Raw genomic sequence first — 72,089 nt, 5'->3', positions numbered from 1 at the left:
CGGCGACGGCGTCACGGCGACGGCGTCACGGCGACGGCGTAGGCTCTGCGTTGGTTTTTTTTTTTTTTGAAAATTTTATTTATAAGATTTTTCCAGTATAAAACACATACAAAATAACAGACAGAATATAATGAAAAAAAAACCCAACAAAAAAACAGATCAGGACCAAACAAAACAAAAACAAAACAAAACAGACTGCCAGCAGGGATATAGTCACGTAATAGTGACACTTATGCATGTCAGCTCACATACAGAGTCAGGGTATACTGGTAGAATAAAAAGTCCAGGACAGAGTCCACGGTGTCCAAAAGGCGAGGTCAAGGGCAAGGGGGCTGAATAGAAGAATCCAGCATCACTGGTCCGGAGGACGATGTCTACCATTTTTAATATACTCAATAAAGGGTCCCCAGGCATCCAGGAACTTGTAGTGGGTGTCTGACAGAGTATACCGAATTTCTTCCAGGTAGATACAAGATACCATGTCGTTCAACCACTTCTTGAAACAGGGGGGAGAAACTGATTTCCAGTCTCTAAGGATAACTCTTTTTGCTACCACCATGCCAAACATAAGGGCTTGCTGCAATGATGAGGGAAGAGTGAGAGAGAAGTTGGAGCAACCAAATAATATCAAATGACTATCAGGTGTCAACTGTTTACCATATATAACACTATACAAATTAAAAACATCGACCCAGAAGTTCTGAAGCTTAGGGCAGGACCAGAAATGGTGACCCAGCGTACCATCATCTAGTTTACACTTATCGCAGGTAGCAGAAACCGAAGGAAAAATCCGGTTCAGTTTGGCCTTGGAATAATGCAGACGATGAATGACCTTACATTGAATAAGTTGAAGTCTGGCATTGATGGAGCAAGACTTGATCCTCTTAAGGACCTGAGCCCACAGCTCGTCCGAAATCTCCATCCCAATGTCTGATACCCAGGCTTCTTTAATATGGAGAGAAGGGGCAGCCAAATCGAAAAGATCAACAAACTGAGAAATCAAGTGTTTAGATGTGGGGGGTTTGGACATAAGCTCATAAAAACTGTGTTGCACCGGCAAAGTTTCAAAGTGAGGGATAGATTGTTTAGTGAAGTTTCTGACTTGCAAATATCAGAAAAAGTGGCTGGAGGGGAGGCTGAATTTCTCCTGCAAAACTTAAACTGCAAAACTTAAACTTAAAACTAGGATTTTGACAAATAGGAGCGTGGGTAGACAGACCAGGGATGTTCAGCACACTCTTAATCTGTTTCAAAATTTTACAAGTGTTATGCATAACAAAATCATCCTTAAAGCATTTAGGAGGTAGATTCAATTTTGAAAATAGGATGGCTGCTAAGGAGGCACCTGCATGGGCTGAAGCTATCTGAGTCTCAATTTCAGGCCAACAGGGACCTAGAAAAACGCTCCGGCGGGCCACAGCAGTAGAGTGACTCCTAAAAACCATAGGTCTGGCGTTACAGGCCCAATAGTAGTGGCGAAAGACAGGGAGGCCAAGACCTCCATCTGCTGCAGGCTTCTTAGGTGTGCCTTAGAGATACGAGGAGGTTTATCCGCCCAAATAAAAGGAGTAATGATAGAATCTATCAACTTGAAGAAAGAGGCTGTGAGATATGTGGGAATGTTTTGAAAGAGGTACATACATTTTGGAAGAACTACCATCTTAACGATATTAACACGGCCAATTAACGAGAGAGGAAGAAGCCTCCATTTATCCGTCATACTTTTGAGTTTGTCAGTGAGGGCAGAATAATTCAACTTAAAAAGAAGTTTTGGGTTCCTGGGGATGGTGATTCCGAGATACACGAAGGACTCTGTGGAAACTTTAAAAGGTAAGTTATTGAGAAAGGCAGGGTCGAGCCCGTCGGACAGGGGCATGAACAGACTCTTATCCCAGTTGATGGTAAAACCAGAGAGCTGTCCAAAGTTCTTTATAAGATTTAAAAGTGGTGTGAGGGACAACCTAACATCAGACAAAGTCAGGATCACGTCGTCTGCGTATAGAGCAATGGGGCTATCAGGGGCGCCGTGACCAATGCCTTTAATCTGAGGACAAGATCTAATGGCGATAGCAAGGGGCTCTAAAGCGAGAGCAAAGAGCAAGGGAGAGAGGCTGCATCCCTGTCTAGTTCAGCGTTGTAATAAGAAGGAAGGAGATCTGTCGTGATTGGTCAAGACAGAGGACTTGGGACAAGCGTAGAGCATTTTTAAAACAGACGTGAATTTATCGCCAAAGCCGAACTTCTGGAGTGTCATGAACATAAACCTTTGATCAAATTTGATCAAATGCTTGTCTAGCATCCAATAAGATAACAGCAGAGTGCGATGATTTTGTGAGGTATATAGTATTTAACAGACGGCGAGTATTGGAGAAAGCAAATCTGTCCGGAATAAAGCCTGACTGGTCAGGATGGATTAGTGTGCCAACATGTTCTTTTAATCGATTAGTCAGAACTTTCGCAATAATCTTTTGATCGCTGTTCAGGAGGCTTAAAGGACGATAAGACGCAACATTAGTGCTATCCCTGTCTTTTTTCAGGAGGAAGCAGATATGTGCATCATATATGCTGCTGGGAAATATACCATCTATCACAGAACAATTAATCATCCGATGAAGAAGAGGGGAAATTATGTCGATATGTTTTTTATAGAATTCTATTCCAAAGCCATCAGGCCCACAGGCCTTACCATTAGGAAAGGAACGGATCGCTGTTTTTATTTCCTCCAGCGTGATATTGGAATCCAGTTCTAGCTTAGCAGCTTCATTAAGAGTCGGAACGTTCAAGGAGTTAAGGAAACCATCCAGGTCAGCGTCACTGGGGTCAGCTTTGGAAGTATACAACTGATTGAAAAAATCTAAAAATCTAGCATTAATCAGTTCGGGATCAGTTATCAATTGTCCAGTGGCGGAGGAGATTTTGTGAATTGCCCTGTCAGCCTGTATGCCTTTTAGTTGCCTCGCAAGTAATTTATCAGGTTTATCGCCTAGCTCAAAGTGTTTCTGCTTGAGCTTGCGGATATAACTTCCAACCTGATCTCCCCACAACTGATTATACTCATACTTCACCTTTAACATGGCACTAAGGGTTTCTTCATCCTTTGTGTTGCGGAAATTATCCTCCAACACTGCTAATTCTTCTTCGATAGCTGCAAAACGTCTCAACCTGGACCTTTTGGTGGACGATTGATATGAGATGATATGACCCCGTAGTACTACCTTAAAAGACTCCCAAAGAACTGAGTCGGAGACTGCCCCGTTATCGTTGTCAAGCTGAAAATCTGAAATCTTAGCCAATATGTAGTCATGAAATGTTTTATCTGAGTTAAGAGAGGGATTACATTTCCAGCCATATGAAGGTTTACGGAGGTTAAAATCAAATTGGATTGAAAGGGGAGCATGATCAGACACTAAAATACTATGATATGTTGAGCTAACCGTGTGTGGGATTAGTTTTGAGTCTACTATGAAATGATCGATTCTGGTGAAACTACCATGTACAGGAGAAAAGAAAGAATATTGCCTATCGAGGGGATGCTGAAGCCTCCAAATATCAACTAGATCAAATGATTTCACCAGATCGTTGAGAACTGTTACAGATTTCAACGATGGGGCAGCTTTATTGGAAGATCTGTCCAACAGAGGGTCAAAATAGCAGTTGAAGTCACCCCCAATGATTATATTATGAGTATTATATTCTGCAACCAGATTAAAGACTTTACGAAAAAAGTCAGGGCAGTCAAAATTGGGGGCATAGATATTTAAGAGAGCCAAAGGTAATTAATTGATTGCACCGGTGACAAGTATGTATCTCCCACCTGGGTCTGTTGTCATGGAGTTGAATACGAACGGAATAGATTTGCGGATAAGGATGGCAACCCCTCTCGCCTTGGACGAAAAAGTAGATTGGTAAACTTGCGACACCCATAGTGATCTCAAACGTCTCTGCTCAGTGGGTTGGATGTGGGTCTCCTGCAAAAAAATTATATCGGACGACAAAGATTTCAGATGTGAGAATACTTTCCCCCTCTTTAGTGCCTTACCAAGGCCTCTACAATTCCACGAAGTAAAGGTAACAGGACTCATGCCATTAGAAACAAAATTAGCCTGCATTTAGTAAACAAAAGAACAGAGGATGAGGGCTGACATAACAAAGACGATGATAAACTGGCAGTTTAAAACACACAGAAAACAAGCAAAAACCCCAAAAAAACCCAAAAGTCGCAAAAAAAACTATGCAACAGAACCCTCTGGCCATTGTGGAGGCTGCCGGGTAACAGAGGAAACTAAGCTGTAAAACCCAAAAAACTGGCCTATCCTAATGGCACCGAGTGCTCCTCCAAATTTAGTAGTAACAATAAAGTGCACCTACAAGAACAAAAATTATAACAAGCTGACGCTTAAACACATACTGGAATGTCTGAGGTAGTGAAATACAAATGTATAAGTGGTAGAAAAAAATAAATAAAAAAAAAAATCACACCGAAGTGGACCAGACTGGGCTGGACAATATAAAAAATGAGTTTCAGGGTCCTGATGGGTACCATATAGTTAGAAAGGGAGAAAAAAAAAAGGAAAAAAAAAGGGGAGGGGGAGGAGGGAGGGAAAAAGGAAAAAAGCGAGGGGGAGGAGAGAGGGGGAAAAAAAGAGAAAAAAAAAGTGACGCGTCACGCTCCCAGGCTGAAAACTAGATGTTGATAATTCAACTCCCTGCATTAAATGCAGGAAGTAAACATCTACTGTACACCAAACAGTCATGATTTTTCAGTTAGTGTAGTAGCAAACCGTTCTGCATCCGCTGGTGACTGGAAGATGTTGACCGTGTTGTTGTGAACAACGTGGAGTTTGGCTGGGAAGCGCAGGCCAGGGCGCACTTAGCGCCGGCTTCCACGAGCGGTGAATGCCTGGCGCTGAGTTGAAACCTCGGACGTATAATCGGGGAATATCGACACCCTCTGGCCGTTGTACAGTAGCGGGGCTTTTTGGCGGCCAATCCGGAAAATGCTGGCCAGGTCGCAGTCGTTATGGATTCTTGCGATGATAATCCGCGGTCGCTCGTTAGGGAGAGGCTTGGGCTTCAGGCTGCGGTGCGCTCGGTCTATTTTGACTGGCTTGGGGAAGTTGTCGCGGCCGAGAAGCTCCGGTATCAGCTGCGAGACAAACTCAGTTGGGCGACCGTTTTCTTCTCCCTCTTTAATGCCCACGATCCTGATGTTAAGCCTGCGGGAGCGACCCTCCAAGTCATTAACCTTAGCTTTGAGGCGCCCGTTGGCCTCCATTAGCTCTTTGCATGTCGCCTCCAGTGCTGAAATGCGGCCGTCGGTGGTCGACAGAGCCGCGTCCATGTCGTCCAGACGGTGTACGGTTTCGCGGTGTTCTTTTTGGAGGGAGGATAAGCAGGTTTCAATGGAGTCAAGGTGCCCCTCCAACGACTTCTTTAGGTCGTCCACAAGCGTGCAAACCTTGGCGAGCTCGGTGCTCTGGTTAGCAATGGCGGCCAATATGGGGCCGGAGGAGTCAACAGTTGAGATAGCCTGTGGTGGCTTCTTGGCTTCTTCTGTCTTAGGTGGCATGGCAAAAGAACGATGTGCCGCGGGTTAGGGTGAAAAATAGCGTCACGGGAGCGAAAAAATTAACATTCAGGTGCAGTAATTTAAGAAAATGGAGGTAGCAATGCGGAGCTCCGCCAAAACAAGTCTACTCCATTACAACGCACAAGCGCCCCCCCGGCTCTGCGTTGGTTTAACGCAGAACCATAAATCAGGCTTCACTCTTTCTAAGAAGCCCCTCTTCTCTGCTCCATTATTCGGGGCATAAATATTGATAAAAAACAGTGTTCGTTCTTTAAAATGTGCCTTAAAACCACCCACCTCACCTGCCACTTCTCCTGTCTCTCCCACCACCTCACCCATGCCACCTCTTTTCTCAGCCTCACTCCCCTCCTTGTGTCGGCTCTTCTCCTCCTGCCTCTCTCTCTCTCCTCTGTCCCCCTCCCGCTGTGCTGCATCGGGAGTCCGGCGCCGGGCCACAGGTACGGGGCTACCCTTGCCTACCTTGCCCCGCTTCGGCCGAGCCGGCCCGGGCCTGGTGTCCCTCTCCCCCGCAGCCGAAGCACTTCAGCAGGGAGGAGGTGGAGTACAGTATGTAGTCAAACCCTTCCACCCGCACTTTAAAAAACCTAATTGAACTCTTCTGTTCTGTTGTTCAGTATCATCGACAGTGGCGGCTTGTCAATAGGGGGAGCTAGGGAGCCGCCCCCGTTAAAATTATAGTGACTGAAATACATAGCGGCGGCAATACTAATGGCGAGGGGTGCCGGCCAAATGAGTGTGACAAAATAACATATTTGAACCATTTTTCAGACAATATCTGTCAATATCTCTTTATAATAACTGAAAAAATCTGAAAAATGGTTCAAATATGTTATTTTGTTACTTGAAAATTTTTAAATATGTTTATGTAAAATATGCTACATGTATACGTATATAGTATATGTAGTGATGTAATAAAAAAAAAAAATGTATGTTCAAGTAGAGTTTATAGTTGTGTTGTAATCCCCACTCGCCAGAGCGCCCCCCCAAAATGTTTTATCACCAGCCACCACAGATCATTGATAGGCCTACTTGTCTTCCATGTGACACAACGTGCTTTAATAAAGGTGATTTACACCCAGACAGTATCTTCTTCATTGAAGAGACAACTTTCCCATGAAGAGGGATTGATGGGAAAAGCATCGCTAATGAACGGTGGAACGTTGGGTAGTGTGATCCGGTTTGTGGGCTGCGTAAGCGGCAGCACTTGTTCAAACAAGCCGTTAACAATTATCCCGGTCTCCACCAGCCGGTTTGCTTGTTCCACCTTTTCCAGAAAGAACACGACAGACTTGTTCATGCGAGAGGTGGATTTGATGGAGCCGTGCCCCCCCACCTCCCCCGCTGCCAGCGCCACCTCCTCCACCCCGCACAGTGATCCGGCGCCCACCATCACGCCGCGCTGCCGGGACAGCCGGGCCAGCCGGGCCAGCCCATCGGCCGCCATGACGGCTGCCACCAGCCTTAGGCCGGCGGGAAAACACACAAAGACACAAACTAAACTAACCCCAAAAAAACCGTGAAACCACAAACACCTACATAAACCACCACCAAAAAAATAAGAAGACAAAGGACAGAAATATGGAAACAGTCTTTCTCTCCCTCACTCCCAAGCAGAAGAACCCCAGTTTCCTCTTCAACACTGTTGCCCGGTTTTTGCCAGTATTCCTTCATCGCTCAGCAGCAATATTTATTTATTTTTTTACAAATACATTTGTATCATTAAAGGACAACATGCTCCTGTCGCAGAACTAATTCAACCCCAAATCATGAAGAAACCTCTGCTATAAACTCATGTTTATGGTCTTTCTGTGCTATGGATCTTACTGATCGAATTTCTGATGGAACATCAACATGGATTTTAGAGCCCAACCCTTCTCAAAGCTCTTCTACCTCTCATTAAATTATCTATACTTCACCAGATCAGTATATCATTATCAACTGTTTATATATCACAGTTTTTTGAATGAGCTATTACCAAACCCTCTCACTCTCACTCATCTTCTCCCGCTTTATCCGTTCCCGGGTCGCGGAGGCAGCAGCCTCAACAGGGATGCCCAGACTTCCTTCACCCCAGACACTTCCTCCAGCTCTTCCTCCAGCTCTTCCTCCAGCTCCTCCAAGAGGCGTTCCCAGGCCAGCCGAGAGACATAGTCTCTCCAGCGTGTCCTGGGTCTTCCCCGGGGTCTCCTCCCGGAGGGACATGCCTGGAACACCTCCCTAGGGAGGAGGGACATGCCTGGAACACCTCCCTAGGGAGGAGGGACATGCCTGGAACACCTCCCTAGGGAGGAGAGACATGCCTAGAACACCTCCCTAGGGAGGAGGGACATGCCTGGAACACCTCCCTAGGGAGGCGTCCAAACCATAGCTGAAAAAGCCTCACCCTGTTGTCTCGTCCACTTACAGACCTGTTTGTAACCTTCCTTTCATTTGTAAAGTTATGGAGAAAGTTGTCTTAAAACAACAAATTGCAGAGTTGTAGTGGCCACTCACAGGCAGGACACTATTTAGTTTCAGTAGGTCAGAATTCACAAGAATCCAGCCATCATTACTGATGACGATGAGTTTTCAGTTAGTGTTCTGTTACCGTTGGTGACGGGCAGTTGTAACGAGAGACTGAAATAAACAACTCAAGTTTTTTCCTCCTTCCACAAAAAGCGTTTTTCAGCTCTTTTGTTCCCAAACTCCTACATTGGTGACCCCGACGTGATGTTGTGTTTTGCTGACCAGCATTTCACCTGAATGGTACTTAAAATTTGAATATTCTGGGAATCTTAATCTTAACCAAAATGGGAGCCACAAATCCACGTTTCGGTGTCTGGAATCCAGTTGTTTCTGTGAATTGCAGCGATCCATTTGTCTCTCTTAAGCTTGTTTTTCGGCAGTCTGTAAAACGTTAACTCTGATTTCTTGCTAAATCTATGAGTACAGTCGATCGCACAACAGCTCTTTCCCATTTTAGATGTTTTCCAGTTGCTCAAACTGAAAGTTTACGCTGACACTCAGTCTTTCTGTCACTCAGTCTTTCTGCCACTCAGTCTTTCTGTCACTCAGTCTTTCTGCCACTCAGTCTTTCTGACACTCAGTCTTTCTGACACTCAGTCTTTCTGACACTCAGTCTTTCTGACACTCAGTCTTTCTGACACTCAGTCTTTCTGCCACTCAGTCTTTCTGACACTCAGTCTTTCTGACACTCAGTCTTTCTGCCACTCAGTCTTTCTGACACTCAGTCTTTCTGACACTCAGTGGGCGTTCCCGCTGTGAAGTCTCATCTATGACGTCATTCCCTCTCTAGGCCTCGATGGCACCACCTTTGCCTCCTGTACTTCTGTGAGGAACCGTGGTGCCATCTTTCAGGTATGGTTTTTACTTCCAGGACTTGTAGGAGACACTCACATCTGTAGCCTTTCTGCGCTGGCGACAAAGCCCTGAATTGTTTGTCTTCATGCTTTGTTAAAGATGTGTGTCATTATTCCAGTGGCGTAGCCAGGCGTGGGCCAGGGTGTGCCGGGGCCACCCACAGAGACAGCTGGCAAACATTTGATGCATTTTTTTTGTTATAGTTTTACTAACATGTTGTATTCTAAATCTAAGCTATTAGTATGTAATCATGATGTTGAAAATAATTCAAAATAAAAAATCTAATTTTCGCATTGTAAAACTTCCGTCAGGTGATGTGTCGCAGCATGAGTGTTATATGTCACTATGTTCGCTTCATTGGGCACGCAATGTGTGTGTGTGGTTATTTTTTGTGATGTTTTTTTAGGACACGCATAAACTGTGGTTATTTTATTACTTATTATTATATTATATAATATTATTATACTTATATATTATTGATTTTATATGAGAGCATGTCATATGTACTCTCAAACATGGTACAGGACTGTCTCAGAAAATTTGAATATTGGGATTTTCTGTAATGCAATTACAAAAACAAAAATGTCATACATTCTGGATTCATTACAAATCAACTGAAATATTGCAAGCCTTTTATTATTTTAATATTGCTGATCATGGTTTACAGCTTAAGAAAACTCAAATATCCTATCTCAAAAAATTTGAATATTCTGGGAATCTTAATCTTAAGCTGTAAGCCATAATCAGCAATATTAAAATAATAAAAGGCTTGTAATATTTCAGTTGATTTGTAATGAATCCAGAATGTATGACATTTTTGTTTTTTTAATTGCATTACAGAAAATAAAGAACTTTATCACAATATTCTAATTTTCTGAGACAGTCCTGTACAAACAGTTGCATTTACTTGTTTCATTCTGTAAAGCACTTTGAAGTGCAATTGTGTTGGAAAGGTGCTATTTGAATAAAGCTGAAGCTTAAGTAATTTAAAGCAAAATGTAAATATTAGAAACATAATTTGTCGCTAGCCATTAGCAGTATGGGTTCAAATGTTGTCAGCTCAGAGGAAAACACCCTCCATACTTTTAAGAGGTATTGCTCTAAATATTGCATAACTTTTATAAGAGCATCTCCTCCATCTACTTGGAGAATTTGTAAGGTTATCAGACAGCAGCAGAAGACGGACGGTTATTCTTTCATGGAAGCGTGGCAGCCTATTTACACTGCACCCTAACAAATCAGGCCACACATGTCACGTTCATTTAAAGAATTGCTTACACAATGATAATTAAACCATCAGTTGAAGTCCTTTACTGCCCTTAAATGGCAGATGCTCCTTAAAAGCATGGACCGCTTTAACAAAAGATTTTTGAGAAACAATTTCATTGATCATCACTGGCTATTAGAGTAATTATGCCATTTGCAATAATTACTTCTACAATCTCACATTGTATTTTGTTTCTTTTAACAATTCAACATTGGTTATTAAATATGTGAACATCTATTACCTGTGTGGACTGTTTTTAGTATGAGATTGTTCTGTATTTTTGCAAAAACACACTCCATCATTTTAAAGCAGCACTATGTAACTTTTCCAGCTTAATGTAATATTTCATCATCATCATTGTGATGGAACATCAACTTCCAACAGGTTTAATGAACCTCTGTCATGGTCTGAGGGGTCTGTATCGCCTTCACTGGCACTATGTAACTTTGAGGAGCATGGTAGGAACCCTGCCACACTAAAAAACTACACATTTTTACGGCTTTGACTGCTTTACGGCATACGTCACTTCCCCCTCCTTCCCCATTCGTAGTGGAGACCAAAGCTGGGCGGGGCGTGGAGCAGAGCTCAGCAGAAGCTGGTGTCATGGCCCAAGCACACAAAAACACAAGAAAATACAAGTTTTATCGGAGGAAAAAACGTGATAGGAAAAAGGTGCAGTAGAAACGCTGAAACAGGACGGGGGGCGGGGGAGACTTCACTAATAAAACCAAGTTGAACTTAGTGATTTTCAACATCGTCATATTATATTGTTTAGTAGGGGTGTAACAATATATCGTGCCACGAAATTTCGCGATACAAAAATGTCACAATACGTGTCGTGGAGGTGACAAAGTGTATCGCGATATTGGGTTATTAATATTAATCTATTGTGTTGACTAGTAACGCGCATCCGACCGCGACCGCGGCCGGACCGCGCGGACCAAAATCTTCCTCCGCTCAGAAAAAACTAGTCCCGTTTTGCGGTCCCGTTTTGAGGTCTGAACCTTTACTTATGTAAGTCTGGTGTAGAGTTAAGCCTTACCTTATTAAATTAAACCTTTTTCGGGTCGTGAGTAGGATAAACACGGGACAACTTCTGCTAAGTTCCAGTGTACTTTAATGTCCGCTCAACAGCGTAGGATTTTAGAACATCAACAGCACCTAGTGCCGTACTGTGGCGTATCACTCCGCCCAATCTAAAACAGACTAATCACTACAGATAAACTGACTAGTGTCATTATAGTCCCTGATTTACAGAATATAAAGAATATATTTATAAAATAATGAACCCTGAATTAACAAAATAACCTTCTTAACAAAAATACATCTCCTCTTACACTTATAAGGTGAGCATGAATCAATCTTTTTTATGATGTAAAATTGTATGTATTTATTTACTTGTATTTATTTATTTAATTTTAGTTGTTACATTTCTGGAAAAGAAAAAAGTCAAATCATACATGAGAGAAACTATTCAGTTTGTGGCAAAATATTTGTACTTGTATGAAACTGAAGATCATAATGCAAACCTGACATTTACTTTTAGTTCAGTTTGTGGAAAATGGTTGGCCTGGCTTTCTCTTTAAAACTTAAACAGTTATAAAGCATTACAAACTGTAACAATAGAGCAAACACACAGCATTGTTTTGTATTTTGTGTCTTTCAAATAAAAGACAATTTCCTCATGACTACCTCATTCAAGGTTGTTAAAAAAATACTGCTATAATATCGTATCGTATCGTTATCGTGACCTCAATATCGTGTATTGTACCGTATCGTGAGATTAGTGTATCGTTACACCCCTATTGTTTAGCCAAAAATAGATACATTACCTCTTCACTATCCTCCTGCAAACGACCGCTGAAAACAGAAAAGTAGTTTTGAAAGTCCGTCCCGTCTTATTTCATTCACTATCAAAACAAATGCAGCGACGGGGACAGGAGTTTTCCGGCAGTACGCGCTGGTGCTCATGGGAAATGTAGTTCTTTCTGGTAAAGCACTACCGCTTTTGTCCAAAGGAGCCGCCAAACTCAACAAAAGCTGAAAGTTACATTGTGCTGCTTTAAGAGGCATTGCTCTAAATACTTACACAGTACACTTAATGACTTAAGACTTACATGTATTTAGATATATAAGCATATGGTTTGTTTGGACAGGCATGTATACTGCAGCAAGCTGCCACCATGAGCATCGCTAACGCTAACTTCAGACAATATCGGAGGCTTATGAATTTAAATTGTAACAACCTCAAGTCATTGCTGCTAAAGGTGGATTTACGAGCTACTACATCATGGGTTTACTTAGTAGAAGATCTTGTATTTTAGTTTTTTTTCCTTATATGAATATATTCACCCTGAATTTCCATTTGACCTATTTTTTATTTTTTATCTTTTTTTAGAACCAAACAAATCCATTAACACACACACACACACACACACACACACACACACACACACACACACACACACACACACACACAGGTGGATATCAGACACATCAGGCCGGAGTGCAGAGTAAAGACCAATAGAGTTTCCAACTCATTCACACTTTCTCTACTAAACAATTCTTTCAATAGCTGCTACCTCCAACCTGCTCATGCACTTCTTATCTTGTTTAAACAGCACCGTCAAAATGCAGAATGCATTTATTTTCACTGCAATTAACACGGTGAGTAATAAGCTGGTCCGATAAGGGCTTTTTGTTTCAAACAGTGTTTATGAAACCAGGAGAATGTGGAGGCATTTCTTCATTGTGGGGTTGTTTGGCTGCAACACAGGTCTGGAGCTAGCAGGGGTCAGTGAGCAGAGAGACTGAAGGGGAGGAAGGAGGAAGGAGAGGAAGAGTCCAGCTTCACAGCTGTTTCAGATGATCACCAGGTCATAATCATCTTTTTTTTTTTTGATTAATTGTATTTTAACTAATGTATGTTGTATCTCTTGTAAGGTGACCTTGGGTGACCTGAAAGGCACCTCTAAATAAAATGAATTATTATTATTATTATTATTATTATTATTATTATTATTATTATTATTATTATTATTATTATTATTATTGTTGGCATGCCAAGTAGTGGCATGACCATATTGCAATCGTCCAGAATGGATGTTGCTAGCATTTTGCTAACAAGCTAAGGTCGCAAAAGTCCCACTGCGCACCAGCGGGTGTACAGCATGACCCCGCTCTGATGTGGGAAAAAAAAATCCCCAAAAAATAAACCACGGCTGGAAAAACCTGAAAAATGAAGGCGATATATTAGTATACAGGAAAGGTTTCCCTTTTCTTTCTTATTATTTTTATTCCGCACTCTTTTTTCGTCCGTTAATACGGCCCGAACCGCAACGTGCACCCAAGCATGGCATACATCATTAGATGCGTCTCCATCATGCCTCAATGGGCATTTCTTTTCTCAAAAGTGTTACCGTGGCAACGCTAGATGCCAAAAAGCAAAAAAAAAAAGGCAAAAATTTGGACGTTTAGTGCTCAGCCAAACTTTATCGTAGAGACATCGTTCAAACTTTCAAACACTCGGTCCGATTGTCACTAAAGGACCGTACAAGCTCATTATGCCAATTATTACAGTTTTTGCGATATTTACCTTTCTTTTTTTTTTTAATTTGGACGCTTGTTGCTAGGCAACAGGTTATCGTAGAAACATCGTACAAATGTTCCCTAACTCGGCACGCTTTGGACTTCAACATATTCAAATTTCATGAAGCTTTGATTTAAAGGGGACATATTATGGCATTTAATGTATATTTTAAACAGGCCTTGAATGTCTTAAAAACAATTTAAAGCTTGTTTTTTCTACATAAATCAGAAATTCAGTCTCTGGGCCATGTTTTTATTTTTTCCGCTTCTAAAGCCTTTTTCTGTGATTCATTTTCAGGGCGGGGGGGGCTATGATAATGAGGCTCTGCGCTGATTGGCTGCTTGAATGACGTGTAGCAGGGGAGGAGACAAAGCGTCGCTCCGGGCAGAAGAGCAGCGGCTGCGTAGCAAAGCGTGTCCACGGTCCTGCGTTAAATCGACACGTACCCTACGCCGTAGGCTCTGCGTTGGTGTAACGTGGAACCATAAATCAGCCTTTAGTCACCTCGTCTTCACACAGGAAGATTGAATTTAATTCTAAACAGGTACACCACAGTTATTTACTCCGATTCCTCATCATTTCACTTCTTATGTTACAAGACAAATCATGTTAACTGTAAAGAAATCACAACACTGAATTTTCACAAATGGCAACTTTATTGTTAAAAAAAAAAAGATAACATAAGTTGTATATAAATAACATTTATACACTATTGCTGGCTCAAGGAAGGACCGCGCGTCTTCTGAATGTGAACAGCTCCAGGTGCTTGAAAGATCTGAAACCACAGAAGAAAAATGTATTACGGTACTAATAGAGCCCCGAGCCCGGGGCTCCTCACCGGTCCGGTCCGTGAGCAGCTCCGGCAGCTCCGTATGCGGCGTGCGTGCGTGCGTGCGTGCGTGCGTGCGTGCGTGCGTGCGTGCGTGCGTGCGTGCGTGCGTGCGTGCGTGCGTGCGTGTGTGTGTGTGTTATTGAACTAGTATTAACTTAGTGGGGAATTTAATTGAAAGTATTTAACTAGATTTGAATAAGATTCTGTTATTGTAATCTTTACCTTTTTAATTATTACTCTTTTTAATCAAGATTCTTAAGAAATGGCTTATGTCTTGACAGTGGAGCATCCCATAATATATCTCTATCATATCTGCGCTCACAATTGTATTCATCAAACTCTACTTTAGGACTCAAAACTGGTGTAACTGAGGCCATATTTCTGTATGATGGCACAGACACACACACACAGACATACACACACACACACACACACACACACACACACACACACACACACACACACACACACACACACACACACACACAGGCATGCACACACACACACACACACACACACACACACACACACACACACACACACACACACACACACACACACACACACACAGGCATGCACACACACACAGAAGAAGAAGAAGAAGAAGAAGAAGAAGAAGAAGAAGAAGAAGAAGAAGAAGAAGAAGAAGAAGAAGAAGAAGAAGAAGAAGAAGAAGAAGAATAACTAGAAAATTTCAGGAAATTTTGATATGGGCATGCCCTACTGCCCATTCGCCCCCTCTCACTGCTTTGGTTTAGGGCTGTAGTGGTTGTGTTCGGGGTGGTTCTATGTCAGTTTGAGGTGTTTACGGTTGTATTACATTCATTCCTGTACTCCCAATAGTTAATAATGGGACGCGCTTTTTGGCCTTTAGCGTCCCCACGGTAACGCTTTTGACTGAGAAAAGTAATGCCCATCAAGGCACGATGGAGACGCATCTAACGATGTATGCCATGCATGGGTGCACGTTCTGGTTCAGGCTACGTTAACGGATAGGTTTTTTTTTCACCATGGTAAAAAACCCCATCCGAATCAATGGGGCCATTTGGCCTGGATTTTGACATCAAATTTCCTTAAAGGGGACATATTATGAAAAAGACGTTTTTTCTTGTTTTAACATATATAAAGTGGTCTCCCCTCACCCTGCCAGCACAAGACTTTGAAAGTTAGAGATGATTTTTCTGGATTTCTGAATTCATCAAGTCAACAAAATGATAAGCAAATTCATTTTTATCATAAGTTACAGCTTAAAATCTAATAATGAGTTTTACTTCAGTTATTAAACCCATGAGATAATGCAACAAAATATACTGATATACTGAATTTTTAATCATGTAAAATTGACAAGAATAAATTCCATACTTCTAAAGAAATGGAATATCAAAAGGTTTTTGATAACTGTGCAATTAGAGCCTTTTGGAACATTGAGCTTCTACATAATTAGATTATAAAGTTTCAGAAAGAGATCAGAATCAAAATAAATGTTCAACCAATATTTGCACAACTGTAAAATCTAGGTGAAATGAAACCAACAAACCAATAAAAAGAGTAAGGTTAATTACGTCTTAATAGATGGAAGTATTTTTGTACATTTAAAAACGTGGGTATTTGTTGTCCAACACCACAAACCATAACCGGGTTTTTCTGCACGTAACATAAGAGAAGAGCAAAACATTTAACTCATGCAGTTAGAGATAATTATCATGAAGACAGATGGAAGATGATGTCTTCATTTTTATTCATTTATTAATTTTGAATTTTCATTTCTGTTTTGCCTGAGAACCAATCCCCCTCTTTCCATTGATGTTCCATTTCAATTCACATTTGACCTATTACATTCAATAAAATGTCAGTGAAAATTTATTGTTATGTTATTTGGCAACCAATACCAGCCTAAATGTAAATAATATGCACTCTCTATGTATTTTATGTACACACTTTGAAACCCTACCTGTTGTCTTGTAACGCCTCCCTTGGTTCTGTGTATATTTGGGAGGTGCTTGTTATACGTGTATTTTTCATGTTAGTAATACATTTAGTAAAAAAATATTTAAAAAAAAGAGATAATTATGATCACTGACTGGTTATGTGTGTTTATGTGTGCAGCACCTGTGTAGAAGGAAACGATTACGATTCACTCCTCCGTGTTGTGGCGACGCTTCACTGGAACGTGTTTCTCTCTCTGCTCCACGTGTCAAACTCTTGATTTCAATCTTGACTTATTTCAATCCACTTTCCTCCTCTGCTGCGATGTAATGTGTATATGCAGTTATTTTTGTTGCATTGTTGTGACATTTTCACATAGGGATGCCCCGATACTAATACTGGTATCGGTATTAGGGCCGAAACTGCTCTCATATACTCGTACTCGCAAAAATTCTCCGATACCACGCACTGATACTTCATTGTTCTTGTAGTTACTGGTTACTCTAAAACAGGGGTCGGCAACCCAAAATGTTGAAAGATCCATATTGGACCAAAAAGACAAAAAACAAAAATGTCTGGTGCCGCAAAAAATGAAAAGTCTTGTATAAGCGAGAGAGATATATCGAGAAAAAAGTCGAAATATCGAGAAAAAAGTTGAAATGTCGAAATTAATGTCGAAATACAATTTCAAGAATAAAGTCGACATTTTGCCTTTTTTCTCAACATTTCAACTTTATTCACGAAATTTTGACTTTTTTCTCAACATTTCGACTTTTTCTCGAAATTGTATTTCAACATTAATCTCGAAATTTCAACTTTTTTCTTGACATTTCAACTTTTTTCTCATCATTGACTTTTTTCTCGAAATTTCACCTTTTTTCTCGACATTTCGACTTTTTTCTCAAAGTGCACAATAAAAAAAAATCTTCCCCTCTCAAATATTTTTTCTCCTGCATGGCCCTGATATTCTTCCGTACAAATCTTTGTTAACGGAAATGTTGAAATGTAATATTTATTCTACACATTTTTACAGCATTGGAAAATGTTCAGAATGTTTGTGTCATGTTTGTCCTCCTACAGAAACCATGTTAAAACAAAAAATACATTTCCCTCCCCCATCTATTTCCATTTTCAGACATTTTTGACAAAGCTCCAGGAGCCACTAGGGTGGCGCTAAAGAGCCGCATGCGGCTCTAGAGCCGCGGGTTGCCGACCCCTGGTGTAGGGGGAGATGTTCCCGGGTGAGTGTGCAGCCTGGCAGCGGAGCAGCTGCCGAGCCGCCGCTGCTCAGCCAGCTGTTCCGGTTAGCCGCTAGTCGGCTAAGCTTAGCGTGGTGATGAGAAGAGAGTGATACATGAGTGAGACTGGCAGCGCCGTTTCAGGCAAGATAGCAACAATTGTAATTGTAATAGCAACAAAATGCAGCGGGACGTCAGCAGTGTGGACATATTTCAAAATAAGGGACGATGACAGAAGCAAGGCAGACTGAAGCTACGTGCTGCTAAGCTACGTGCTGCTAAGCTACGTGCTGCTAAGGTGTCAAGAGGAGGAAAGGAGAATAAGCCGTTTAATACCAGTAACTTGATAAAACATCTCAAGACGCATCATAAAGCTGAATTTACGGAGTTTGCTAATGCTATTGCAAGACCACAACAGCAACATTAGCTCAGGTTCTGCAAAAGCCACAGACAAAAGACGACCGCCGGGCCGTGTTGGGACTCAGCGGGCTGTCGGTGCGGCGCGTGGCCGGGGGGCGATCGGGCCGCGGAGGAAAGCCCAGCCAGCTGAGTTTTGGTTAAAATAGTTATTCTACTCATTTTATTTATTTTTATTTAATTTATCTGTTGCAAAAAAAACCTGTATCATATCGTACTTGGTATCGGCAAGTACACAAATTAAAATACTCGTACTCGTACTCGGTGTGAAAAAATGGTAGTGGGGCATCCCTAGTTTCACAAACTGCTAAATCTTTTGATACTCATTTTGAAATATTGCAAGACAGTAGACGACTGAAAATTCCTAATTTAAAAGAAAAAAAAAGTTTGCACGGGCATAAGGATGGATGCACCTTTGTGACGCCTCTGCTGTTTCATCTTCTAGATAGGAAACATGGCTGACACATATGACATGTAAGAACAAACATGATATGTCCAGCCGAGGGGAAATTCCTGCAGTAAGTAGCGACACTAATGTTTTTTGTTTGAGTTTTCTTGCTGAAAGTTCTGTTTCTGATTAACCAGTGCTTTTCCTCTTTCGTTTGTAAAAGCCACGTGTATTGTGCAGCTCCTAAAAACACTACAACAAATGATATCTTTGTCAGCCATGCAAACTAATTGTGCCCAGTTTGTTAATACTCCTTAACACTTTCAGGACACGTGACGGAAGGAGTCAATCTAGTCCAATACAGTTGTCAACATTTGAGTTGAATCAAAACCTTTCATCGAGGTTTTCCCTCGACAAGAACGGATATCGCTAACTATTCTTACATACCCTGTCAGTGTGTTTTTAATCCACCTCAAATGTTGACTGCTTTACATGAACAGGTGTTAATAAAAGTTTTAAGAAGGTATGAACTAGGACTGAGTCTAATTATCAGTGGTTGAAAGGTGAATATCCCTTTAGTCTGTGAGGAAGGAAACAGTTAGCCATCAGTTTGTGTGGTTGGCTCCACAAGACCCACAAGGGTCAAGCTCATCAGCTGGTGCTAGTGTGTGTTAATGTGTGTGTGTGTGTGTGTGTGTGTGTGTGTGTGTGTGTGTGTGTGTGTGTGTGTGTGTGTGTGTGTGTGTGTGTGTGTGTGTGTGTGTGTGTGTGTGTGTGTGTGTGTGTGTGTTGGCGTGGGGGAGAGGGACAGCGGGTCAGGCAGGTGAGGCACAGACAAGAACAAAGAACTACCAGCAAAACTAACAATAACCTCCTGCTCCTTCCTGATCCCGTCTGCTTTCCGTTCCCTCCAGAACAATGGCCACCAACAGGAACAGGAACTGGTGCAGAGAGGAGGTTGATCTTACCAGGGCACTTCCTTTTGCCCATGTTACTCCAGGAAAAAGGAGGTGGAACAGCCATGTAAATGAGAAAACATAGGTAGATGGCTGGGTATCCTGTTTGGGTGTGTGTGTGACTAGTTCTATAAATAGAATATTCCAGTGGATTCTTACACTAAGTGCAGTAGTGTCTTAAAGTGTTGTGATAAGCGTCATTTAGTGTAACTTTAAATAATAAGTCCTTATGTTCTATATTATCAATTCCTTTTCTGGACGGATTAGAAGATGCCTGTGTGACCTTTACTGTTAGCCATGGCAGTTTCAAGCACCCCACTCTGTGCACATTAACACCATCCTCCATCATTGTTATTTTGACTCCAGGGCCTCTAAGCCAGCCAGCTGGAGTGCCGGGGTCTGCAGCGTCTCCTTTCCCTTAGTCTTCCTTGAGAATGTGAGCTGGCATGTGGCATTGAGAGTCAGCAACCCATTCCTGCGCTCATAGCGCACACACAAAGCATGTGGCACTTGACAGCGATGCCCGGCGAGCAACGCACGAACTGTAGCAGCCCGGCCTTTTAAGATGCAGCCGAGGGGTCCCTGCCCTGAAAGATGACACCTTAGCCTGCGCCACTGGCTACTTGCATCTTTTCTTTCCCCCCACTTGCGTACTCTTGTCTGTCCTCAGCTGCTAATTTCCGCCACACTTTCTCTTCGGCACAGAGCGGGACACGAGCCTGTGTTGTATGTCATTAATACTATTGTTAACTGCACACTCAAGGCTGGTCTCCCCAACTCAGCTCATCGTGTTACAGGTATATCATGCCCAACAGAGAAATTGCCAATCCTGCTTTGTATAAAAAAAACATCTATATATATCACAAGGAAGGCCTTGTCCAACTATGGTTACAGACAGGATGATTGTCACAATGTGTCTGACATCTCACTTATAGACCGTCTCCCCGGTAAGAAGCTGAAGCTGCATTTGGATTTTTGTGATTTCTGTGCTTCCTTAAAATAAGTGTTAACAATCACCAATAGAGGTTATTTAAGTTCTGGAATGAATGTTGGTTTCCATTTACGTCTTTATTTACTCTTAGGCAGAGTTTGCAGCAGTTCGCTCCACCTAACAGTTTGAAAATTGACTGTGAGCGCTGCTGCTTGTTGTGATGTAGGATATGGCACAGCGCCCTCCAGAGGTCAACATGAGATCGGCTGTTTTGGATGTGAATGTACACATGCAGAGAGAAATGCTATGAAGTTCTGGAAACACAGCATAAGCCTATAGCAGCATATCTACCCCGAAGCTATATTTGAGACTAACTATTATAGTCTTGTTCTAGCTGCAACTATGACTACTGACTCTAACACACTAAAGTTTACACTACCTAGAGATTTACCAACACCAGCTAGAGGTTTACTAAACACTAACTATAGGCTTTACTAAACAGAAAGGTTTTAAGTTTAGTTTTAAAGGTGGAGGTGGTGTCAGCCTCCTTAACCCAGATTGGAAGTTGGTTCCATAGTAATGGTGCCTGATAGCAAAACGCCCGCCCTCCAAATCTACATTTGGATACTCTAGGAACTACAAGTAAACCTGCACTCCGAGAACGGAGAGCTCTGCCAGGAACATAAGGCACTATCAGGTCTTGTAAATACTGCGGAGCTAAGCCGTTTTGGGCTTTATATGCAAGTAGGGGTGTAACGGTACATGTATTTGTATTGAACCGTTCGGTATAGCGTGTTCGGTTCGGAACGGAGGCGTACCGAACGAGTTTCCACACGGACATATTAAGTAGAGGACCGCACGTTGTGGAGCAGAGCGCTGCTGCAGCTGCACATATATAGGCAGTTGCGCTCACACCGAGAAACAACAAGCAACAGTTGTAGCCGACCAAATCCGCTCCGACCCGGTGTGTCAGTGATCAGCGCAGTCAGACTGCAGCTTCGCCTGAATTATGGTTCCGCGTTAAATCGACGGCGTAGCCGACAGCGTAGGGTCGCGGTGCGGTGTGCGTCGCCGCATACCCTACGCCGTCGGTTCTGCGTTGGTGTGACGCGGAACCATAAATCAGCCACCGGGAGCAAGGGCTCGCTGGCGGTTGATGTTGATCCGCGGACCAAACTTGTTAAGGAGCATCAAACTCACTCTTATCTACGCGGAAATAACACTAAAATATAAAGAAGGCGTCCCAAAGTGTGATCTATGGTGAAATAGGAAAATTAAGATGTGTACGCTATATGTGTAGGCTGTTCCCACTGTTCCCTTCAGTTCTGCAGCGCAGCTTGAAACCCCGCCCACCCCCGCCCCGCTGCAGGCACTGACGCTTTCAGTATGAACGCAGGGTAATGCCGCTAGTATTGGCAATAAAAGTAAATTATTTATAAATGTTATTTAATCTGAGCAACAACTTTAAACTGTTCAGTGTTGCAACTGTTCAATTTTGCACATCAGGGAGATATTTTTTTTTAAGTCTGAGCCAATGTTATTTTGTGTGTGTGTAATAAACAACTAGCCGTTTATATTTTGCATTTTGTTTTCTTACTGTACCGAAAATTAACCGAACCGTGACCTCCAAACCGAGGTACGTACCGAACCGAGATTTTTGTGTACCGTTACACCCCTATAGCCTATGCAAGTAATAAAATTTTAAATTGGATTCTGAATTTTACAGCCAATGGAGCGACGCTAACACTGGAGAGACGTGGTCTCTCCTGCTGATTCCTGTCAGCACTCGTGCTGCTGCATTTTGGATCAGCTGGAGCCTATTCAGCAAATTACTTGGACATCCTGCTAATAACACATTACAGTAATCCAGTCTAGAAGATACAAACGCATGAACTAGTTTTTCTGCATCACTCTGCAATCTTTGCAATATTACGGAGATGGAAAAATGCTATTTTACAAACCTAATTAACATATGGTTTAAATGACAAATCCTGATCATAAACAACACCAAGGTAGCTCCATTTCTCTGCGGTGCAGTACCCCCCCTCGATCTTTTCCTGAATGGTTTATCCGACTTTTTGGGTCACAGTGAATCAAAGAGATAAGGACAACTATTGTGCAAAAAAACAAAAACAAAAAAATCACACATACACGAAGAAAGGAGCGCTGAAAGTTCACGACTGGTTCAAACCGGAAACCGGAAATGCGTTGCTACCAAGCGAACCAATCAAAGCCCTCTCGTCTTCGTTTGGTCTGCGTCGCCTCCACGCGTAGTTACAATTTTTGGGAGGTGCAGGTCATTTTAATACTTTTATTATTTTAATATTGCTGATTATGGCTTACAGTTTAAGATTAAGATTCCCAGAATATTCAAATTTTTTTAGATAGGATATTTGAGTTTTCTTAAGCTGTAAACCATGATCAGCAATATTAAAATAATAAAAGGCTTGCAATATTTCAGTTGATTTGTAATGAATCCAGAATGGATGACATTTTTAGGGCCCGAGCACCTTCAGTGCGAAGGCCCTATTGTATCTGTAGGAATTTTTTTTTTCTTTCTTTCTTTTTCTTTCTTTCTTCTGACGAAAGGAGGGCCTTTTTGCCCCCCTAAACGTGCCCAAAAAGTCACCAAATTTTGCATGCAAGTCTGGCCCGGCGAAAAATTTGATATTTAATGGTTTACATTAATGGGCGTGGCAAAATGGCTCAACAGCGCCCCCCGGAAAACTTTGTGCCTCAAGCCCCACAATACGGTTTGACGTACATGCACGAAAATCGCTACACACCTGTATCAGTACACAACTTAAAAAAAAGTCTCTTGGCGACATGGCCGAAACCGAACAGGAAGTCAGCCATTTTGAATTAATCGTGTCACTTTGGCGCAATTTATGCCATTCCTTCGGCAGTTAATACGGCCCGAACCGTAACGTGCCCCCAAGTGTGTTATACATCAAAACGTGCGTCTTCATCCTGCGACAACACGCATTACTTTTCTCTTTCAAAAGCGTTACCATGGCGACGCTAGATGCCAAAAAGCGCGCCCACCCTTCATCTGGTTGGTTCAGACAGAAAAAACTTTGCGCCTCAAGCCCCATAATACTGTTTGACGTACATGAACGAAAATCGGTACACACCTGTATCATGTCGCAACTTAAAGAAAAGTCTCTTGGCGCCATGGCCGAAACCGAACAGGAAGTCGGCCATTTTGAACATTCTGAATTAATCGCGTAATTTTGGAGCAATATGAGCCATTCCTTCGAGAATTAATACGGCCCGAACCGTAACGTGCACCCAGGTGTGTTATAAATCAAAATGTGCGTCTCCATCCTGCGACTACGCGCATTACTTTTCTCTTTCAAAGGTGTTACCGTGGCGACGCTAGACGCCAAAAAGCGTGCCCCCCCTTCATCTGATTGGTCCATATTTGATAGTTCCCCAAAAGTCACCAAATTTTGCATGCAAGGCAGGCCTGGCGATAAATTTGATATTTCATGGTTTGCATTAATGGGCGTGGCAAAATGGCTCAACAGCGCCCCCTGGAAAACTTTGTGCCTCAAGCCCCACAATACGGTTTGACGTACATGCACGAAAATCGGTACACACCTGTATCATGTCGCAACTTAAAGAAAAGTCTCTTGGCGCCATGGCGGAAACCGAACAGGAAGTCGGCCATTTTGAATTAATTGTGTAATTTTGGTGCAATTTATGCCATTCTTTCGGCAATTAATACGGCCCGAACCGTAACGTGCACCCAGGTGTGTTATACATCAAAATGTGCGTCTTCATCTTGCGACTACGCGCATTACTTTTCTCTTTCAAAAGTGTTACCGTGGCGACGCTAGACGCCAAAAAGCGTGCCCCCCTTCATCTGATTGGTCCATATTTGATAGTTCCCCAAAAGTCACCAAATTTTGCATGCAAGGCAGGCCTGGCGATAAATTTGATATTTCATGGTTTGCATTAATGGGCGTGGCAAAATGGCTCAACAGCGCCCCCCGGAAAACTTTGTGCCTCAAGCCCCACAATACGGTTTGACGTACATGCACGAAAATCGGTACACACCTGTATCATGTCGCAACTTAAAGAAAAGTCTCTTGGCGCCATGGCCGAAACCGAACAGGAAGTCGGCCATTTTGAATTAATTGTGTAATTTTGGTGCAATTTATGCCATTCTTTCGGCAATTAATACGGCCCAAACCGTAACGTGCACCCAGGTGTGTTATACATCAAAATGTGCGTCTTCATCTTGCGACTACGCGCATTACTTTTCTCTTTCAAAAGTGTTACCGTGGCGACGCTAGACGCCAAAAAGCGTGCCCCCCTTCATCTGATTGGTCCATATTTGATAGTTCCCCAAAAGTCACCAAATTTTGCATGCAAGGCAGGCCTGGCGATAAATTTTATATTTCATGGTTTGCATTAATGGGCGTGGCAAAATGGCTCAACAGCGCCCCCCGGAAAACTTTGTGCCTCAAGCCCCACAATACGGTTTGACGTACATGCACGAAAATCGGTACACACCTGTATCATGTCGCAACTTAAAGAAAAGACTCTTGGCGCCATGGCCGACACCGAACAGGAAGTCGGCCATTTTGAATTAATTGTGTAATTTTGGTGCAATTTATGCCATTCTTTCGGCAATTAATACGGCCCGAACCGTAACGTGCACCCAGGTGTGTTATACATCAAAATGTGCGTCTTCATCTTGCGACTACGCGCATTACTTTTCTCTTTCAAAAGTGTTACCGTGGCGACGCTAGACGCCAAAAAGCGTGCCCCCCTTCATCTGATTGGTCCATATTTGATAGTTCTCCAAAAGTCACCAAATTTTGCATGCAAGCCAGGCCTGGCGATAAATTTGATATTTCATGGTTTGCATTAATGGCCGTGGCCTAACGGCTCAACAGCGCCCCCTAGAATACTTTTCTCTGCCATAACTTTTGAAAGGTTTGACATAAAGAGTCGTGGGTGGTGTCATGGGACTCGGTATTGAGTCCTTGACCATAATTGGTGAAAATTAGCCCCGCCCCTTCTTTGGATTGGTTGTCCCGATTTTCTGCTATAACTTTTGAATGGTTTGACATAGAGAGTCGTGGGTGGTGTCATCAGATTCTGTATGGAGTCCTTGACCTTCATTGGCCTGAATTGGGACTGGGACTTGATGATTGGGCCGGAGCTTCGGGAGCTGCGTGCTGGCCTGCGGTCCCCACCCCTGGTCATCCCGTTGCTGGCCCCCCCTTCTCCTCCCTTTTCTCTCTTTTGTCCTGCAGGTGGCCGTGGGTGGCTTGTAGCTTGCATTACGGAGCACAAGTCTTTTCCTGACCCTGCACCCCAACCTGGGACTTGCTGATTGGGCCGGAGCTTCGGGAGCTGTGTGCTGGCCTGCGGTCCCCACCCCTGGTCATCCCGTTGCTGCTTCCACCTGCCTGCTGTGCTGTTGCCGTCCCTGACCCACCAGTCTGGCCCTCGGCAGGAGGGTCCCCCCTGATGAGCCTGGTCCTGCTCAAGGTTTCTTCCCTCCTAAAGGGGAGTTTTTCCTTGCCACTGTTTGGCTTAAGGTTTTTCTCCCACTAGGGGAGTTTTTACCTGCCATTGTTTATGTAATAACTGCTCGGGGGTCATGTTCTGGGTATGGGTCTCTGTAAAGCGTCTAGAGACAACTCTGTTGTATTAGACGCTATATAAATAAAATTGAATTGAATTGAATTGAATTGAATTAGCCCCGCCCCTTCTTCTGATTGGTTGTCCCTTTTTTCTGCTATATCTTTTGAATGGTTTGACATAGGAAGTCGTGGGTGGTGTCATTTCTGATATGCTTATTGGGGCGGTGGCCGTGAGTGCGAGGGCCCGTTCATCGCTGCTTGCAGCTTTAATTGTTTTTGTAATTGCATTACAGAAAATCACAATATTCTAATTTTCTGAGACAGTCCTGTATGGTAAAGTAAGAAGAGGAGACCAGGGAATGTAAAAAACAAGGAATGCAGTCAGTTTTGTTCCTCCAGACAGATGGACGAATACAGAGGTTGACAGACATGCAGACAGACAAACAGAAACAGACAGAGACACACACAGAGGACAGGTATAGTATACATATCTTTACTCTCTGATCTCTTGATTAATACAACTTATTCTTTACTTTCTGCAGAGCCATGGTGCCCAATCAAAGTCCATTTACAATTTAATTATAATTCATTTTCAGCTTTTACAAGGGCACCTTTTGGCCCATTGTGTGGTGATGAATAATCAGGGTCAGCTCAGCATCCCTGACTGCAGGAAGAAGGGACACTTTCATTCTCATTTAAATGCAATTGAATAAATTATGGGTTTTTTTTCCAGTGCATTTGAAAACTTATAATGAAATGAAACAATCACAATAATCAGCAGAGTAGGCCAGTCGCTCGAATCTGATGAAATAAATTGTTGTCGACCAGCTGTTTTTTTTAGTTGTTACATTCTGAGGCACAAATAAACCTGTCAACATCTGTCAGGTATGGAGAAAAATAAAACTAAACGTAATCCACAAAACACTGCAGTCCCTAAATGTATATAAATAAGATTATTTATTTAATATTTTAAAAAATGGAGTTTTTTATTTTTATTCAGTTGATTAAGAGTAAGCAACTGGTTTCTAATTAATAATGTTTTAAGTAAAGTTCCTCATCGTTCTGAACAACTGCTCAACTTTGAATAAAAGTGGATGAGTGGTCTGATTCACCAAAACTGGAAATGTGTAATATTTATGTTACACATATCAGCACGATATGATGGCATCCATCACAATAGACTTATGGAATTTAATTCATAACACTTGTGAGCGTATTACTCCATGTTACACTGACTATATTACACGTCAGTTTGTGGTTTTTATTCATCAAGTTTATGAATGAATGAATGAATGAATGAATGAATGAATGAACAATGGAACAAATGAATACAAACACAGCTAGAGGACTAAGGCTAGATTTGTGGCCAGATAAATAATAATAATGAATTTAATTTATAATGCACTTTCCATTCGGAAATCTCAAAGTGCTTACAAAAAAAAACAAAAAACATTCAGATCATTTATCATAAATGGCATATGCTTTGTTAAAAAGGTGTGTTTTAAGTCCTCTCTTAAAAGTGTCAACTGTCTGTGGTTCTCTCAGGTGGGTGGGGAGGGCGTTCCACAGGTTAGGCCAACGGAGCAGAAGGCCCGGTCTCCCATAGTGACCAGCTTAGTCTTGGTGGGTTTGTGGAGGTTGTTGTTTGCTGAACGGAAAGACTAAAAAATGTCCTTGTTGGTGTGAAAATCAAGAGGTAGCTGACTAATAATCAAAAATGATGCTGGTGTGAAAATGGTTGCAGATGATGTTGATGTCCAGATTTACACAGCTCTGCCTCTCTCACTCATCACTATCCTTAAAGATTACTACTGGTCCTGTCTGATCTCCACTTATCGTTAGGACTGACACAAATACACAGAGCAATGTTGACATATCATTTTAAAATACTGTTTCCACAGTTTTCAGCAATAGCAGATTCAGCATATTCTCACAAAAAAGCAGCTTGTTTTACAAAAAGTTGTAAGCTATGGCATACAAATACGGCCAGTAGGTTGAGACACGATTATTTACTACTTATTTACACTTTCACAGTAATGTAGAAATGTCTTCTGTTTTTTGTGTGTGTTTGTGTATTTAACTGCAGGCACATCCTGGTTATTACTGATATTGCTGACATATTGTTACCAGAATTACAAGCGTGGGATGGATTTGGATCAGGATTTTGGATCACTCAGAATCTGTACACACATATGATATGAAAAGAAAGCTTGAGACCAAGAAGCTCCATAGAAAGTATGGAATGTAAAATACAGCAGCATTTGTTTAAAAAGGAAAAAAAAAGTATACCTTTTGCTATACCGCCTCCTGATGGGTTAATCGAGTCATTGCTGCAAAAATACAGAAAGAAAATGACAACATATTACACAAAATGAACACAACACACATCTAATTATGTACATGTACATTTTTTATACACTTTCTAGTCTTATTGGCTACTCAGACTGCATTTACATGGCAACCTGCATTCACCCATCCACAGTACTCGAGTTGTAAAAAAAAATCAGGAGGGATGTTGGATTTTATCATATGGGGACAGATAATTTGTGCTGATTACAAATAATATAATATATTACAAATAATAGCAGTGACCAAAACACCTGCAGAAATACTGCAGGAATGACATAGCAGCAGTTAAATGCAGCCTTCTGTAAGCTTTAAATATCCACTGGGCTTACATCAAATACATCAAAACACAACAATAAAAAACACTTTTCTGAACTTATCAATATGACTCTGTCCTTCACAGGATAAGTAACATGGATCACTGCAAAAACTCACAATCTTAACAAGAATATTTGTCTTATTTCTAGTTAAAATGTCTCATTTTAGTAAGAAAATCTCATTACACTTAAAACAAGACTCATCACTGGAAAAAACAACAATTTTCACCTGTTTCAAGTAGATTTTCACTTGAAATAAGTAGAAAAATCTGCCAGTGGAACAAGATTTTTTTGCTTGTAATAAGAAGATAAATCTTGTCCCACTGGCAGATTTTTCTACTTATTTTAAGTGAAAATTTACTTGAAACCGGTGAAAATTGTCAAATAAGTTATTTTTCTGGTGATGATTCTAAATGTTGAAATAGCAGTAAAACCACATTCATTGATGAAATGACATAAGGGATGGAAAGGAGGGATGGCAGTTTTACAGGGGGGATGATTTGGACTGTTTTTATTCCAGGAGGGGATGCCATCCCTCCCTCATCCCCCCTCAACTCCAGTACTGCCTGTAACCTGATGTATTACCAACCCTGATGTTCCACTCTGTTCCAGTAGGTGGCGGTATAACCTAATAACGTTGGTTGCGACCCGCCAATAAACCAGAGAAGAAGAAGACCCGGAAGGAAAACCCGCCATTGAAACTCCCAACGTGATCGCTCCGTAGCAGCTCCCGCTGAAGAAAGGTACAAGTAAAAACTCCGATACAAACCTCTGCTGTTCTCTGTTATCTTCTAGCCAGAATGGCGTACCGAGGTCAAGGACAGAAGGTCCAGAAGGTGATGGTGCAGCCCATCGTATCCTTTTATTGAAATCACACTCGATATGATACTGAATGAATCTGCTGCTGGAACATGTTAGCGGCTAGGCTAAGCTTCGACTTCGATGTTAATGCTCATTCTACGTTAAAAGTAGGACTTTTATCCAAACTTCACGGACTGATTCATGGCTTTTTGGCCGATAGTTAACAAGGTGTGTGAAATATGTTTACCACTAGTTGTGTTTTACGTTAGGCTGGAAATATGTGTTTGCGCCAGTTTAATGAACGAGCTTTAGCAGCTTTGGACTTTTCTAGTTTACTGTTAATAACATGTAATGTATGATTAGTATTTATCTACAAAATGCTTTCAACCAATGCAAGATTTTTTTCTTTCTGGTGTAGCTGTTTTCTGCAGTATAAATACATTATTAATAATGCCAAAGCTGGCCCAGTTCCAGCTTCCTAACTGCTAATAATAATAATAATAATAATAATAATAATAATTAATGATGATAATGAGCTGAGCTTTAAGGTGGGAAAAGCTCAATTGATACTGTTTGTAAAAAGTTAACTATGATCTGATTGGTTGAAACGGTATTACAGGACTGTCTCAGAAAATTAGAATATTGTGATAAAGTTCTTTATTTTCTGTAATGCAATTTAAAAAAAAAAAAAAAAAAAAAAAAAAAAAAAAAATGTCATACATTCTGGATTCATTACAAATCAACTGAAATATTGCAAGCCTTTTATTATTTTAATATTGCTGATTATGGTTTACAGTTTAAGATTCCCAGAATATTCTAATTTTTTGAGATAGGATATTTGAGTTTTCTTAAGCTGTAAATCATGATCAGCAATATTAAAATAATAAAAGGCTTGCAATATTTCAGTTGATTTGTAATGAATCCAGAATGTATGACATTTTTGTTTTTGTAATTGCATTACAGAAAATCACAATATTCAAATTTTCTGAAACAGTCCTGTCTGTGATCTAGTACAGTTTTTAGTTTTATCATCAATTATTTAACTATAACCAGAATCACATGGTCTGGAGCACAAGTTTACAAATGATTGTACATTTACAGCAAGTGGCGGGCTGTACATGTTCAATTAAAATACTCAATTTGGCAAAATAAATCATTTGAACGGAGGAAGGACATTCTTCAAAAAGGCGCCTAATTTATAAATAACTTATTAGATTGTGGTAACAAAATCAATTTAAACATAGATGGTCGGTTTATATAATACTTTGGTAAATATTTATGTCTGAGATTCATTATATTTACATTTTTACATTCAAACAAAATATGAAACTCATCTCCAATACAGTTGACATTACAGATGTACAGAATCTCTGACTTCTATCCAGACCTTTATTATAATAATAATAACCTTTATACCTTCCAGTGACTTTTGGTATTATACTGTTATTCATCCTAAAATTACAAATGGTCTGTTTATACTTTAGATTTTGACAGCACAATAAGTGCTGTTCTAGGTTAAACTACATAAATATCACACGTCATCCTATAGAGTTCACTTCGCCATTTTTGCAGAAATTGATCTTTCAACCTTTGCTCAGCAGTTAGTTTCAACCAGTCGATGTTATTCCATGTGAGAGCCAGATAAACCACAGTCCTCCAGTATCCCAGTGACATCTTACATTTGTTTTAAAGCCACAGTGTTCGTGTGTCTGTGTGTTTTTACTACGTTTGCATTTGAACACCTAATTTCCTTGACTCTTTTAGAATCTCATTTTCAGGTACCTTCAAAATGTAAGTATTTAACATTTCTTAAAGACTGGTTTATTCTGTTTTATTTCTACTGTGATAATGTGTGGTTTAGATTGGATTTAAATGTAATCTCTCCAACTCTAGCGCTCGCGGATCCAGGTCTGGCTGTACGAGCAGGTGAACATGCGGATCGAGGGCTGCATTATTGTAAGAGCTCCTTTGCTTCTGTTTCTGATAGCTTTTAGAATGTTGTGCATAATTACAACAATTAATACAATCATTTGGGTTGTAAATATGGACATATGCATCTACAGGACTGTCTCAGAAAATTAGAATAACTAAGCCATAATCAGCAATATTAAAAAAAATAAAAGGCTTGCAATATTTCATTTGATTTGTAATGAATCCAGAATGTATGACATTTTTGTTTTTTTTAATTGCATTACAGAAAATAAAGAACTTTATCACAATGTTCTAATTTTCTGAGACAGTCCTGTATAGCCCTTTTGCTGTTCTTAGACCATTTATTTATTGATGTGCCTACCTCCTTTAATAAACTGATATCTTTCTCGTTGCCATACGAGAGTTCACAAGAAATGCCTTAAACTCAAACTCAAGTGCTTTTTATTCTTGATTATTGTTTTAGGGGCCATAAGATTTTATCTTTTGTTTCAAACAAACCGCAGCGTTCAGAACACATTAGTATAAAGTTGCTGGTGGGGTTGCGGAGAGGAGTTGCTGTAAGGTAGAGGGATGGAGAAAACTCTGTCTCACAAAGCCCCCGAGACCAGGGGGCGGCAACCCAAAATGTTGAGCCATATTGGACCAAAAACAAATATGTCTGGAGCCGCAAAAAATGAAAAGTCTTGTATAAGCCTTAGAATGAAGGCAAATGGCGAAAGGCGAAATGTCGACAAAAAAGTCAAAAAGTCGAAATGTCGAGATTAATGTTGAAGTACAATTTTGAGAAAAAAGTTGAAATGTCGAGAAAAGTTGAAATGTCGAGAAAAAGGTTGAAATGTCGAGATTAAAAAGGAAAGGAAAATGGAAGAAAAATTGAGAAAGAAGGAAAAAAAGGGGGAGGGGGGGGTCAAACATTTTTGAAAAGGCTCCAGGAGCCACTAGGGTGGCGCTAAAGAGCCGCGGGTTACCGACCCCTGATCTAAACTATGGTAGCATCGCCACTGGAAAACGATTGAAACACGAGGACTATGTAAAATGATATGCAACAATCTTATAAACATAATGTTTATTTTGACAAAGCAGATCTACCTGGGCACAATCATTACTTATTGCCACACGCCAGGATGCATAATGTATTTCTGGATGAAAACTCTCCGTGGGTTTGACAGTTTGTTCTCCACATTCTTTTCTAGATAGATCAATCCTTGACATTGAAAGCAGGCCCTGCTTCCAGTTCCTGCAGCAAAGACACTCACTTTCTGTCTCACTATATTCTTAGATATTAAATTTCATTTTATTCTTTATTTCATTCAAAAAAAATAAAACAATTCAATACAAATGTTCATAAATTGTGAATGAAAAGGGAGCAGAAAGAAGAAGAATCTTATCTGATCTGCCCCTTTTCCCAAGAAATAAATTCATAAATAACATAAATTAAAAATTTAAAAAAAGACAACCAAGTAAATAAAAAACTAAAATTAAATTAAATTGCCGCCGTCTATGGTATGTCAATCAAACTTAACTAACATATTTCATTATATTTACTTAACATACAGGCTTTAATTGTTCTTTTGAATGTAATGTTTGATTTGGATTCTTTGTTTTCTTTATTCAGATTGTTCCATAAACTGATCCCTTTCACAGAAACACAATGTTCCATCAATTTAGTCCTGAATCTTGATCATTAAACTTCCTCATGTAAAATATAGTTCCACATACACATCTGTTTCTAAGATTGTCTCAATCTACATAGTTGTATCTGCAGGAACTGAATGTACAACAACACAACATGTGAATAAGAACATTTTTGAGTTTATGAAATGTTTTTAAAGTGGTTGTTAGTAGAGATGAAATCTGCTGAAATGTGTGTTAGAGTAGATGATTTATCTAACGAGACATGTCATATCTCTTGTCCCTACTCTTCAATAAGGCAAAAGTGTTTTTATCACATGAATTGATGGAATAATCCGTAGCATTTAATTAGTAAGATAATTGGTAGTTGCAGCCCTACTTTCAAGTGATGTGAGTGTCAGTTTTAGGTAGGGATGTCCCGATCAGGTTTTTTTGCCCCCGAGTCCGAGTCCTTTGATTTTGAGGACTTGCCGATACGTATGGACATCACAATTACATAGGACAAACCAAATGCACTGTTTAAGTGTTTTAGCATACATGCTAATTTACAACACTTGTCCACAGGAGGCTTTTAAAAAAGTACAGACAATAAAATCTACAATAAAATTAGAGGATGACATAAGATATAAAGCAAAGACAACATAATCAAGAGCAGAACCAGACCTGACCTGTTCATGTAGGCACTGTTGTTTAGATTTGAGCCATAGTTTGAGTCCTCTGTTGAAAATATTGCCACGCGTTTCTAATTTTAAATGAGAGTAAAGAATTCCAGAGTTTTGCACCTTCACAGAAAAGACACTCACCAAAAGAGTCTTAGGCCCCGTTTACACGGAGCAAAAACGGAGGCGTTTTCATGCGTTTTGGCCGTTGGTTTACACGAAAACGCAGCTCAAAGCCCCCAAAAACGATCATTTCTGAAAACTCCGGCCAAAGTGGAGATTTTCAAAAACTCAGTTTTCACATTTGCGTCTAAATGGAGGAAAACAGAGATTTAAGCTTCAGAAGGTCACATTATGCACCAGAAACTCACCAGCGTCATGTGTGCGACCTGTGTTTACAATTAGTTTGGCCACCGTCAATATTTTCTTGTATTTTACCTGTTTAATATTCTAAAGTCACACTTAAAAGTAACTCCCCCCCCGTCCAGCCTCCTGCTCATTCAAGCCTGTGAGCGCGTCAGCCAGCAGCATGAAGCCTGAATTATGGTTCCGCGTCAAATCGACGGCGTAGGGTACGCGGCGACGCGCATCGTACGTGCGCGTCGCCGCGTACCCTACGCCGTAGGCTCTGCGTTGGTGTAACGCGGACCATAAATCAGCCTTAACTGGAAGTTACACACGTGTCATTTGTTGATGTTTTTCCAGGATTCTGATTGGCTTGCATGACGTTTTCATGCGGGTCCGTGTAAACGAGGATTTTTTTGAAAACGTAGAGGGGAAAATATCCGTTTTTGTAAATACCCGGCTACGTGTAAACGTGGCCTTATACTTTGGGATATGACAGTCACCATTGGTGGAGCCCATGTGGTTACTCTACCTAATAACTACTAGCTAATAACTACTTCAGAGAACAGGGGGAAACATGATTATGGAAACATTTAAAAAACCAGTTTAACACTACTAATATTCACAAAGTTTTCAAAAGTGAAAAGGTTGTTTTTTCTTAAAATGTCACAGTGGTGCCATCTCATAGGTTTCTGATCCGTAATTTTTATTGCCTGCTTGTATGATATTTATAGGTTTTAGAGGCAAATGACCACGATGTGATGCAATATGACAAACGTGAAAAGATGTATAATGTACTGAAAAGCATGTATAATCGAGCAGTTTGACATGACAAATTCCTTCGAATATAACGAAATAAATTTAGATTTGGTTTGAACTTCTTGGAAATTTGCTTAACCTTACGGTCGAATTTACCGACAGTTAACACTTGTTTGTTTGGTCTGCTTGGCCGCCGGATCTCTCCAGGGCTTTGATGAATACATGAACCTGGTTCTAGACGACGCTGAGGAAGTCCACATGAAGACAAAAAACAGAAAGCCACTGGGTAAGAGAGATTATGTTTTTACCTTTTTTATTATTCACGTCTGTACTTGTTTTTAGTTGGATGTATAGAGACTTGGTACTTGTTGTTAGTGGTTTTAAAGATTTGGGGCTTTTGGGGAAAGAAAAAGTGTAATTAACAACATGAAATCAACTACAAGACTGTCTCAGAAAATTAGAATATTGTGATAAAGTTCTTTATTTTCTGTAATGCAATTTAAAAAAAAAAAAAAAAAAAAAAAAAAAAACATGTCATACATTCTGGATTCTTTACAAATCAACTGAAATATTTCAAGCCTTTTATTTTTATATTGCTGATTATGGTTTACAGGAGATTCCCAGATTAAGATTCCCAGAATATTCAAATTTTTGCTACTTAACATAAATTGATGTCCGACCTCTAGGGCGGTCTCCTCTGGTAAATCAACAAACTAGTAGGTATGGGAATATTCAAATATAGAATTTATATTTTCACATCATATATTCTCACTATTAATTAAACTCATTGTTGCACTTCAAGTTCCAGACAAAAATGTGTATACCGCTACTTAATTTTTTTTTTAATTGAACTGATGTATTCAAAAGTTTGACTAATATTGCATTTGCTAAATATGGATTTAACGTGTTGACTGACAGTTTCGCAATTAAAACTAAAAATATGCAAAAGGCCTTTTTTCAATGGTTGAAAGAAGATGAGCAGTCAGCTTAAAAGCTGCTGCGTTTACAGGTGGGACATAACTTATTTCTAAGTAGAAAGGCTTTAGTTGATTCAAATTGTAGGGTTTTTTGGGAAATTGTTATAACCCTACTGGACTGTCTCAGAAAATTTGAATATTGGGATAAAGTTCTTTATTTTCTGTAATGCAATTTAAAAAAAAAAAAAAAAAAAAAAAAAAAAAAAAAATCATACATTCTGGATTCTTTACAAATCAACTGAAATATTGCAATCCTTTTATCATTTTAATATTGCTGATTATGGCTTACAGTTTAAGATTAAGATTCCCAGAATATTCTAATTTTTTGAGATAGGATATTTGAGTTTTCTTAAGCTAAAGCTTAGCTAAAATGTATGACATTTTTGTTTAATTGCATTACAGAAAATCACAATATTCTAATTTTCTGAGACAGTCCTGTATGTGGTAAAATGAGAATTCCATTCAAATGAAACAGCCCGTGCTTAGTGTGCAACAATCAGAAAAGCCATTCATAATGCCAGGGACATTAGAAGTGAGTGAATTCTGAGGAAAAAAACAACTTAACACCAAGCAGAGTGAGGAGCACGCTCCAGGATTCACATCCACGAAATCCTACCAGAGTGGACTTCACAAGACCAACTACATAGTTGGAGCATTCCCATAGATATGCTAAATGGTTCCAACAATTCATAAACCTCAAGAGCACAAAAGCCAGGTTTGTTATTCACCAGATATCTTAATTTGATCAAGATGCATATCACTGGCTGAAGACAAAATGTGCTCCATGGCAAGTTGGTGGTGCTTTTATTAGTGCTTTGTCCAAAATGGAGCTTTAAACTTTGTGTCCTATCATCTAGAACGTGTGATTGAACCCCGGATGGGATTTTCTCTCTCTGTCCATGTCCTGCAGGGAGGATCATGTTGAAAGGAGACAACATCACCCTGCTGCAGAGTGTGACCAACTAGTCAGAGGAGAAACCTGCCCATCTCATTTTCTACACCTTTAAACTTCTACACCTTTGTTTTCATTTGCATATGTTTGTTTATTTGACATGCATATTGTTATTGTATTCGTCTGCCACATGGTCTGGTTTTGAGAATAAAATTTTCCAGTTCTTGTTTTTATTTTGTTTCTAATAATTTGTTCTTTTTAATGCTGTTTCTAGTCACCAGTAGCTTGTCACTGGGCTGCACTGCCATCTAGTTGCAGACGGCGTCATTGCAAATAAATGATCTAGGTCAGATTTAACAGCCCAGATAGGATTGTTCGGGACAAACGGCGTTTACAAGAAATAATTTGGTGGTCTGTTTTGCAAAGGTAGTACAACAAAATTAGAAATAGTAAGGGACTTATCTAGATTGTGCGATCTCCTGACTTTATGGATTTATTCATATGAAATGCATCAAGAAAGCTATCGTAAAGTGACATCGGTACAAAATGAATGCTGCGCTGAATATATGCAGCACATTTGCAGCCCAATAACCAGTACTGGAGATGAGGGGGATGTAAAATCCCCCTGAAATAAAAACGGTCTAAATCATCCCCCTGTAAAACTGCCATCCCTCCTTTCCATCCCTTATGTCATTGCATCAATGAATGTGGTTTTACTGCTATTTCAACATTTAGAGTCATCACCAGAAAAATAACACCAGAAAAATAACTTGATAATTTTCCCCTGTTTCAAGTAGATTTTCACTTGAAATAAGTAGAAAAATCTGCCAGTGGGACAAGATTTATCTTCTCATTACAAGCAAAAAAATCTTGTTCCACTGGCAGATTTTTCTACTTATTTCAAGTGAAAATCTACTTGAAACAGGTGAAAATTGTTGTTTTTTCCAGATTTATTTTACTAAAATGAGACATTTTAACTAAAGACAAATATTCTTGTTAAGATTGTGAGTTTTTGCAGTGATCCATGTTACTTATCCTGTGAAGGACAGAGTCATATTGATAAGTTCAGAAAAGTGTTGGGCTGCATTTAACTGCTGCTATGTCATTCCTGCAGTATTTCTGCAGCTCTTTTGGTCACTGCTATTATTTGTATTATATTATTTATAATCAGCACAAATTATCTGTCCCCATCTGATTAAAATCACCATCCCCCCTGATTTTGTTTTTTTTTATTTTTTTTTTTACAATTCGATTACTGCTAATAACTACCGGTATCTGCATTGTAGCACTGTGTAGGCTAGTTGAAACGTTTTGTATAATTGTGTTCTGAATTCATCAGAATTCAATTCACGTGTGCGAGACATGGATGAAGTTATTGAACTGTTTTTTTTTTTTTTTTTTTACATTTGCAAAAAGTACAATGATTACAAATCTTCACATTATGGAATTTCAAGTTGAATTATAACATATAAAGAGTATAACTCAAATAAAAAACAAAACAAAAAGCACAACACATTATAACCAGCCAGGGGGGATGAAATTATAACAGAAAACATACATTTATGGTTTTGATTGCTTTTGAATTAGTAGAAAACTTAATAGAGTGCAGATACTGATTGAATTCACAATGAAAAGTAAAAAAAGAGGGTTAGCTGTGTAAGAATTTGGATTTGTGGATGTGGAATTTTGCAAGGATAATCAAATTAATGTTTCTTTTGGCTTTGTTCTAATCGTAACATGGTCAAAAACACCAAACACATCCATCCAAAATAATTTGAAATCAGTTTCAAAGCTTTCAGACACAAAATTACACATATCACTCCAAAAAGTTTGAACAATGGGGTACAGCCAGAATAAGTGAGTCATTGTTTCCGAATTTGCAGAACAAAAAGTACATTTTGAATCGATATTTCTTTTGAATCTTTTTACAATGTGATCATTTGTAGGATAGAATTTATGAATGAACTTAAATGAAATGTATTTAACTTAGTTTGTCACCAGGTATTGGTTGGGTGAGAGCCAGACCTTCTTACAGTTAATATTTTCTACATATTTATTCCAATATGGGATCACGTATGGAACTGAAGAGATATCCCTTTTAAAAAAGTTCTAATTGTACAACTGTTTTTTAGTTTTGGGATGAAACTGATCAACGTGATGACGTAGTAGCGTAGTAACGTGATGACGTAGCAGCGTAGTACGCCGCTGCGCCTGCCCCTGCTCCGGTGCCTGGGAAACCCCTAGCGCGGAGCTGCCAACGCCCGGTGCAGACGCTCGTACAGAACACGGTACGGGAAAACCGCTTTTTCTGCTATTTACATGGAAAATAAGGCTTTTTATTGGTATTGAAGGTGTCTACATCAGCTGAAACGTGCAACTGAATTTCTAACGTTGTAATCCATTTATATAGTTTAGCAGCAGCATCTGTTAACGTTGACCGAGGCATTTATCCCGCAAGCTAATTTGGGAGGGCAGTCAAATAGATTATTAACAGTCTGGTAGATAATGCAGCTCTCTCCCTGTGGAATAAGCACTTTTCCTGCTTAATTGTTTTTTTTAAATATTTTTTTAATACTTGACTACATGTGTTTTCTTGACATAGAAATAACGCAAGTAAATAAAAGCCCAACTCCTGGTCAGCTGGTTCAGGAGCAAAATAAGAGACATATGGGCGATGTTAATCATTACAGTTTCAAATGAAACAGAGTTTAGTTGTTATGGTGTCAGAAAAGGTTAACAACTGATTATGAAGAGGGGAGACGTAGTAAGTTTAGCGTTTTAACAACCAGCAGGAAATAGGCCAGATTGAGGCCGCGGATGTGGCCGAAGCACGACAGCCAGACTAAAGCCTGATTTATGGTCCCGCGTTAAATCCACGGCGTAAATTACGCGGCGATGCGCACCGTACGTTGCGCTTCGCCGCGACCCCTACGCCGTAGGCTCTGTGTTGGTGTAACGCGGAACCATACATCAGCCTTAATACGAGCCAGTTACCGGTCCATTTATCCTTCACTACAGAACTGCCTCAGAAAATTAGAATATTGTGATTTTCTGTAATGCAATTACAAAAACAAAAATGTCATACATTCTGGATTCATTACAAATCAACTGAAATATTGCAAACCTTTTATTATTTTAATATTACTGATCATGGCTTACAGCTTAAGAAAACTCAAATATCCCAAAAATTTGAATATTCTGGGAATCTTAAACTGTAAACCATGATCAGCAATATTAAAATAATAAAAGGCTTGTAATATTTCAGTTGATTTGTAATGAATCCAGAATGTATGACATTTTTGTTTTTTTAATTGCATTACAGAAAATAAAGAACTTTATCCAATATTCTAATTTTCTGAGACAGTCCTGTATAGGCCAAGCTCAAATGAAGAAATGTTACAGACGTGTCATGAATTATATTTGTCAAGATTTAGTTTAGTTTATTGTTTTGCACAGTTTTAAAGATATACAAGAAAATATCAAAGATAAATACTATATGGTGCAGGAAGAGGCAAAAAACCCAATGGGCTTATTTGAAGCCTCCACCCAAGTTATTCAAATTTCATGTGTTATAAAGAACACAAGATTAACATACAAAAACAAAATGTATAACTACACAAAAGTGATGGCAAACTAATAATACAATATAAAAATAATAAAGAATAAAGACTAAAAAATAAGTGTGTGTGAGTGTGCATGGGATATTATTTTTTACAACTTGTATTGACTCCTGAGCAAATAAGACTAATGGTAACAATGATCATGTCACTATGAGTGAAACAAAAAAAAAACAAACAAACATGGATACATGTACAACAATACATTGTGAAAACAGTTACAAAACAGCAGTCAAGTTCCTTCAAACGTCTTGTAACATTTCAAAGAGGAAGAGTCTTTGCCAGGTGGGAAAAATCATTCCACAATTTAGTCCCTAAATCTCATGGAACATTGACGTCTGCAAGTGAGAAATTTAGGAGGATGAAGATCTGAGGATTGTCCAGTTGAATAAGAATGAACCTGTGAATTTAATTTAAAGTAAGTCTTGAACTGTCCAGGAATATTCCCTTCACTTGAATTTATCTCATAAATAAAAACGCATATCTGAAAAATATTGATATCATAAATGGTAAGAATCTGGAGATTGTGAAATAAAGGAGTAGATGAAGCGTGCGACTCTGATCGAGTTGCAATCCTTACAAAACGTTTCTGTAGGACCAGAATTTTGTGAAGATTTGTAGGAAAAGTATTTTTTCTGGTCCTGAATGTTCGGTCAATGACGATATAAAATATATTTAACAAGTCCTTATGGTATGATATCTGAGTTCTTAGTGTTTCTAACGCAAGTATTTCACTAAACGTACACCAGCTTCCTTTTGATGAGCACCGAAGGAAGTTGTAACCAGTGCACAGGAAGTGTTGCTACATCCGTTAGTGTCAGGCAAACTTTGCCAACCTGAAGCTGGGCTTATGTTGTAATGAATGGGGTTTAAACACAAATGCTTTACTCATTTCAGATTGTCTTTTAGTATATTCAATTTGCAGGAGTATACAATACATTTCAGGCAGGAAACTGTTGCTTCAATGCAAATGTCAGCTGTTTCCTCTGTCTGTGTAGCTGGCCTAAAAACACAAGTGCAAGGATTAAGTCTGGAACAGTTATTATGGCTCCAGGCGCTCTGTTGCCCTGTGCCATCGGCTTATTGCATCGACTGGCTTAGATTATAGGCAAATTTAGAGTTATCTACTGGAAAAGGACAATTTTCCTAACACACTTCTTCATAAAAGCTGACCTAATTATTGATCTTGAGGGGTTTGACCTGGAATTGCGCACTTTTTTCAATATTTTCTTTGTACCACTCTAGGAAAACTATAGTCACGAGTCTTTTGTTTACAAATCAGTATATGGCGCTCAAATGCAGCTGTTATTTGGCTGCAGCTGCGAGCATAACTGTCTTTACCCATGTTTGTTTATAAGTAGCGTTTGTAAGTAAGCCGTGTGACAAAGACTAGGGTCATAATTGGATCTTTCCACTTTTCTGAAACAGATTATGGGCAGCAATGTTTGACACAACAGCAATAAGAACAAATACAAAGGGCAGATGTATATCCGTTTTAGGAGTAAAACTGTGGAAATCATTACACAACGACCTTAAACTAGCAAACTCAATAAAAGCATACAAGATATTATTCAAAGCAAAGGTAATGGACACATATATAGGAGCACAATAAGCAAACAAAGAAGAATGTACACATGCATGAGATAAAATGACAACTTAAATTGGTTTTGTCGGTTTCCTTAGCATCTTTTCACTTTCTGATTTCAGAGCTATCATTATTATTATTATTATCATTATTATTACTATTATTACAGTTATTTAAGCTATTATTATTATTATTACTACTATTATTATTATCATCATCATCGTCATTATTGTTATTATTATTATTACTATTATTATTTTGTGTAGACTTATGATACTTCATTTGTTCTTTTGTATTCTGTTAAAAGGTGGGCAAGATAAGCTTTATGCTTCAAGCCCAGACCTTTTCGGTCAAAGTAATCACAATGTTCACCAGGGAAAAACCTGTGTTATCTTGTTTGTTGATTTTTATGTTTGTGTTTGACCGAAATAAATATTAACTAACTAACTAACTAACCGGAGAACCCCAAAACATCATGTGAGGGGAAGTCATGGGGTATTAGCAAACCTGGGTATTTCTGGTAGAGTTGAAGAGTTTACCAATCAACATGGCTTTCAGAAAATCAAGGAGAGATTTTGTTCAACGAGTTGGCAGACTTAGTTGCGGCTGCGCAGTGGAGGTATGAAGATCTGGAAGACTGAAATGAAGGGCATTATGACCACATCCATATGTAACCATCGTAGTCCGTGAATGTCTGGCTTGTCAGCCGACCATTGACAGTCACCAAATATGTGATACATCAGGATTATCAGTCCGTGGCATTTGATTGAGATTTTATGTGTGAAACTATTGTCTTCCTAATGTCTTGGTTGTAGCTTTTAATGTCAGATTGGGCTTCATAGCAGTCTTCCAGGTCTCTTCATAACCTCTCTGTGCAGCCACAAGAAAATCCCCCAATTCTTGTTTTCTCTACGCACAAGTAGTATATCATCCCTTTTGCTGTAAAATGTCCTCTAACTCTATCCTTGAGTTACTGAAAACCACGTTGATTGTTAAACTTTTCTTCTGGTAAATGTTTGAGGTGAGACTGGAACTGCCCAGGTCTGCATCCCCCCCCCCCCCGTACCACACCCTCACGTGACGGTTTGCAGTCATTGGGTTGCCCGTATTGCATTGCTGGTTTTTCAGGGTTTTTTTTTTTTCCTCTGACAAATTACAGACACCAGGGGCCTCATGTACTAAGAGTGCGTGGATTACAACGTGAATCCGTGCGTGGAATTAACAAGACCGCAACAATTCATATGTACAAAACTGTGCGTGCGCCCAAATCCACGCAGGTTTCTCTGTACATCCCAATCAGCGTGGATTTGAGTGCACATGCGGGAGCACAACACTCCGCCTTGTCTCCTCCCTCAAATATGTTTGAATATGATATGAAGATAATTATCCATTAAAAACTGCTCATCCTAACAAGAAATGTGCAAAAAGTAAAACAAATTAAAAAAAAAAACATCGGCTCTGAGCTGGGTGTCGGACTCCAGTCCTCGAGGGCCGGTGTCCCTGCAGGTTTTAGATGTTTCCCTGCTTCATTGCACCATGATACAAGTGACTGTGTCATCAACAGAAGTATCCAGACTTTGATGACAAGTTGGTGACGATGATTAATTAGAATCAGGTGTGTTAAAGCAGGGAAACATCTAAAACATGCAGGACACCGGCCCTTCTGGGATTCAGTTTGACACCTACATTATGGTGTTCTTTGCTTTGCGTTGCGTTCCGTGAACAGTTTTGGTTTTATTATGATCGTACGGGTTTGTTAATGTTTATGGGCAGCGTTAGTGCATCATTACACTCTGCTTTTCTTGTTTGTATTTTAGGAACCGACACCAGAATTTTTGGTGGATGAAAAACACGGCTCACTTTACCGCAGTTGAAAACTGCGGTAAAGTTGAAAAACGGCTCCTCGTTCTGCTTTATTGTCATGCATATTATACTAACGGATTAAGACCAATGTACACGTTTATTGAGTCTTACACATGGATGTCCGCGATCACCACTCTCATAAGTATAACAATGTGAACAAAATACATTTATATTTAAAACATGAAGCATTACGATCTGCTGCAGAAATAAAGACAATTTGTGCCGGCGGGATTATCGAGGTGCAAACGTGAGAAATAAAGAGCAAAGTTGCTCTAACTCGGAGTGTTTCATCCGCAGGAGGAAAGACAGGTGTCGTGCCAAAAAGTGATTGCCTCCCAGAATCTGATTTCTCCCCTGAAAATGGGTCTTTTTACCTGCCAAAAATTGATTGAAGGCCAAATACAGTTAATGAAAGGTTGTTTCTGCCTAAATCTGACTTGATCTCATTCTTGAGCTTCATAATCTGAAATCTGACGGTTTAGCGCTCTCGTTCAGCGGGCTGCTGTGCGCGCTCCCGCGGCCACAAATCAGAAGAAATCAGATTCTGACAGGCACAACACCGGTTTTTGCTTCAAAATTAATTTTAATGTATTTCTGTCCAGGCACAGTTATGGGATGTTTAGGGTCTGGCTTTTATCTCCAGTAGTCCTCCCATATGGTCGTCATGACGACAGAGATGTCCGACCTGCAGCAGCTCCAGCTGAAGCATCATGTTGGTCTGAACCGGAGCAGCTGGTCCAGTTCAGGACAGAGATCCAGGAGGATCCTCTTGGTACCTAAACCAGCTGATGGTCCAGTCTTAGTCCTGGACCAGCAGATCGGTGTGGTGCCTGAGGACTCGCTCCTGATCCTGCGTCAGCAGGTTCCTCTAACGGAGCCAAAGCTCCATCGGGATTTGCAGGTTCAATCGTTGAGCTCCTTTAGTTGTTTGTTCAGATGTGGTTGATTGTGAGATTGTTGCAGCTCCACTCTTGTGTAATTTATCTGGTGATGTGGGGACTGTCGTGTCCTTCACGTGGTCGTGAACTTATTGTTGACGTTAAGTTTCCTCATATTCTGCACTTCACTGCATCACCAGTGAGTGTCGCCAACGGACAAAACCTCAGAAAAGTGCGTACAACAGCCATGATGTGTGAGTGAAAGACCGCAACTTTCTACGTTCACGTAACTCTTTGTACATCCGACCGTGAGCGTTAAAAGTGGCGTACGCACGTTTTTTGTGCGCCGCACTCTTAGTACATAAGGCCCCAGTTCTGAGGGGCATGACATAAGTTGTTTACTCGTCAACTGGTCATAACTATCATAAAAAAATATTAGATGCAGTATTAGTTATAAGCAATAAAATATATTTTTTAATTTTATTTACTTCAGACTGTAGGCTTTTTCTCCTGATGCTATATAGACTGCCAGCAATGTTAGGTTGTTGTTTAGGATGTAAATGAGCCTGCTGAGCATGTGCAGCGGCTCCTGCAGCCTGTTTCTGCTGCGCGTCGGGATGAATGAGACGTGTCGAGCCAGTGTCCTACCTCGGCCGAAAATACTACCGTACGATCTAGGGCTGGGCGATATATCGAAATTTTAATATATATCGATATATTTTCAAACACGATATGGTACGAGACAATATCGTTTATATCGATATAAATTTTTATTTTTTTTATATAGCTTATTTTGTGACAAATTGACTTGAATGTTTTATTTGAGATTTGCACAAATGTTTTGTTATTTGCACAACTGTCAACCTCAGTGGAAAAGTCTGCCTGTTACTGTCTACATTGTATTAATTACAGTGTATTTTAATTTAATTGTTATGCAGGAAAGGGATATTTGTTTTATTTTATTCAAGAAGCATTTTTATTCTATATGTGCAGTCTGTTTATTTTATTTTATTTGTTTTATACATTTTAATATTGTGCAGACCTCTGTTAATAAAGGAACCTGTGTGACATTTGGCATGAGGCTTTGTATTAAAACTGACTGTTTTTTTAAGGGTTTGCCTCAGAAAAAATAAGCTAACAGAGATGCTAACAGAGATGCTATTCTATAATGCTTTGGGGGAAACCCCAATTATGGCACAGAAAAAATATCGATATATATCCAGGGCTCCAGACTAACTTTTTTCACTAGGAGCACAGTAGCCCCTAACTGAAAATTTTTAGGGGCACAATCAGAAATTTTAGGAGCGCACATCGTTTATCGACACGCTAACCAAATGTTTACATTTCTACTACATTTCAGTGGATTAGTAATACGTATTTCATAATAGATTAATGAATTACCACAATGTGCTGTTTCAAATGCAGTGTTACATTTTATTGTGCATTTTTAAAGATGCCGCAACATAAAGTAAACTGACAGCACCATTGCTGTCATTATATATAAAAAAAACATACATTCACATGATAAAAAAGTGCTTGGTAACAAAGTGCTTAGTAACCTTTCAGCCATGAATGTAACTGTTAAACACAGTACTTAACAAATGTACAAATATTGGGGGTACTGGCCAATAACATTTCCCTACTTGTGTCTTTACTAAAACCCTGAACTTACACCAGTCGACCAAATGCACTGCCTTCACTCAAATAACTAAGGATCTTACCAAGAAATATTCTTATGTCTAACCTAAAAATGCCATTACACCTGATATCACACATCACTTAAAAGGTTAGGTGTTTTTCCCACGTGTTAAAATTTAACTTTCATTTGTGTCAAGCAAATTTTAAGCAGTGTTCAAAATAAAATTATGAGACCTGCTGTATTGGAGAACATTTTCTTTTAGTTAAAACTGTAGCGGGGACAGATGTTTAGAGGAACCTACCGTATGTATGTACCGGGTGAAGGCTGATTTATGGTTCCGTGTTACAACAACGCGGAGCTCTGCGTCGATTTAAGGCGGAACCATAAATCAGGCTTTAGAGGGGGGACATATCGGAGAACAACCAGAAGAATATAGAGTGGATTAAAAATAAAAGTTAAGCACTGAGCTACATGTGTCTCCCGTCTGGGCCATTGCAGACTCATTGCCTGAGCATGATGTTACTAAAACCAAACATACCCGCCGTCTCTTTCTTCTAACTTAATGTGCGCGCCGCGGCGGCAGCGAGTTGTGTCGCATTAAATGTCGTCCGGGCGTAATACCTGCTTTGAGCTGGTGAAATTAAACGAAAAAAAAAAAAAAATAAATAAATAAATAGATCCCCCAACTCATTCGCTTTCACACTCATTGGCCTGCAAATATGGGGGTTCATTGAGGCACTCCTTCAACGTTTAACGTGTAAAAAAAAAAAAAAAAAAAAAAAAACACTGGCAAATTTACTGGTCGCACGTGTGCGAGTGGACATGAAATTCAGTCGCACATACTCAAATTTTGGTCGCAAAATGCGAGCATTTGGTCGCAGTCTGGAGCCCTGATATCGAGTATCGCCATTCAGCTAGAAAATATCGAGATATGACTTTTGGTCCATATCGCCCAGCCCTAGTACGATCCCTGTTTCTTTTATCTCAGTTTCTTTTTTTTCAAAGGCTTTTTCATGCAAATAGAAGATTTAACAGCAGGAAGTCAGAATGTGTGCATCCACATAGACATCAACATGTATCTATGTGGAAGCGTGATCTGACGGGGTATTTTCATCTGTCAAATCATCCTACCTGCCAATATCTATATGGAAGCGTGTTTGACGTTTTTTTCTTCCGCCGAAGCGTCGTGCACATAGATCTATGTGGAAGCACATTCTGAAGTATATCATTTCATCCTACGGGTAGGACGATTCACTGAGGTAGAACAACTCGGCAGAACACCGGCTTGGGTGTACATGGATCTATAAGTCTGATATGTGATGACATTAAAAGTATGACATGAATCTGGCTTCATTTCACCACTTCACCATCTGCGTCGCCAGTTCCCCAGATCTTCAAAATGTTTGTGCGCCAGGGTCAGGGTTGGCGTAAAGATACGCACATTTTTCCGTTATTTTTTTCTTTTAAATCCCAACCTTTGCATAGAAGGTGGCGTGTGCATCTTTCAAGCCCTGTTTTGTGCGTAAGCGAGCTTTATAAATGAGGCCCCATGTCTTTGTTACCAATGGCTGTTTAATTTGTGACTGGGTTTTAACTATGGGTGCTGCTCGTCCCTGGAGCCAAGTGCGGCTTTGCGCTTATGACAATGGTCGCTACACGTACTACATGATAAGAAAGTTGTTAAATTCGCCCTACATACATCAATGGTCTTCCCCTGCCCATGCCTTTCGGTCTACCTAAAGAAGTGATCAGTTTTTACGCCTTTTTCCAGAAAGCAGCTCTTACATAATCTTACATAAAGCCACTTAAAATGGGGAAATGTTCCGCAAAGAAATGCCAGTATGTAAGCACCTATAGTACAGCCATTGTTATTGTCATCTATGATGAATGGAACTAAAAATATAAATAAATGGAGGGAAGAAATATTTCACTGCTGCCTCGGCTCTCTGGGAACATGAAAAAGCAAGAAAAATGGTATTTGCAAACGACTAGTTGTATTTGATGTTTGAAACTGCAATTGTGTCTCTGTCACAGAGACAGGATGGTGGTGCTAAACTGCAACCTGAGCATCAGGCAAAGAAGAATGGCTCACCCTTTAAATTCAACCCCACGTCCCCAAAAAGTTGGGACGCTGTAAAAAATACATAATAAAACAATAAATAAATAAAACAGAATAAATAAATAAAACAGAACGCAATGATTTTTAAATCTCATAAACCCATATTTTATTTCCAGTAGAACAAAACATATCGCAAGGGAGATGGACAGTTCGCCCAGGGGGTAAAAGTAGCCAGAACCGCCTCTGTGTAGACATCTGGGAAGTGAGAAGACCAGTTGCTGGAGTTTTAGAAGAGGAATGTTTTTAACTGATGCAGGATTTTACTTGGTCAACAGTCGCCTTCATTGCCCAAATGTTTGGATTTCATGATGCAGCAAATGTTTTTCTACTGGTGAAGGTGTGGACTGCAGGCAGGCCAGTTCAGCAGCTGGACCAACGCTCTCTTCTGTAGTCACCAGGAGACGGAGCCATGGTTCCCACAAACAATTACCAATGATGGATTCATCTTAGGGCTGAACCATTAATTGCATTTGCGATAATATCGCGATGTGATAAAACGAGATTTTCTAACCGCAAAGGCTGCGATTTGTGCGTAATGTGCGAGTGAGCAGAGCGGTGCCGCATAACCTAAATCTACCATGGCCTCAGTGTTGGGGCTCGGCCAGGCCGGGATTTAGAAATATATGGGCTTTATTAATGTATTAAATATATGAGCGCGGAGTCGGCGTGGCGAGGAGCTGCGCGTGGTGACGAGCCGGTGGTTGTTGGTGTTTGTTTTTTTTTCTCCCTGTGATTTTTGAGTTATTTGTGAAGAAGTTCTGAGTTCCCTGTGAGGAAGGTTTTTTTGTTCCGTGGGAGTTTTTCTGTGTTTTTCTATTAAACTACGCCTCGTTTTGGCTAAAATTTAACCCAGTTTGGTGTCGTGTGATTGGGTTCAGAGAGAACGACCCATAACACTCGTGTGTACAGACGTGTGTCGACGTGTTAAAGAGGTAAAGACACAGATCTGTTTTCTTTATTGTTGTAATCTGTGCTTTATATAAATCTGACATTGTTTATTATAAAACAGACTGATTTATTGCTTGTGTAGTTCAAAAATACATGAGAACAGGACCTTGAACAAATAATCGCATATTAAATCGCAATCGCAATATTGAGGAAAAAAAATCGCAATTAGATTATTTTCAAAAATCGTTCAGCCCTAATTCATCTGACCACGGCACCGTTGCCTTAGACCTTTTTAAACGAGTTTTGGCCAGAGAAGACATGATGAAGCCATAAGCTGCATGTCTGGGTTGCACGTTGAACTGTATTCCCAGACGATCATCTCTGGTGTTCATGACCCCTTGAGATAATCATGCTGTTTTTAATGCAGCGCTGCCTTAGAGCAGCCGTTTTTCAAGCTCAGCATTATTCCTCGTGCACTGCGATTGCTCCCAATTATTTGAATATTTTGATGATATTAAATACCCTAGAGATCCTCAAAATCATTGCAGTTTTACATTGAGGAACCTTTTCCTATTTATGTTTCACATTTTTATGATGTACCTAGTTGCAGATTGTTGAACCACCTTTACTTCTGTAGCCTCTGCATCTCTGAAATGTCTCTTTTCTCCCTCTTTTCTGGCCAGCCATGGAACTGACCTGTTAATGAGTGCAGTTAGTTGTGAAATGCTCCTTCAGTTGTTTTTGATTGGTACCGTTACTTTTCCAGCCTTTTGTTGCCCCATTCCAACTCTTTATTGAGCACAAAATGGTAACATTTTCAACATCTGAATTTGTTCCTGTTCTGTTGGGAATCAAAAATGGGTTTATGAGATTTGCATTGCATTCTGTTTTCATTTACATGTCACGCAGTGTCCTGACTTCATTGGAATCAGGATTGTATTTTGTCCTTTGGTGAATGTTTCTGTTATTTGTACAATAACAAAACACTGATCAACTAATGAATTCTACTTTGTTTTTGTGTTTCAGGTCTTGAATGAGTTGTGCAGACTGTAAAACGCAGCTATGCAGACCATCAAGTGTGTTGTAGTCGGTGACGGTGCCGTGGGTAAAACCTGCCTGCTCATCTCTTACACCACAAACAAGTTTCCTTCTGAATATGTACCTACGGTATGTGAATGATAGACAGGCCTAAGCTGTACCAAAATGGTTGAATCATTTTTGTTTATATGATTATTTGGTAGTTTTCTCTATGAGTTACAAACAACGATAATTCACTTACCCTGTGGACAGCTGTGACAACGTCTTTGTCGTTCCCTCAGTCTGATTGGCTTAACCTATTTAGAAAGTATCATTGAAAATTGTAACCAGAACTCACGGTTGAACCATCCAATGCTCTGTATTATTATTATGAATATTCCAGATAGATATTAACCTCTTACATAGAGCACTTTCAAGGTGGGACTGTTGCACTGATATTCTGCCTTGTTTGGTGTATGAATGATCTAGATGTATGGTTTTAGTATGGTTTTACAGTTCAATTTTATTTATATAGCGTCTAATACAACAAAAGTTGTCTCTAGGATCTTTCCAGAGACCCAGAACATAAACCCCCGAGCAATTATTACATAAACAATGGCAGGTAGAAAACTCCCCTAGTGGGAGAAAAACCTTAAGCCAAACAGTGGCAAGAAAAACTCCCCTTTAGGAGGGAAGAAACCTGGACCAGGACCTGGATCATAAGGGGGTAGAAACCTGGACCAGGACCTGGATCATAAGGGGGTAGAAACCTGGACCAGGACCTGGATCATAAGGGGGTAGAAACCTGGACCAGGACCTGGATCATAAGGGGGGGCCCTCCTGCCGAAGGCCAGACTGGGGGTCGGGGACGTCAGCAAGTACACAGCAACAATTGCTATTTGAAGCCTTGGACAAGACATTCAAATGTATTTTCTCTGAAATGATTGTGTGGATAGTGTTCCTACAGGAAAACTGAGGTAATTATAACTTTGTGAGTGTACAAAAGATGTATCAAGGAGGACTGTTTTCAGTTCAGTCAATTCAATTCAATAATCTTCTAAGAGAAATGATATGCTGCAGTAGCTTTCATTATTTTACTTTGGTCAAGAAGTCATAAATGTAGATGGTTAGAGCTGTGAGCAGGAAGGATCTTTGGTCGTGGTCTCTGTTGTGGCCGTTCTGAAGACATTTCTGACTGAAGATACTATATTTAATCAATGTGTTGCAAAGAAGATGCTCGGTGTTGTCCACTGTGTTTCTCATTATGAAGCATCCTTCTTTGCACAATCAGCTTTAGAGGTTCAGGAACAGTCCCCAAAAGAGAGCCATCTTCAGACAGATGACTGTCCACAACAAATGTATTGAACATATGCAACCTCTTGCTGCATACATTGAAGTAACTAAGATTCCTCAAGAAATACAGTCTTTTCTATGTCCCATTTTTATAGACAACACATACATCCTGCTGCACCAGGTTGTAGCCACCTATGACATAAGAGGGCATCATCAGTCTAGGCCAGGGGTGTGGGACTCCAGTCCTCGAGGGCCGGTGTCCTGCAGGTTTTAGATGTTTCCCTGCTTCATTGCACCATGATACAAGTGACTGTGTCATCAACAGAACTATCCAGACTTTGATGACAAGCTGGTGACGATGATTAATTAGAATCAGGTGTGTTAAAGCAGTGAAACATCTAAAACATGCAGGACACCGGCCCTTCTGGGATTCAGTTTGACACTTAGCCTGTTTTTAAATTCTATTTATCAGCCTCTAGGCATACCAATCTAGACATGAACAGCTCCAAGTTGTACAGTACAATTAGGCCCAGTCCCAATCCCCCCTAGTCCCACTTTTCAGCCCTACCCCTAAATTTTGCGCGTTCCCGTGAGGGTAGTGGTGTCCCAATTCCTCTTTGCATGTAGGGCTAGTGGACATAACGAGGGCTAGTGTGTATCAATCTAGCCCTTCACAGCGAGGGATTTCAGATACTGACTCGCCGACCGAGGGCCAGAAAAATTTCCCAGAATGCTTTACGTCATCATTTGCAGACTGAATCAAACAAAAAAACATGGCAAACATTTCTAATTTTTAATGAATAAAATCAATATTTTGAGTTAGTTTCTGCATAAAAATGCATTTTGATTACATTTCTAGCGAGAAATATATATTTTACTTTCATAATATTCACTCAGTGAATGTGCATAATCACTCGCTTGGTCGTTGTTGCGTTGTATCTTCAGATCTCGCCAGAGTAAAGGCTGATTCATGGTTCCGCGTTACACCAACGCAGAGCCTACGTCGTAGGCTCTGCGTTGATTTAACGCGGAAGGAGCTTATCTACGCGGAAATAACGCTAAAATATAAAGGAGGCGTCCCAAAGTGTGATCTATGGTGAAATAGGAAACTGGAGATGTGCACGCTATATATAGATATGTGTAGACTATATACACTGTTCCCTCCACTTCTGCAGCGCAGCTTTAGCCCCGCCCTCTGCAGCTTTAGTCCCGCCCACATTAGCTTTAGCCCCGCCCACTTTAGCTTTAGCCCCGCCCACTGCAGATTTAGCCCCGCCCACGGCAGGCGTCGACGGTACATTTTTTATTTTTTTATTTCACCTTTATTTAACCAGGAAAATCCCATTGAGATTAAAAACCTCTTTTCCAAGGGAGACCTGGCCAAGATAGGCAGCAGCAATTACAACACAGGTGTTGTTTTCCTTTATAAATGACGGAAAACACCAACAGATAAAATACAATTAAAATTAAATGAAAAAATCAAGCAAATCACAAAAAACAGGTACATGTAATGGAGTCGGTCTCAGGTATTTTCAATTTAGATTTAAATCGACATGCTGTCAGTGTGAACGCACCAAGCAGCGTCAGGCAATTTTGACGCTTTCAGTGTGAACGCAGGATTATTTAAGTGCAGGAGGCACGCGGGCAGGAGGGGCGCCAGGGGGGGGCAACGGCTTTTTCCCGTACACCCTGTTTTCTCTAATCTTGACTTTTTGCCAGATGTGAGACAGCTTCAGAAAATAAGTTGTATGAATGATGATAAGTTGTAAAATATTAGGTTATGTTGACAAATAATACGAATAGACTGTTTAAATACAATCTCTAACAACTTGACTTAAGATAAACGTAAGATAAAATATATACATGTTTCAGTACATACGTGGTATATAATGGTGCACGTGTTAACTGCATTTGTTGTGTGTGTTCCAGGTGTTTGATAACTATGCTGTAACTGTAATGATCGGAGGGGAACCCTACACCCTAGGATTGTTTGATACAGCAGGTACGTCTTCCTTTTGTCCGTCTTTTCCTTTTCTTGTGTCATTATGAATCATACTCAAGTGTAAGTTAACTGTTCATCCCTAGGGATTTTGGAGGGGAATTTCACCTTAACAGGCCCATCCAAATTAAATCAACAATATCTCCACAATTATAAGGACAATATGCATAATCTTGGTCTCCATGGATAGCTAAGACCTCACAGAATGCATTTCCAGTGTGAGAAAAATTGTGAATGTTCACATGCCTGAGCAAATTGTGATAAACCAAAGAAAAAAATAGGACTTTATTATCCCCGTCTAATTTTTCTTTTAGTTTGCACAGTGGAAAACACAATGGTAGCAATGCATATAATTATAAAGACACCACTGTCTGGATTCAGCAACTCCTTGTCTACAACTTTACCAAGTTACATGAGAATATGAGCTTCAAGCACATAGCGTTTATAAAGGTTTTATTGCGGATAGAACCAGGCGGACTCTCTATTTGGGCACTTGGATACCTATACTGTTCCACAATGTGCCAAATGTGTTTTTTTTTAACTCTTTGAAGGGAATCTGGCTATAAAATGCTTTGTTGATTTGATGATGCAGGATTTGGTAAATGTAAAATCTCCCTCCGGGTCTCTCTGTGGGTGTCGCTCTGCAACTGTGCGTCACTGATCCAAGATGACGACAGCGCTCTAGAGTTTACGCTCAAAGGTAGAGGCCTGACGGATGGAGTCTTGTTCAAGTGTAATATCTCGTTTGAAACATTGCGACATGTAGAATGTCAACAAAGTTTACGTAAATCCCCAAAAGCCATGAGAAGCCAACCAAATGGCCGCGAACGGCAGGGTATGAAATGAAATGCCGGTGGATGAAGCAGTTTCACTAAAATGAAGGATTAAGGATCAAAGAACGGTGTGGATAGACTGAAAACGACCATGAAGAGCTAAGGAAATAAAATATACTGCTTTTGGTCGGAATAGTGTTGGGATTTGCTGACGTACTGTGTAATGATCAATCTGATTTGCGGGCTGTGAAATGTGAATTTTGGCTTTAGGTTTGTTTTGAGTCTTAGCCGGCAACAAAAAGCTCTATTTTGTGATTGTGTGATTGGTGGGAAACTCCAGACAGCTGCTCTGAGCTGAGAGCTCAGGGCTCAGCACCCTGACCCGTTTGGAAGGTGGATGTTGCTGAGCGCTCAAGTTAATATTTCAGCGTGAGAAATGCCGTGTGTGGAGTTGTTGAAATGCGTGAGTCTCACTAGACAGCCTGTCATGTCTGACGATTCTTCATTTGAACCATCAGCTGTTTTCTTGGTTTTCCCTTCTCATTCAGACTGGACGGGGGGCGTCACATGATCACAGACACGCCGTCTTTACCCTGGGGCTGTCCTCAGGTCAAGAGAGGAGGAAGGGAGGGAGGAAGGAAGGAAGGGAGGAAGGAAGAGGGAAAAGAGGAAGGGAAGAAGGAAGGAAGGGAGAAAGAAGGAAGGGAGAAAAGAGGAAGGGAAGAAGGAAGGAGAGAGCAGGAGGAAAGAAGGAAGGAAGGGAAAAAGAAGGAAGAAAGGATGGGAGAAAAGGAAGGGAGGAAAGAAGGAAGGAATGAAGGAAGGGAGAAAAGAGGAAGGGAGAAGGAAGGAGAGAGCAGGAGGAAAGAAGGACAGGAGAATTAGGCCGCGTTCAGACTGCAGGCAAATCTGACAACACTTAAACTACAAATAGTTTTTGACGTGACATCAGAGATTGTACATGCTCTCTGTGAAAGGATGAGTAGCTCCACAACTGGAAATGGGCGGGTGGTTTGGAGCGTCTGGGACAGTCATATCCGATCTGAGTGTTTGGATGTTCAGACTGAGACGCATCTGCCCAAATGCGATATGGATCGGACATGAAACTACCTCCCGGAGGTGGTTTCCATCTGGTTTGCAAAAATCGGATCTCATGCGGTTTGGGACTGTTCAGACTTCAGAGTCATCCAGTTTCAATCTGGATGGGCTAAAAATCGGATATTTGCCTGCAGTCTGAACGCGGCCTTAGGTCATTTTGACCCAAAGACAGTACCAGGTTAAAGGGGAATGAAACTAGCCTATCAGCACAGTCACAACAAACAAAAAGATGTTTCTTATCTTTTTTTGATCAAAACACAGAATTCACCGACATGAGAACATTGACATTGTTCGTCGCAGTGAATGTCGGTAACGGTACATTTTCAGTTTATCCCCCAGGCCTAATTCCATGCAAATAGCAGATGATTATAGTCCATCCCCACATGTGCACAGAGCAGGGCACACACATCTGTGCGTGTGCACCGTAAAGTACATGAGACCCCTGATTTTTTTTCCACCCATTTGCAACATTGTGCTGCGTAGTGTGAGGGGAAAACAAGGCTGCAAAAGCAAAGGCAGGAAAACCTTTGGCTACCATTACAGGAGTTTAGTCCAGTTCTTCTTCTACAATGTAGAATAAATGGAACCTTCAATTCTATCCACTGACGCGTGCTTGTGTGAAAATTGAGTTTGTTCTGATATTCTCATCTAACCCTGTTTAGTTTCTCCGTCTCATCCAGCTGAAATCAGTGTGCTGCTTCGTCCAGTTCATCCTCGCTGTTAACGACATGAACGAACCACGTGGGTTAAACATTGGTGTTTGCTTTTGCCAGGTCAGGAAGACTACGACAGATTACGTCCCTTGAGTTATCCCCAGACAGACGTCTTCCTCGTCTGTTTCTCAGTCGTGTCCCCATCCTCCTTTGAAAATGTCAAAGAAAAGGTAAGTTTCACTTTCATTTTCAAATACAATTCTCTGTTTATTTTTTTACATTTGGAATCTTGTCTTAGTAATAATAAATGAATGATATGTGACTATTATTTTTCGCGGGGGTTACGTTCCAAAAAGAACCCGTGATAAGTGAAATCCGTGAAGTATTATTATACAAGGCTTCGAATAGCGGAGATCAGCACCGCCACATCGCCACCTGAGTAACTGGATTTGAACAGGAGAAAATTCAAGATGATTATGAAAAAAAATATAATAAGTACAATAGGACAAATTGTGACTGACAGGTATTTCACTGCTCTTGTGACTGATGCTGCATCCTGACTCGCTCTGTAGCGTCTTTTTCTTATGTGTGTTTCTTCGAGAGAAGAACATAGTTATGGGTCGTTGTTGTCGCTCTTTTTTCTTCTGGGCAAAAAGATTGTTCTTACCCGACATGACACCATGGATTATATCTGAGACTGTAATGAACGATTCATCAAAGGCTCCCGCTCTTGAGCTGCTGCTGAAGCTCATTGGCCGTTCTCAGCATTGTTGCTAAGCAACCAACGTTATTGACACAGGAAGTGAAGAAGCAGAACACGATGCAAATCCGTGAAGCAGCGAGACGTCAAAGGTGGACCGCGTTATAGTGAGAGATTACTGTATTATTATAAAGATAAGATAAGATAACCTTTATTATTCCCTCCATGGGGGAAACTCTTGTGTTAGCAGCAGTACACTTAACATATACACACATACACAGATACACACATACACACACACGTGCATGCGGGGAAGGGGGGTAAAAATTTAAGAAGTAAAAGATATATATAATTAAAAAATATGGACAGTATATACACAATACACAATATACATAATGTAGTCGAGATATAAGGATAAAAAAAAAAATAAGATAAAAGAAAGAAATAGTGCAAAGGAAGAAAAACAGTGCAAAAAAAGCAGGTAAACAGAGTGTGAGGTAGACAGATGTTGCATGGATATTGCACATATGATTATTGCACAGAGTCATATTGTTGCGTTATTACATGATATTATTGTCCGTTAGCTACAGTGATCGGCCAGGTTGTAGAGTCTGATGGCAGCGGGGAGGAAAGACCTGCGATGCCTCTCGGTGGTGCATCGTGGGTGACGAAGCCGGTCACTGATGGAGCTCTCCAGGGCTCTGACAGTCTCCTGAAGGGGGTGGGAGACATTGTCCATGATGGAGGACAGTTTAGCCCCCATCCTCCTCTCCCCCACCACCTCCACCCGGTCCAGACTGCAGCCCAGGACAGAGCCGGCTTTCCTCACCACCTTGTCCAGTCTCGTCCTCTCTGCTGCAGTGATGCTGCTGCTCCGCTATTATTATTATTATTATTACTACTATTATTATTATTATTATTATTATTAATAATATTAGGGCCCGAGCAGTTACAGTGCGAAGGCCCTAATGTATCTGTAGATGTTCTCGTGTTTTTCTCGTTTGTATTTTTCTGACGAAATGAGGGCCTTTTTCCCCCTAAACGTGCTCCAAAAGTTACCAAATTTTGCACCAAGCCAGGCCTGGCGAAAAATGTGACGTACGGTTTGACGTACATGCACGAAAATTGGTACACACCTGTATCATGTCGCAACTTAAAGAAAAGTCTCTTGGCGCCATGGCCGAAACCCAACAGGAAGTCGGCCATTTTGAATTAATCGTGTCATTTTGGCGCAATTTATGCCATTTTCACGAGACACAAAAGACGTTAACTATGAAAAGTTATCAAAATCGTGAGTTTTCATGAAATGGCGTGGCCGTGGCGCCGCGTCAAACTTCAACGCTAAACAGGAAGTGATACCAGTAGCTGATTGGCCGATATTTGATAGATCCTATTTTCTGCCATAACTTTTGAATGGTTTGACATAGAGACTCGTGGGTGGTGTTATCGGACTCGGTTTTGAATCCTTGATCATAATTGGTGTAAATTAGCCCCGCCCCTTCTTCTGATTGGTCAACATTTGATAGTCCCTATTTTCGCGCGAGGGCCCGTTCATCGCTGCTTGCAGCTTTAATTATTATTATCATTATTATTATTATTATTATTGTTATTATTATTATTATTATTATTATTATGAAGTTATTTTCTGCCCAACAGCAGTTTGATTCCACTGTCATATACTGACGTTCCGTCTGATTGTCCAGTGGGTTCCAGAGATCACCCACCACTGTCCAAAGACGCCCTTCCTCCTGGTGGGCACCCAGATCGACCTGCGGGACGACCCGTCCACCATAGAGAAACTGGCCAAGAACAAGCAGAAGCCCATCACTCCAGAAACAGCAGAGAAGCTGGCCAGAGACCTCAAGGCTGTGAAATACGTGGAGTGCTCAGCCCTCACACAGGTAACGTATACATATAGAAATATATCACATATACACTCACTTCTACTTGTCTGTTTGAAACCGTGGTGACAAGAAAGTGGAGGAAAGAGGAGCATGTCCACATCCCCTCTGGCCTGAGCGTGTTTCTTGAGTCTGTTTTAGTCCTCTGATGGTTCAAACCTGTGGGCTTTTCATTAGTTTGCCAACTGAATTATAAAGCAAGTTTTGTTTGTATCTCTGATTGACTTAGCAGACCTCCCCAGTAGGGCTGGGGATCCATTAAAATTTCATGAATCGATTGGATTCCGATTCTTAAGATTCAGAATAGGGCTGAACGATTAATTGCATTTGCGATAATATCGCGATGTGATAAAATGAGATTTTCTAACTGTAAAGGCTGCGATTTGACCAGTCACGTGATCTGGTCACTTGACCTGGTCACGTGATCTGGTCACGTAATATGCGAGTGAGCAGAGCGGGAAGTGCAGAGCCGGCAGGGTGAAAAAGGGTGGGGCTTTCCTAAAATATACAGGACTGTCTCAGAAAATTAGAATATTGTGATAAAATCCTTTATTTTCTGTAATGCAAAAATGTCATACATTCTGGATTCATTACAAATCAAGTGAAATATTGCAAGCCTTTTATTATTTTAATATTGCTGATCATGGCTTACAGCTTAAGAAAACTCAAATATCCTATCTCAAAAAATGAGAATATTCTGGGAATCTTAAACTTGGCGACGAGCACGAGCCGGGTGGCGGCGGCGGTCAGTGAGTCGCTGTGAGCCTGAACCTGCAGCCCGTCAGCTCATCAGGAGGAGAGGTTAAAGAGCGGCTGCCAGTTGTTCATTGCTGGTTGGTTTTGTTAACTCTGAGCTTCGTTGGTTTGTTTGTTAGTTTGCTGGTGGTTTTTTTCTCCCTGTGATTTTTGAGTTATTTGTGAAGAATAGGGCTGGGGATCGATTCAAATGTCAAGAATCGATTCCGATTCTTAAGATTCAGAATCGATTATCACGATTCGATCCGATTCGATCCGATATTGATTTGGGTTAGTGTTATTAAAACTGTTTTTTCAGCTGTTGCATGAATGATATGACTGTAGTTCTGCAACATATGAATACTAGTATTATATTGAGATTCAACAGCAAGTATTGCAGCTAATGATGCTGTAAGGACCAATCAGCTCCCAGAATGCTGATAGAACTGAAACAGAAACATCGTGTGGGTCACAATTATCAAACAGATCCAGGGAGGAAACAGAGAACGAAAGAAATCGCTTTTATTTTTTCCCCATTTATGAGTATTTGGTTTTTAACATTTATGCAAATGTAACCCCAAGACAGTATAATAAAGCAAAGAAATATAGACAATGTATGCAATTATAACTGAAAACTTTAATGTTTTCATACCTTTAAACATATTTAAAGGCAAAAACATGGCACCAGTTGTTCTCGTGTCCAACAAAATATTCCTTTTTTGGGCATAAACAAAAAAGTACCAAAAGTTGTAATGTAATGATGAAAAAAAAAAAAAAAAAAAAAATATATATATATATATATTTTTTTTTTAAATCGATCTTTAGACATATGAATCGATTTTTAGGAATTAATATGAGAATCGATTTAAAATCGGAGAATCGATTTTTTTCAACACAGGCCTAGTGAAGAAGTTCTGAGTTTCCTGTGAGGAAGGTTTTTTTGTTCCCTGTGGTAGTTTTTCTGTGTTTTTCTATTAAACTACGCCTCGACTGTAGTTCTGCAACATATTAATACTAGTATTATATTGAGATTGTGACGGCGTCAGTGACGGCGTGTGGTCTGTGTCGACGCGTAGTACACGGCATAGGCACGGCGTCGTTTTGACGCAAAACCATAACTCAAGCTTAAGTAACTGATTTAAGGCCTTACTGCACTGATCAGGTTGGTGTTGGTGTGTTTAACTTCTTACAGCACTTGTAAAAGTCGCCCAAAACGCCTATCCAAGTTCTACCCAAAGTAAATGTAAAGCTGTTCTTGAGCCGTTTGATGTTCATGGATGGTTCTGGTCTCTTTTGAAAGGTAACACTATGAAGTGTTTTCCCCCAACTGTCACAATCACTGTAACTGCTACTATAATTCAGTAATCTCAGTTTGAACACACTGAAATAGAAGGTTTTTATTAGTTTTGTAATCAGATGTCTGCAGATGAATCTGTGACTTATTGGTTTTAAAACACACTGAGACACAGCCTGAAGCCTTATCTAGTGCAAGTTCAAATTATAACAATACCACAAAAAATGAGTATTTTACACATGTTTTTGTAAGACTATGTCTTACAAAGAGTTATTATAACAATTATGTCCCATGGGCATAACTTTTGAACCGTTGAATTTACCACGTACATACATACATACATACATATATATATATATATATATATATATATATATATATATATATATATATATATATATATATATATATATATATGTATATATATATATATATATATATATATATATATATATATATATATATATATATATATATATATATATATATATATATATAAATATATGCTCTACAATTGCACCATCTTCTGGGCGAATGCTGCAATTGCCGAGGTTTTTCTCATGACAAAAGCCGGACGTGCTCGTCCCGCCCCAACACAGGCGCTCATTCGCTATGAGGGGACAGGAAGCTCTTTTATGGCCGGATGAGCTGTCAATCAATGTAGACCGTACGCTCCATTTTAGCATCGCGGTCTACCGTCTGAAGACGTGCAGGACGGAGGAGTTACAGACCTGTTAACAAATAATAATGTGCTTCTCCAACGACGGTCGAGATGAAGAGGCTGTTTGTGGATATTTACTGGTATATTAATGTATTTTGGACTAAATACTTTACTGGATAGGATCTAATAGACATTTGGTTTGTACAAGATTTGTAAGATTTGTAAATTACCTAGTTTTGTAAATTTTGGAGTGAGTGTGCACCGAATATGGACTGGACGGGGCGAGGGCGGGGCGAGGACGGGGGCGAGGACGGGGGCGAGGGCGGGGCGAGGGCGGGGCGAGGACGGGGGCGAGGGCGGGGCGAGGGCGGGGCGAGGGCGGGCCTCCGCATAAGAACGGGTTAACAGATCTCATACATCACTGCTGAGTTGGTTGCTTCCCTCACATCTTCACCAAGTCAATGATGCATTTTGCTGCAGTTTTGACAGTTTATTAGGTGTATCTCCTTTTTTGAGTTGGTCCTCCCCTGGTCGTGTGGTGAACGTCAGCCAGGCGGCAGCTGTTCTTCCTTCTGACACACATTGATTTCTTACTAAGCAGAGCTTCCATTTCTAATACTAATGTATTTTTTGTACTTATTGATGTCCAGTTTATCAGAGCTTGAAGATCGACTGTGATTACACGCCACTTTGAAGCACTTATGTCACTCCCAGGAAACGTTTGGCCCTTTAACGGCACCAATGCCATACCAGTTTATCTCCATGGATCTTGCTCACGGCCGAGCAACAGGTTCTTTGCTCTGATTTATTTGGCCAGACTTTTACTATGTATGACATCAATGTGCTGCCACCTATGGGACATATTGTGATAGTGCAGATAACAGTTATAATAATGATACAAATATAAGTTTGAACTCTGTTAAAATGATTTGTGAAGTGAAGTAAAGAACAAGTGAACTTGCTCTTCTCTCAGACTCCCTTCTTTCCTCAGGGCTTTGTGTGAAATCCATGAACTTTGGCTGGAATTGTTAAATGAAGCAACACAGAGGAGCTTGGTGGTTCCCTGCACAGAGCAGCGCTGAGTGTCATCTCTTATAAAATATAAAATAAAAAAAAAAATATATAATATTTTTTAAGAAGAAACAGGCGTTGTGGGCTGAAAGTTTACTTTGGTGTGGTATCAGGGGGGATGCTCCTTTTTTCCTCCACTTACTTGTTTGATGTGTCTTTGATTTCAGCAGGACTTTACACATTTAAACATGAATTCTAAGGGTTTACAACACTTAGTCCTGAATCTTTAATTTGCTTGAAATCCAGAGTTATCTGAGCTCCTTCCTTGTTTTTGTCCCACAATCCCCTGCTTCTTATAACACCCCTCTAAATAATATTCAACTCCCCTTTTGTTTCCACTCATGTTTTTGCCAGTTGAGCTGCTTTTTCCTCTTTGTTTACTTATTTTTTTTTTTCCAAATGATTTGCCGGTGTGTTTCTGCACTGTTCCCTGATTGTGTTTGTGTGTTTGTGTTTTCACAGAAAGGCCTAAAGAACGTGTTTGATGAGGCGATACTGGCTGCACTGGAGCCCCCGGAGCCCAAGAAGAAACGCAAATGTGTGCTGCTATGAGGGGAGACAAACATTTACCAACATACACACATGTACACACCTGCCCTTAACACACACACACACACACACACACACACACACACACACACACACACACACACACACACACACACCTTTCCCTGGCTCTGCTAAGGCTGATTGCTGATAGACAGCGTTGTCCTCCACCAGACAGACGAGACAGAAGACAGAAGTTTGACATGATTCTCTGCAATAACACAAAGCTTCAGTCCTCTGTTTCCTGTCTGGGACAGAAGAACCTGAACCTGTGGACTCCAGGCAGGGCGCCATCTCAATATCCTCACTTTACTTTAGTCAGCGTTGGGAGCTGATCCAGTTTCCAGTAGAGATGCACCGATCAGGATTCTGAGGACCGATATCCAAAACCAGTATCTGCTGATCACAGAGTGAAATCCATAAATTCGTCAATATTGTTGTCTCATGTACATGACACTGACATTGTATTATTAGGTATAAAAATGAGGAGATGAGAAAGTATCATGAATGGTCTGTTTTATTGCAGGCTGAGGCAATGAGCAATATTTCCCCCTCTACACCAGGGGTGTCCAAAGTCGGCCCTGGAGGGCCCTGGAGGGCCGACTTTGGACACCCCTGGTGTAGACTCTTAGAGACCACTAAAGCCTGAGTTATGGTTCTGCGTCAAAACGACGCTGTGCCTACGCCGTCACAGCGTGACGCCGTCGCCATAGAACCATAACTCAGCCTTAAGGGCAGCTTACCAGCTTCAGCTTTCCTGTGGCGGTTTGTTGTTGTAAACGTCATCCGATCGGCCCGCTTTGGAATGATTATTTTCCCATCTCCGATCAAAACCGACAGGGGCGTTATCGGGCCGATACCGATGGGTTGCTGAAGGATCGGTGCATCTCTAGTTTCTAGATGTTGGTCCTCCCAGCTTCCCGAGGCCGGTGGGTTTGAGTTTGATCCCGGTCACTGGTTGGTTCCTGCCTCTGGTGATGAGCACCCATCGCCCGGACACTTCTGCTCTTTCTCAACACTACCACTCCATACGCTGAGAGAGTAGTGTCTGCCAACATCCCTTCTGCCCTCCGTCACAGACCAGTCTGAGTTCCCCCAGCAGACCAGATGGCTCTTTTAACCACTAATGGATCAGTCCTGCAGGGCTACACGGCTACAGCTCTGCACCGCTGGCTCATGGACTTGATTGGATCGCTCAATATATATACAGGACTGTCTCAGAAAATCACAATATTCTAATTTTCTGAGACAGTCCTGTCGTTACGCTTTTAATTCAAGTTGATAATTGTCCTTTTAATTGTCCTTTCTGCTCCTTTTGGAAGGTGGTAATCACTTGAAGAGCTGCAGGTCCCGTGACGATGGGAACGCTAGTTGACCACAGGAATTGGCCTTTTTAGATGCAGGGAAGTTAAACAGTGTTAGCAGATCAGGCGGTGTGTTGTTCACGCATCGCCAGGGACCAAGGTAGAGTAATCCGAATACTGTCCTAACGTTGTCCTCACCTTGGTGTGGGAGCAGGAGCAGCAGAGACCTCAGGGCTCACGGCTGGGGGTCATAAGGAACAGTTGGATCAGTGAATCCACGTCCACCAGATGACTGTGCAGGTCAGAATGTGGTGCCTTTTCTTTAATGTGATGATACGAGCTGTAGGTCTGAGGTCTCTGCTGCTGCTGCTGCTGCTGCTGCTGGTGTACGGCTGAGCCCTGCTCTCTGCTCTAATCATAGATTTAACAGATGTAATTATAATTTAAGATGGCACACATTGTTGATGTAGGCTCAAGGTATTTTTACCATGTTTTTCTTCATAATTTCAGTTTGTGCATTTTTTTATTTTCCATATATATATATATATATATATATATATATATGTGTATACATACATACACACTGACGGAAGAGTATTAGGGCCATGCAGGAGAAAAAATATTTGAGAGGGGAAGATTTTTTTTTATTGTGCACTTCGAGTCGAAATGTCGAGATTAATGTTGAAATACAATTTCAAGAATAAAGTCAAAGTTTTGTGAATAAAGTCCAAATTTCGCCTTTTTCTCTCAAAATTTAAACTTTATTCACAAAATTTCGACTTTTTTCTCGAAATTCATAATGAAAAAAAAATCTTCCTCTAAAAGATTATTTTTAGTTTTCTCCTGCCTGGCCCCAATACTCTACCGTAGTGTCACACTTTTGACCGACAGTGTTTTTATATATATATATATGTATATGTATATATATATATATATATGTATACATATATATATATATATGTGTATATATATATATATATATATATATATATATATATACACAGACACACACACGTATACAAATATATATATGTATATATATATATATATATATGTGTGTGTGTGTGTGTGTGTGTGTAGTTCACTCCTTTTCCATTTAGAAGTTGGAAGTCATCTGAACACTTTCCTAACAGTTTATCCGCAGAACTGAACCTCGTGGTTGGATTAGTTGAACAGGAACCTCCTCCGACGGAGACGGTTCTGTTCGGTAAAGATTATTGTGTTTTTATCTACTAGTGGATTAGAGTTGGTTGATATCCAGCCTAAATCAATATGTTCATTATAACCTGATGTTGTTTTGGTGCAAAAACCAAATGCTTTGTCTAAAGTCTCTTTTCTTTGTATATGCATTCTTTTCAAAAATATTAAACTTATACCTTAATTGCCTTTATCTCTTTCCCTTTGCCATTCATTTTTTTGACCCTACAGGACAAAGGAATGATTTAGTTTACATGACTTAACAGGTGTAACTTCCTCTTCACATCCACCACCAGTCCAGCCGGACTGGCAAATCAACTAAACCTGCACACTTTCCATTTCATTACTGGGTGAATGAGTTAAATCTGCTGCTGGTAAATAACCAGTGTTTCCATGGCAACTGCCTGTAGCAGCATCCCGCCAGCAGAGGGCGCTGCTGCACCTCACTGGCTTCCATTATGTTACAGACTTTCCCCCGAACAAATGTATTCCTGTAGTCAGTACTCAAGTTGTAAAAATAAATCAGGGGGGGATGGTGGATTTGATCATATGGGGACAGATAATTTGTGCTGATTACAAATAATATAATATATTACAAATAATAGCAGTGACCAAAACAGCTGCAGAAATACTGCAGGAATGACATAGCAGCAGTTAAATGCAGCCTTCTGTAAGCTTTAAATATCCACTGGGCTTACATCAAATACATCAAAACACAACAATAAAAAACACTTTTCTGAACTTGTCAATATGACTCTGTCCTTCACAGGATAAGTAAAATGGATCACTGCAAAAACTCACAATCTGAACAAGAATATTTGTCTTATTTCTAGTTAAAATGTCTCATTTTAGTAAAAAAAATCTCATTACGCTTAAAACAAGACTCATCACTGGAAAAAACAACAATTTTCACCTGTTTCAAGTAGATTTTCACTTAAAATAAGTAGAAAAATCTACCAGTGGAACAAGATTTTTTTGCTTGTAATGAGAAGATAAATCTTGTTCCACTGGGAGATTTTTCTACTTATTTCAAGTGAAAATTTACTTGAAACAGGTGAAAATTGTCAAATGTTATTTTTCTGGTGATGACTCTAAATGTTGAAATAGCAGTAAAACCACATTCATTGATGAAATGACATAAGGGATGGAAAGGGGGGATGGCAGTTTTACAGGGGGGATGATTTGGACCGTTTTTATTTCAGGGGGGATGATTTGGACCGTTTTTATTTCAGGGAGGATGATTTGGACCGTTTTTATTTCAGGGGGGGATGATTTGGACCGTTTTTATTTCAGGGGGGGATGATTTGGACCGTTTTTATTTCAGGGGGGATGATTTGGACTGTTTTTATTTCAGGGGGGATGATTTGGACCGTTTTTATTTCAGGGGGGGATGATTTGGACCGTTTTTATTTCAGGGGTGGATGATTTGGACCCCCCCTCATCCCCCCTCAACTCCAGTACTGATTGTAGGATACACTTTGAAATAAATGCTTTGCATTTGGGATGTTTGGATCACATAAACCTAATCAGGAAACATATAATCCAGTTTCTAATGGAAGCTGTAATATGAATAAGGACAGGTTTGGAAATGAACCTCAATTAGTCACCAAAGTTTTTAAAACCACACCAGAAAGACTGCCAGCATGGCAGACGTCAGCAGAGGAGTCTCTCAGTAAACACACTCGGTACCGGAGTACGCCGGTACGCCCAAACCCAGTCTAATCCCAACGATGATCATTGCTGTGGTTCTCACCTCCTCGTCTTAGGACATCAATTCAATAGCGTATACAGCACGGGCCCCTGCACGGGCCCCTGCACTGCACGGGCCCCTGCACGGCCCATACACGGCCCCTACACGGGCCCCTACACGGCCCCTGCACGGGCCCCTACACGGCCCCTGCACGGGCCCCTACACGGCCCCTGCACGGGCCCCTACACGGCCCCTGCACGGGCCCTACACGGCCCCTGCACGGGCCCCTACACGGCCCCTGCACGGGCCCCTACACGGCCCCTGCACGGGCCCTACACGGCCCCTGCACGGGCCCTGCACGGGCCCCTGCACGGGCCCTACACGGCCCCTGCACGGGCCCTACACGGCCCCTGCACGGGCCCTACACGGCCCCTACACGGGACCCTACACGGCCCCTACACGTAATGAGGCTCTGTGCTGATTGGCTGCCTGAATGACGTGTAGCAGGGGAGGGAACAAAGCCTCTCCGGGCTGAAGAGCAGCGACTCCGTACACAAAGCGTGTCCCATGCGAGCGTCAGTGACAAAATCAATTCCATTGCTTTATTTTCTATTGGACTGTCCTAACTGGCCGCGAGTTTAATGGTTTCAGTGTGGACAGAGAGAGTTTAATGGTTTCAGTGTGGACAGAGAGAGTTTAACGGTTTCAGTGTGGACAGAGAGAGTTTAATGGTTTCAGTGTGGACAGAGAGAGTTTAACGGTTTCAGTGTGGACAGAGAGAGTTTAACGGTTTCAGTGTGGACAGAGAGAGTTTAACAGTTTCAGTGTGGACAGAGAGAGTTTAACGGTTTCAGTGTGGACAGAGAGAGTTTAACGGTTTCAGTGTGGACAGAGAGAGTTTAACAGTTTCAGTGTGGACAGAGAGAGTTTAATGGTTTCAGTGTGGACAGAGAGAGTTTAACGGTTTCAGTGTGGACAGAGAGAGTTTAACAGTTTCAGTGTGGACAGAGAGAGTTTAATGGTTTCAGTGTGGACAGAGAGAGTTTAATGGTTTCAGTGTGGACAGAGAGCGTTTAACAGTTTCAGTGTGGACAGAGAGAGTTTAATGGTTTCAGTGTGGACAGAGAGAGTTTAACGGTTTCAGTGTGGACAGAGAGAGTTTAACGGTTTCAGTGTGGACAGAGAGCGTCCGATGTCACGCAGCTCGACGCGATAGTCGGCAGTTATGACACAGTGTAAAGGTATCTTAAGCCTGATTTACGGTTCTGCGTTAAATCGACGCGTACCCTACGCCGTAGGCTCTGCGTTAGTGTAACGCGGAACCATAAATCAGACTTTAGTTACGTGAAGAGGGATCTGGGTCACCTCGTCTTCACACTAATTCACACAGGAAGATTTAATTGAATTCTAAACAGGTAACACAGTTATTTACTCCGATTCCTCATCATTTCATTTCTTATGTTACAAGACATATGAATCTGAATGTTCACAAATGACAACTTTATAGTTAAAAAAATAAAACATGAGTTGTATATAAATAACATGTATGCACTATTGCTGGCTCAAGGAAGGACCGTGCGTCTTCTGAAGGTGTCGTTGAACAGATTCAGGTGCTTGGAAGATCTGAAACCATAAACAGAAGAAAAATGTATTACTAATAGAGCTCCGGTGTTACCTAACACTCCGTTAGAGAACACTGGAGCCGCCGGGGCCCGGGGCTCCTCACGGGTCCGGTCCGGGGCTCCGGTGCTCCGGTGCTCCGGAGCTAAGCTAAATACTTAGCCCATGCAAAGATCATACTTGTAGACAAATACAAATAACATAAAAAATAACGTCACTTACCGCTGACTCGTGTGCAGTTGCCGGGTCCGTACTGTTGGAACTGATCCTTTTATGAGGGTAAATGTCGATGCAAAACCTCATTTTAACTGTCCCTCGTTGTTCAAACAGCCACCGCTTCTAAACAATGGCTGAAGCTCAAGTCGGCGGAGTAGGTTGTGGGCGTGGTTTCAGCAGCGGAGGAGACCTATGGAAATCTGCTCCCGTCGTTACGTAACGATAGGAGCAGATTCTGAACGGCTCGTAGATCCACATCACACTGGAAGATTCAGCCGGGCGGGGGGAACAGACCCTGCAGAATTTCGTTGCATTTCATCTTCTCTGAGTTGGCAGGCTGAGGGGAGACCACTTTATATATGTTAAAACAAGAAAAAACATGTTTTTCATAATAGGTCCCCTTTAAGTATCATATTATTTCAGTATGGCAATCTACAATACAGGACTGTCTCAGAAAATTAGAATATTGTGATAAAGTCCTTTTATTTTCTGTAATGCAAAAATGTCATACATTCTGGATTCATTACAAATCAACTGAAATATTACAAGCCTTTTATTATTTTAATATTGCTGATCATGGCTTACAGCTTAAGAAAACTCAAATATCCTATCTAAAAAAATTAGAATATTCTGGGAATCTTAATCTTAAACTGTAAGCCATAATCAGCAATATTAAAATAATAAAAGGCTTGTAATATTTCCGTTGATTTGTAATGAATCCAGAATGTATGACATTTTTGTTTTTGTAATTGCATTACAGAAAATAAAGAACTTTATCACAATATTCTAATTTTCTGAAACAGTCCTGTAGATTTTCGAGAGTGGAGCTTTAGAAAAGTGGACTCTAAACAGTACCGAGCCTTTTCTTGTGTAAAGCATCACTACTGAAGTCTCAGCTCCACCTGCACGGCCAGCAGGATTAGAAGCTGTTCCGTTCTCTTCTCCAGATGTGTTTGAGCAGGCTGTGATCAGGCCAATAACACGTGCAGGATCCTCCGAGCTCAAGACACGGACCGTCCCTCTCAGTCCAACTCAAATTCTTCAGCAGATTCTGCAGACAAAAGAAAAAAATGACTAACTTGTATCAGAATGATGGGAAGATAGATTTATGGAGAGGGAAATGAACAGTTTATTCATCTAAAACAGACCACATCATGTACCAATCACGGTGGGTGCAGGCCTGTGGCACGGACACGTGCTGCTGCCAGTGGATCTCACGGGGGTTTATTGATGACGTGACTGCTGACAAAAGTAGCCAGATGAATCCTGAGGTGTGCAGAGTTATGTTTTGCTCACAATCAGCCAAATGCTGTAAATCTAACCACATGGCCTTTTGCCGTGCAGATGAATAATAACATGAAATATACTGTGAAAGCAGCGCGAGACATTTTGAAGGCAGAGAGAGTGAATCTCCTTCAGTGCCCAAGTCTGATCTCAACCCAACAGAGCATCTTTTCAGTCGACGGAGACCAAACTGAAGGCAGTAAGGCCCCAAAACAAACAGCAGCTGAAGGTGGCTGCAGTCGAGGGCTGGCAAAGCATCTCCAGAGAGGAAACTCACAACCTCCCCATGTCCGTTTGCTCAAGAGCTCAGTCACTGAATGCAAGGGATTTTCCCCCAAGCATTGGACATTATGATGGTATTTACAATTAGGTTACTCTGGCCAAATCATTTTGAGCCCCTGAAAATTGAAGTATTTTGCTGAAATTGCCTTCAACCCTATAATGCTCTCGCAGAGTGATGCAGAAAAACTAGTTCATGCGTTTGTATCTTCTAGACTAGATTACTGTAATGTGTTGTTAGCAGGATGTCCAAGTAATTTGCTGAATAGGCTCCAGCTGATCCAAAATGCAACAGCACGAGTACTGACAGGAATCAGCAGGAGAAACCACGTCTCTCCAGTGTTAACGTCGCTACATTAGCTACCTGTAAAATTCAGAATCCAATTTAAAATTGTATTACTTGCATATAAAGCCCAAAACAGCTTAGCTCCGCATTATTTGCAAGACCTGATAGTGCCTTATGTTCCTGGCAGAGCTCTCCATTCTCGGAGTGCAGGTTTACTCGTAGTTCCTAGAGTATCTAAATGTAGATTTGGAGGGCGGGCGTTCTGCTATCAGGAACCATTACTTTGGAACCAACTTCCAATCTGGGTTAAGGAGGCTGACACCACCTCTACCTTTAAAACTAAACTTAAAACCTTTCTGTTTAGTAAAGCCTATAGTTAGTGTTTAGTAAACCTCTAGCTGGTGTTGGTAAATCTCTAGGTAGTGTAAACTCTAGTGTGTTAGAGTCAGTAGTCATAGTTGCAGCTATAGAACAAGACTATAATAGTTAGTCTCAAACATAGCTTGGTGGTAGATATGCTGCTATAGGCTTATGCTGCAGGGGGGACCGACATGATCCGCTGGGCAGTGCCTCTCACCCTTTTTCTCTTCTCCTCTTCCCTTCCTCTCTTCTCCACAAAATGTAAATCCTTTGTACTTTTCTTTTTTAACCAGCAGAACTAGAACAAACATGAACTCATAGAAACTCTGTGTGTGTTTGAGTCTGTGTAAATGTGACAAAACATGCAAAAACAAACATTTTTCCCAAAGAATCACTCAGTGATGTCATGAGATTGACGCGTACGCGGATAAAAGGGATAAAAGAAAAGTAACAGCTCAACGTAGCCTAATGTAGCGGAGTAAGAGGAACAGTTTCTTCTTCACAAATCTATTCAAGTAAAAGTAAAAAGTATAGTGATTCAAAACTACTCCTAAAAGTACAAAATGTCTCAAAACCTACTCAAGTAAATGTAACAGAGTAAATGTAACTCGTTACTACTAGGGTTGTCATGATCAGGATTTTTTAGCTCCTGATCCGATCCCGATCACTTGAGTTTTAGTTTCTGCCGATCCCGATTTTTCCCGATCCGATCACTTTTTTTGGCTCCCGATACATTTCCGATACTTTTTCCCGATCAGATACATTT

The 72,089-nt window shown here is 40.6% G+C and overlaps 2 protein-coding genes across 2 annotated transcripts; both read left to right on the top strand.

The window, feature by feature from the left end:
• Positions 1–29,443: 29,443 nt before the first annotated feature.
• Positions 29,444–36,990, top strand: snrpe (small nuclear ribonucleoprotein polypeptide E). The gene is made up of 5 exons (XM_061728773.1): positions 29,444–29,614; positions 31,326–31,352; positions 31,455–31,517; positions 35,096–35,174; positions 36,776–36,990. The coding sequence occupies exons 1-5, from the start codon at positions 29,561–29,563 to the stop codon at positions 36,829–36,831; spliced, it is 279 nt and encodes a 92-aa protein (XP_061584757.1). The 5' UTR covers positions 29,444–29,560; the 3' UTR covers positions 36,832–36,990.
• Positions 36,991–38,943: 1,953 nt separating this feature from the next.
• Positions 38,944–65,781, top strand: cdc42 (cell division cycle 42). Its single transcript, XM_061728170.1, has 6 exons — positions 38,944–39,045; positions 50,373–50,513; positions 53,586–53,658; positions 56,300–56,409; positions 58,583–58,780; positions 63,004–65,781. The coding sequence occupies exons 2-6, from the start codon at positions 50,409–50,411 to the stop codon at positions 63,091–63,093; spliced, it is 576 nt and encodes a 191-aa protein (XP_061584154.1). The 5' UTR covers positions 38,944–39,045; positions 50,373–50,408; the 3' UTR covers positions 63,094–65,781.
• Positions 65,782–72,089: the final 6,308 nt, after the last annotated feature.

The sequence above is a fragment of the Cololabis saira genome, chromosome 8 (genome assembly GCF_033807715.1).
Source record: "Cololabis saira isolate AMF1-May2022 chromosome 8, fColSai1.1, whole genome shotgun sequence".
NCBI classification, from domain to species: domain Eukaryota; kingdom Metazoa; phylum Chordata; class Actinopteri; order Beloniformes; family Belonidae; genus Cololabis; species Cololabis saira.
The sequence above is the reverse complement of the archived record's forward strand: the minus strand, read 5'-3'. Positions and strand labels throughout refer to the sequence as shown.

What these genes read in the sequence shown, in the direction of transcription:
- snrpe (XM_061728773.1), top strand. Translation starts at nt 29,561, where the DNA reads ATGGCGTACCGAGGTCAAGGACAGAAGGTCCAGAAGGTGATGGTGCAG. An exon ending in TTTTCAGGTACCTTCAAAAT is followed by an intron (nt 31,353 to 31,454) that starts GTAAGTATTTAA and finishes CTCCAACTCTAG; the next exon opens with CGCTCGCGGATCCAGGTCTG. An exon ending in GGATCGAGGGCTGCATTATT is followed by an intron (nt 31,518 to 35,095) that starts GTAAGAGCTCCT and finishes GGATCTCTCCAG; the next exon opens with GGCTTTGATGAATACATGAA.
- cdc42 (XM_061728170.1), top strand. Translation starts at nt 50,409, where the DNA reads ATGCAGACCATCAAGTGTGTTGTAGTCGGTGACGGTGCCGTGGGTAAA. An exon ending in AGGATTGTTTGATACAGCAG is followed by an intron (nt 53,659 to 56,299) that starts GTACGTCTTCCT and finishes TGCTTTTGCCAG; the next exon opens with GTCAGGAAGACTACGACAGA. An exon ending in AGTGCTCAGCCCTCACACAG is followed by an intron (nt 58,781 to 63,003) that starts GTAACGTATACA and finishes GTGTTTTCACAG; the next exon opens with AAAGGCCTAAAGAACGTGTT.